Source organism: Eublepharis macularius, chromosome 8 (assembly GCF_028583425.1).
Source record: "Eublepharis macularius isolate TG4126 chromosome 8, MPM_Emac_v1.0, whole genome shotgun sequence".
Lineage (NCBI taxonomy): Eukaryota > Metazoa > Chordata > Lepidosauria > Squamata > Eublepharidae > Eublepharis > Eublepharis macularius.
The window spans coordinates 98,857,799-98,918,746 of record NC_072797.1 but is presented as its reverse complement, the minus strand read 5'-3'; the positions used below and the strand labels follow the sequence as shown (position 1 = coordinate 98,918,746).

Below are 60,948 nucleotides of genomic sequence, written 5' to 3'. Positions count from 1 at the left end.
ACCTAAGGAGGCACTGAATTAAAGTTCTAAAGGTGAATTTTTTAAAAATTACAGGCCACTTTAAAAACCATAACACATGCTGTGCATGTCCTTGAGAGTTTCTCAAACTAGGTGAGATTTCCTCATCTTGCAAGAATTCAGCCACAGGGCTTCCAGCCCAAATGACATATGAATTCTTGTGAGAGGAAGAAATCTTTAAATATTCAGGAAATTCTGAATATAGAGAGGCTTACCATTCTGTTTTTAAAGAGACCTGGGAGCAAGGCCAATAGCAACTTTTGCTTCCAGGTAGGCAGCTAGTCAGTAGATTGACGGGTGGGATGGGAAGCTGTTGACGGGCAGGTGAAACATTGCCACCCCAAAGAAACTGCAGCCTGATGTAACTGCCTTGTTTGGCCTCGTTGTAGGAGTAGCCATGGCCACTAGGAAAAGTCATAGTCAGCATGCCAGAAAAAATCTCATCTGTTGATTTTCAGCCTGCCGTGTGCTGGAGCCCTGCCAACTAATACAGATACCCAAGGTTGGTTCAAGGAGAGATGGAACCTGTAATATAAATCCCATTAATTCACAGTGTTTTCCTATTTTTGCTTAATTTTTCCATTTTGTTGGACCTCTCCTTCTCTAGCATCTTGTCAATAACTAGCCATCCTGTGATGAAGAATTTCTGTCTATTGTTTTGGAAGATGTGGATCGGACTTCTGCAGTTTGACCAAGACTCAGACAATGACTTGGAACAAGAGCATTGTTTCTTCCCTCGTGTTTGCATCCGTGCCATGAAAATCTTCACCTGCTCATTCCCCTTAAGCCTCTATTAAAGGGACAGGACATTTTTCTACAGGCATGTTGGTCACTCAGTTCAGGCAAGAGATACCACGTGTCAGTTGCTGGGTGTGCCCCTTCATGCATGGAGCATATGAGTGGGTAATGCAAGTCTACACTAGGGCACATTGAATTAGGCATGGTAGGGTTGTTTGATATATTTCCCTTGATTGGTTTCTCAGCTCCCGAGCATCCTTTGCATAACCCCCTTACATGACCATCTTCTAACTTATTTTTTTATAAGTATCTTGATAGACTCTTTTCACCCAGTAACTTTTACAACAGCCTTCTTCACCCTTTCTAATAAAATCAAATTCTCTCTATTTTACTGGTGCCTACCTGAAAACAATTCCTTTAGTGTAGAAGTGAGCATTTTGATTGCCAACTGCCAAAGGGAAGTTCCTCTATTGCATTAATTCAGCTCAGGATGGTGATAAACTACATCACATTATAGAATCTGAGCCCCCACCTATGGAGCTACAGTGGATGACAGACAGGCACATGACCTTTTCAGAAGTGGCATCTCACCTTTGGAATGCCTTGAGGTTCACCTCTTGCCTACCTAATTCTATCCACGCGTTTAACAAATCTTTTCAGTTGTTTTATGATCTGCTTCTAACCTGAGGACATCATTTAGAACTGCTGAATGTTATTTTATGGTGCTTTTATGTCCCTGGCTTGTTTTGATATTGATAATTCTTCTGATGTTATGTTTATGTTTTTATTTTATTTTTACTTTGTGAGGTGCCTTGAGAGGTGGAATATACATATTTAGATAAGCAAATTCCTTTGGGGAGGGGCATTCCAGGCACTGCCAATTAATACTGTTTTTGTTAAGCCCTTGAGAATAGCCCTGGCCCTACTCTTATGGGAATCACTTGCAGGACAAAATTTACTCCCCCCCCTCCCCTATTCTTCATCTTCTTGTATCCAGCTTTTCCAATGGGAGCCTTCTATAATGAATGAATATAGCCAGGTGTTACCATATACTTGTACAGCATTTACTAGCAGCTCCAAAGGAATTTAGGAGACAAAGTTCCTAAAGTGACAAGGCAACTTTACGCTGCATGTATGTAAATCAGGTTGTGATAAGACAATAGAGCTGTGTAGTTTGTGCTGGGTGTGGGTTTAGAGAAGGTTTAGAGAAATAGAGATTGTTTTTCTGGGCTGTTACCAGAGGGTGTTTTTATTTCCAAATGGGACACAGCATGCCCTGCTTTATTTGGGAGCTTCCACATGATGCTGAGCTTTTTCCAAGCATGAATTCAACTTAAAAAGATAAAATGGTGGTATAGCTGTGGGCAGAACCTCTGTATGAAACTGCCTGTAGCCACTGGTGGGGGGGTTTACCTCCACCCTCAAAATGACGGCACTAAGCTTTAGTTTCAGCTCTAACAGTGACACAAGAACTGTGGCTCTCCCTGCCTGCCTCTAATTCATTTTCTGGTGCTTCCACTGCAGGGGCAAAATGTCAAACTCCCATGTGAGACCAGTCCTGGATTGAAACAGGAGGCATGCTTCAAGCTTGTATATATATTTTCTTGATGAACATCCAGAGAAGGAGCAAACATCTTCTTTTCAATTTATCTTATGACTTAGCATTTCATCCTCTTTCTTTGGCCTACTCAGTTACAGCTTGAGATTGGGACTGCGTTTTTAGGCAACAATGATATTTCAGTTTTCATGCAGTTCTACAAGCATACAGTGAAGTTAGGAATTCTGGTGCATCTAGAGAAACTAGGTCTTCTGTTCAGCAGGTCCCCCTGTGAGTTGCCCACTGCCCCACTGAGGGCCAGCAGGACAATTTTTTTTAAAAACAGTGCCTCGTTGCTGGTGTGATGTCAATGCAATGCTCTAGGATTTGGGGAAATTCTATGGTTTTACCATAGAATTTTGACCAAATCCTAGAGCATTGCATAGATTCCATGTTGGTGATGTAATGTCACCTGATATTTGCTAGGTGTAATGTTGCACTACTGGTATGGTGCCATTTCCCGCCATTCCGCGGGCCTCCCCCCACCACTGGTTGCCAATCAGTAGCTGACAACCATATGTGCTTCCTCATTTCTTCCCTCAGATGCCACTGTATGGGATTCCAACCTCCATTAAACATGGAGTGGAGGATGCATCAAAGAAGGTTTGAGCCCCTCCTGGAAATGCAGGGGGTGGGCTCATGGCCTCCCTGAAACTGCATTTTTATGAATTTGTGGAATCTTGAAAAACAGTCCATATTGCTGCTATAATTTTCTCAAAGTAGTGGCTCAAGGGGCTGCTGAATCTCATGTGTGCCTAGTCTTGAAGCAGAGGTAGCAGTTCCTACATTAGCACTGTTGCATAATCCAAAATGGCCTGGAAGTACTCATGGGCTGCTGGGCCTAATTAAATTAAAGCTTTCCACCTACAGTGATCTATATCCAATTAATATGGCTTTGACCCAATGGAGTGTTTTTGTGGAGGTAAGGATTCCTATCCACAGACAGCAACTTTTCTATTTCCCCCTTCCCACTGCAGTTCAGAGTGCCTCCTGAATGCAGCATTTTATCCTTCTCTCCATGAAAATGTTCCATTGCATCCAAGACTGTATTTGTAGATAGAATTTTAAAAGTATTAGTTATCACTGATGATCTTATGTTATTTTTTGAGACTGAGTATGCCCCTTCATAAAAGCCATTAATGGTTTAACAGTAACTTGAGTCCACAACAGACAGCATACAAATGGACAAACTAGCAGTTTTTAAGATTAACTTTAATGACGTTTATATCCAGAATACCTCTGTGCAGTAACTAATATGGCCAGATTCAAGCCTTTAAAGACATATAACAAAAGAGTTTCTAATTTCTCCCCAAACAGTAAAGTATCTATCTTATTGTTACATGTAAGTGCTTTTGCCAAGCGCATAAAAACAGACAGACCCAGTTAGCAGTTCTATAAGCACACTAAACTAATTTGTATAAACAATATTTGTTAAAACAGTTCATCCATAGTACTACACAAATATTCAAATGGGGAAAGAAAAATCACCTTTTCCAATTAGATTCAAAATTTGTTAATCATGTTCCAGGCATTAAACATTCTCTTATTTAAACAGATATAAGACTTTCTAAATTACTTTTAAAAGTAGCACTTGCTTTTACAGGTAGAAAGAGAAATCAAATTAAATGAAAACGTATGCTACAAAACATTTTGCAATACAGTCAGCTGTTGCAGTTTTTCTTAGCACATGAAATTGTCAAGTGTTGTCTCTTGAAATGACATTACGAATTTTTCTGTGGGATTTTGATTGTGACAGTCTTGACTTCCGTATATTCATGAACACCATGTTCACCCCTTAAAAATAAAGTGAAGAAACTGTGAAAATAGCCTTCACAACCAGATTTATTTCTGAACAAACACATCCCAGTTCACAGAGGGTGTTGTCAGATGGTATTTTATTTTACTCAGATGCCACAAATGTAAGAGGTAGAATCCTACAGTTATATGCAGCCTTGTCTGTGTGTACTCACAAAAACAATTTCTTCTGGAAATACATAAAACTGTTGTCAGTTTGTCACTATCGGGTTTTAAAGAAGAAGCCACTTCAGTGCACATAATCTTTTTCTGGTCAAAATGCTGGTTGTTTGCCTCAATAACAGGAAAATACAACTATCATATAAAATAGTGCAACTTTTGGACAAAAAAAATCCTAATCATTTATGGTAAAAATGATCCAAGAATACCATATTTTAGAGTGAATTTACATGATCGCTTTTTAATGAAGTGACATTTCCAAGTGATTTTTTTCTGTATTTCTTTCTGCAATACAGCTGAAATTCAGAGTAAAGATGGCCTCCTCCAAATAAGAAAACTGTAGAGATATTTTGCTGTAAAAATTGATCATGTGAGCCTGCCCTTAAAATTCTACAAGTTTCCTACAACTGAAAACCTCTGGATTTAACCTCCCCCCGACCCCGCATACACACTCAGACTTTACTTACAGCTCTCGCCCATTTCCTGACATTTTGAACCCTCCAAAAGGACATTGAGCAGACATTGCACTATAACAGTTAACCCTGCAAGAGGAAAGAGAAAGATGTCACTTTACATATAGACAACACTTCTGGGTAATAACACTGCACACTGAGTTTTCTTGATGGATTTTGCACTAGATACAGAATTTTAAAACTTAAGAAGAAACTTTAGCTGGAATTTATGTATTGTTTTCAAGATCTCTTAATTATGTTGCTACAAACGCTTCTGTATGTCAGTCAGCAATAAAATAGGAGCAACTGTTGAATATATGGGACTTAATTCCTTTCCACATCTTTTTGTACTATTTGCAACTACTGGAAAAACAAGTTCTCATTACCTAGAAAGGGAATAGGATACCACTCAGTTTGTTGTATGGCCCAGAGGCTGATAACCCAGAAGAGATCTCAATTCTAGGTTTTCCCGGAATGATCATGGATACATACACCTCATTTTCAACTGCAGCTTTTAATTTGCAAAAATGGTTCTATATGAGAGAGAGAGTGAAGGCAGGGAGTCCCGTGAAGCAGTTGGACTTTTAGACCTGTGCATGTTTACATCGATTGTTTAACAGGTAAAAGGAAATGGCCGGTCAAAAAAAGAGGAGGATCTATCCAGTGAGATAGTAGAAAGCATAAAAGGTCATAGTCAGATGGAAGGAAAAGGAGAGTTGATAGCAGATGAGCTTGTATATAATGAGCTTGTATAAAAAGGAACAAGAAGGCAAGAAACAGAGAGAACTGAAACCAGTGTCTTTTATATATTGTTGAAAAAATCTACAACTAATCAATGTCTTTTCTTAATTTATGCAGATATCGCCATAATGATTGTGCCCATTTTTATGCCCCCAAATTGAATGTGCATTTAATATCTTTGTTTCTATCCTGCAGCCCTAGGAGAACTAGTGCATTAGGATGTACTAGAGATAATCTGTCAAGGCAATCTGCCTACAAATCAAGGAGGAAGAAGGCTGTTTCCACACAGTTGGGTCATTCCCTCCCTTTGTTTGTTTTGCTGAGTTTTGCTGAGTCACTCCAAAAACTCAGCCTCCATACACACTCCCCAAAAGCACTTACCTTGTGCTTTGAGGTTGCAGGAAAGCCTCAGCAGTACTTGGAAAAAGTGGTTTGGGTGGGGAGGTTAAAAGAGCAGCCAAAAGGATACATACCATACCATTCCAGCCTGAAGAGCAGCAGCAAATGTCAGAGCTTTATCAAGGTCTTTGGTAAACACTGCAGCTGCTAAACCATACTGAGTATTATTTGCTCTTTTAATAACTTCATCTATACTTTTGAACTTCATGATTTGCTGGACTGGTCCAAATATCTGTTTCCAACCAAAAAACAAGTAATAAAAAAGTCAAGTGAATTAAGATCAATAAAAAAGAAGCCTGGAATATTATTTATGATGATGGTTTCTCCCATTTTCCAACCAGAAAAATCTCAAGATGTTTTCGCATGTACCCAAATCAGTGGTCTTTGACCAATCCAGCACAATGGATTGTATTTATAGCAGGCAGCAATGGGCCTTCTCAGGTGTTCGTTTTCTCTCTCTGTTCACCCACTATAAACAGTGAAACTGGAATCAGGATTCAGAGTCACCTACTCTTGCCTTACCTCACTGCATGTAGGAGGTCTAGACTGCACATTATTTAATGTGGAATCTCCCTGACTTTGCTATCTAGAACTCAAGGGTTCCATGTCATGTTGCCATGAGGAGGAAAGTTGTCTGTAAATTTTCGATTTACAATACAAACAACCAAAAAACACAGAAGTATGGATGAATAAATGTTGCCCAATCTTCCCAGCTCTTTCTCCGCCTTTACATGACACCAATAAAACTATCAGGGAAGGACCAACACTGGACCAATATTTGTTAATTAGTGATGCTTCCAAATCCCCACTTCTACCCGACCGACAAACTGAAACCAGACGGAGTGATTCAGATTTGTCTTGCCTTACAGAGAAGCACAAGTACACTGGCTTGCTGCCATTCTATCTGTGAAGAACTTGTGAAGGACACAAGCTATTTTTTCCATTGCTCACATTCTTACCCCTTCATCTAAGCCATATACATGAGTGATTATGCACATTTTTAAAAAAATCATACTTTTTGAGCATGTGATTAGGAATAGATCACATCAATGTGCTCATTCACCACTAGGGTTCATCTAGGTTGCCACCCCAGCATAGGTTCCAATCACCATTACCATGCAATAACAAGCTTAAAACGAAGAGTTGATCACAATTTAGCAACTGCTTTGGAACAGTTGCCACTTTCTTTTACAAAGGGCAGGATGTGTTTATATGCTCAGGGAACAGGCAAAACAGAATCTGCTAGCAAATGTGATTTGATTTTGAACATGAAATTACGTGCACAAATATCTGATAAGTTGTGCAATGTTTTACTGTGCTGGGAAAATACAAGGAGTACCAGCAATTGAGAATGGAGACCTTGAGAAGGACTAGCAAGTCTGCCAGTTGAAAGATACATTAAAATGGAATGTGCCAAGGAATGCTAATGTGATTATGCACTCTGTTGTACATTCAAAAGAAACTCTGTGTACAGCTGCTCATGCATGTCTGAAAGAAGACAAAAACCCCTATGATAAATGGAAGAAACCAAAAACTGTGGCAAGAGCAAAAATTGTACATACAAATTCTAAAACTGTACATAAAAGATTTCTGTAATCAATCAGAGGACAGTTGAAGTGGAACACCAAGTACAGCCAATGTGTGGAAGACCTACAAAATGGAAAGGGCAAAATCTATCCACTTTTATGAGGCTGGTACACATAAACTTTTCTGATGACATTAAATAGCAACACACATCTCAATTCTAGACACTGCCGCATTGAACTCTGAAAACATGGATTACATTCCAGTATAGAAAATATCTGAGATGATTTATTCTATCTGACACATTCCATGTAGATGACCCAAACTATGATAAATATCTTAAACACACACACACAAAATTGGATAAAGGTGCCTAAAGGAGGGTGGTGAAATAACAGTGTGCACTTTAATCTCTTTGTTTGATTAAATATATGTTCTGTGCAATTTTTGAAACAATGTCAACTGAAAATACAGAACGTCCTGAACTAGTGTACCTCCTCTTTGGCAATGCGCATGTCGTCTGAAACATCAGAGAAAACGGTCGGCTGGATGTAGAAGCCTTTGTCTCCCCATGGACCTCCTCCACATTCTAGTTTGGCTCCTTCTTTCTTCCCACTCTCAATCAATGAGAGGATTCGATCATACTGCTCCTTATCAATCTAAACAGAAAATATTGTACTGGTGTCAGTCTCTCCCACAGCACTTGCTTTGTCTCAAATGTTAACAAAACAGAAACAAAATTTTCACTAGCTGAACATGAAACAACTGGAGAGAAACAAATTACCTTGAAGTGTAGAACTGGAGCCCCTTCCCCCCTAAAGTTCAGCAGTTAGAAATGTTAAGCATAGAAAGAAAAAACCCAAATAACTCTGCCATGTAAAGTTTCATTGTTGTAGCCCTAGATTTTTCTGGAAGTTAGTTCAGTTGCAAAACTATGGATGTCTGCGCATGTTTGCAGAATCTGGATTCTTCATTGTACTTTTTAGCAAGGCCTATCACATTCAGAAGGGAGACAGGAGGACAATTTGGTTTGGGCCTCAGCCTCTGTGCCCAGTTGTTGGTCCTCCATAACAACTGGTTGGTCATTGTGTGAGACAGGTTGCTGGTCTAGATGGACCACTGGTCTGATCCAGCAAGGCTCTTCTTACATTCTTATTCTTACAGTCAAATGTGATCCCGTCTGCAGATACTTAAATCTGTGGATCGGAGTCACACTGATAGAAGTTATTTTTTTTAACAAACTTCAGGGGACTCAAGTTGTCTGCACAGGGAAAGCTCCTATTGGGTGGGCAGGCTAAGTCACATCACCATGGTAGTGAAGCAGGGTAGTGAAGTCACATCACCATGGTAGTGAAGCAGGGGATAGATGTGCATGTGTGTGTGTGTGGGGGGGGGGGAAGCTGCCACTGAGGCAGCAAAGCCTCGGTCTATGGGTGTCCAGACTGGGGGTGGGAAGCCACCACAGTGAAGCTGAGGGCAACCAGGCTGGGCGGAGGGAGCTGTTGCCACCACCATGGTGAAGCTGGTTCAGGTAGGCTGGAGGGAGCTGCCATGCTGAAGCTGGGGAAGGCTGGGGAGGAAAAGCAGGGCAGAGAGGTTGAAATCCCCCTCCTGCAATTCTCATGGTCCCTGCTTGTATATTCTAATAATCAAATGTGGTCCCCTCTATGGATACTTAAATCTGCGGTTTAGGGACATATTGACAGAAAACAGACAGTTTGGCAAACTTGGGAGACTTCCCAGGTTTACAGAAAAATCTAAAAACATTTTAAAAATATACTGGGGTGTTACCAGAACTGCTCTTTATTATAATGGGGAATTAGCTGCAGCAGTCTGTAACTATTAATATTAAGCGAGGATCATAACCTATGTTTACGGAGGTCCCGATCCCAGACACTCTAGTGAAAAAGAGGCAGACAAGGAGTAAGGTCCAAACACGTGTATTGAGTGTAGCGTAAGCCTAGCTTGCACAATCATACAAAGAACATACAAGGTCTAAGAAATATAGCGTAGGAAATACAGAGACGTTCGCATTAGCTGGTTCCCAACGATGGTAAGGGAAATACTCACAATCCTGGAGCGAAGCAGAGACACGGCAGCGAGGGTGGCCCAATGCCAGCACTGGAACCACAGACGGACAGCAAGGAGGTCTGGATAGGGAATGGCCGAGGCACCGAGTGGTCTGGGAGACCAGCTTAAATACCCCAAAACGTACCCTGGGGCTGGTGCTGTACTTGGTGGTTCTCACAGATTAAAACAAAGGGTCTAATGGGCTACTGAATGGCTTGGATGGGCCACTTTGGTAATCAGATTGTGATAAGTGACACCTCAGGAAGAGGGGACAAAAGAGGGAGGGGGAAATCCAAGTGGGCTGAAAGGATGTTCCAGCGGACAGGGCTTGTCCTGATGTCATCAGCTTTGGAATGCGGAGGTTTCTTTGAGATGCATTCTTTAAGTGCTTGGGATGGTCGGCACTTAGTTCCTTCTCCGGGGCGGCTCCTAAGATATGCAGAGCGGGGCGAGGGGCTCTCGCTGCGGACGTGGTGTGCCCGCTTCGCCGAAATGGCTTCTCAAAGCAGTCTTCTTCCCAGGGTCTTCTGGCTGCCTAAGAACATGGATGCCGGCTGGGCATAGCTGGGGCTGGATAGCAGGCTGCCCGGTAGCGAGGGCAAGCTCGGCGACCGGCCCGCGGGAGGCTCCAGGCGGGAACTGACCAGGGAGCGCCTAGCCAGGCTCGCTGGAGGTTTCCCCGGCAGGCGCCCGGCTGCTAGCAGCGGCTTGGGCCCATACGAGGCAGGCTTCCATGGAGGCAGCGGGAACAACACTTTAAAACACAGTCCAAAGCAGGGAACAGGCACGGTCCGTGGCAGATGGCAAAGCAGGCACGGGGCACACTTGTAGCAAAGTCCAAACACACACTGGGAATTCCAGATACAGGTCAGGGCAGGGCTGCCCAGAAAAAGAGTTCTTTGTGCAGTTAACCACACATGGAGTCAATGAACTACACAGTCTATAGCAGCAGCAAGGCAATTGACACGCAGGCAGGAAACTGACACGTGTATCAGAGCACACACGTGCAAAGCAATCTTTGGTGTAGCAGTGAAACAGTAATGCAGGAAACTTTAACACAGTTCATGGCAGGCCTTAAAGCAGGGGAGGGGGCCTACTTGGCAACAGGGGGGAGGGTGTTAAATTCCTTCTCAAAACAAAAGCATTGTCTGTGCTTGTGCAGGGAATGCACCTACCCCTTCCTCCATCAGTGGGGGCTGTGAGGCTGCGAGTTGTGCTGGGCTGTGTCAGCAGCAGTGGAGGATGGGAGCTGTGCCAGGCCTGGAGGTGGTGGCATGGGGCCCACCTAAGAATGGGAATAGCCCAGTAGCCCAGGCCTCTCTTGACCTCTGATCTCTCTCTCTCTCTCACGCACACACACACAGATACAATTCACCTCTTTTGATGAAGAGTTTTACATTCCTTTGTATATCAGAATGCATAATGCCCCTGTACAAGGATTATAAAAAGCATTTCCAAAGCCAAGTGTTGGATCTTTTTGATTTTTTAGAAAATGATTTCAACCTCTGCTAAGGACAGCTGCTGACAATGTTGGAGCATAGGAGTAGCTCCATTGGATGGGAGTAGGGTTGCCAGCTCCAAGTTGGGAAATTCCTGGAGATCTGGGGTTGAAACCTGGAGAAAGTTGTGTTTGGGGAGGGAAAGAACCTTGGCATGGCCTAATTCCATAGAGTCCACCCACCAAAGTAGCCATTTTCTCCAGGTGAACTGATCTCTGTGGCCTGGAGACCAGTTGCAATTCCAGGAGATCTCCAGCCACTACCTGGAGGTTGGCAACCCTAGGTGGGAGCAGGATGTTAGAAAGCTGCCTATTATATTGCTGGCATGGCATTTTTATGGCAGAACAACATATCCATGTCATCCACTAGGGATGGTGACTTTTTAGCATACAAATGGGTCTCCATGGAGTCACCACCATACAGATATTTTTCTACAGTCTCTTCCATATGATGCCTGTAACTTTTACAGATGTTTTGAAGTGCCTGTATGTATGCTATTACCTGTGTTTAGACAGGAGAGGCTTGAGCCTGCTGCTCCATTAATTCCCGGACACCAGAAAATCCTACTCCAGAAAGTGTACTTTCACTGCTGTATACCAGATAATTGATCCAGCTTAAGTCTTTGTATACTGACTGGTTGCAAATGGTTTGAACTTTAACTCTGAATCTTTCCAAAGCATTGTAATTTTTTTTAAAAAAAACAAACCTTTCAGCCTTTGGCTGTACAAATAGAGAAGTAGGCTAGTATACTATTTCTGTCATATAGTAAGAGAACTGAAGAAAAGCATCTATTTATCCATGAGCAAAACCTTTTTACAAGTCCCCTCAGCTAAGAACTAGGCAAGCCCAATTCCTAATGAAAATTATGACTTCACATGTATCACACATTACAGGGGTTCTGTGTCCTTCTGCAGGGCCAGGTTAAGGTGTCAGATTAAATGGGAAGATACAACCACTGGACATAAAGGCACCTGGAGATCGGTTTTCTAAAGACAACCTAGACAGGGAACAGGAAGCAGGAGTCTACCTGAGACAGCCAAACCAGGAAAGCCTTGCAGAGATTATGAAAAAATTGCAGGAGCAGGTTTAGAACACAGAGAATGAGAGCTTCACATGTTGGTGCACCAGTTCTGTTGACCCATAGGAGGAATTTTGTAAGGATAGGAAAAGGCAGGGACTAATCATAGTGTGGAGAGGTAGAGCAAGGCAAACAGCTCATAATACTACTTTGGCTCAAGGACAAATGTGTTTTCTCCAAGAGCTGCAGTCTGTCTTTGGAACATATCTGTGGTTAATAATCTTGAACCAAAGCATCATTGTTGAAAGTTACCTGTGGACCCTGTTGTACACCAGGAGTCAGAGGATTTCCCAGGATATTTTTCTTGGCTCTGGCAACACTCCTGCGCACAAATTCTTCATATATTGGCTCTTCCACAAAAATCCTCGATCCAGCTACGCAGCACTGACCTTGATGGTAAAACAGGCCAATGTGTGCGAACTCTACAGCACTGTCCACTGCAAAAGATACATTCACAAAATGATGCCTGCCTGCTATACTGTTGGCTTTAACATGGTCGGGTATACAATGACACTGTAAAATGGTGTTGTGATCTCAATTTTTGCTTTAGATAAACAACTCCCAAAGCAAACTGAAAATAAAAGGCAGATCAACACAACAGATATATACAATTGCTTTTCACAAGAAATCAAAGGGGAATTTGCCACTTACAATCAGCATCTGCAAATATGATATTGGGGCTCTTCCCTCCAAGTTCTAGGGTGACCCTCTTCAGATTACTTTTTCCAGCAGCTTCTTTGATCTTTTTGCCAACCTGAAAGAGGGCACAGATTAAACAAATGGAAATTGTAACCTTGTATTCTAGACCTGATCTGGATAGCCCAGGCTAGCTTGATCTCACCACATCTCAGGATATAAGCAAAGCCAGTCTTGGTTAGTACTTGGATGGAAGACCACCAAGAAAGTCTAGGGTTACTATGCAGAGATAGGCAATGGCAAAACCACCTCTAAATGCCTTTTGTTTTGAAAACTCTACAGGGTCACCATAAGTCAGCTGCAATTTGATGGCACTTTTCACCTCCACTCAAGACCCAGCTGTTGCTTTACAAGAGATTAAAACTGAGCATCATGGGGCAATTGCTGCTTTAAAAGGAAACATATTTTAGAGGTAGAGTTCACTGTACAGGCCTCTTAAGATTCCTCCTAGGATCTTGCAATGATCCTTATGATAAAATGGGGGATCCTGGGAAGCCAAACAGAGTTGTAGTCATTCCTCCCCTACTGGTGTCATTGAAGCTGTCCCAAGCCCTTCTTCTCTCACAAAACAGTATAGAGCGAACACTAACTTTAAATGTAATTTTACTTACAAAAGTTTTGGAAAGTGCTGCTATAAGTTAGGATCAATTTTATCTCCTAGGATTTTTTCTTTTTTGTTTGAAAGAATATTCCTTTGATTCAAATGCTGTATAAATGTGTTTAAGGTTATTATAACAATGAACAAATCATTACCGTGACATTGTTTAAAAAGCTCACTGCCAGAAAAAGTCAACAGAGTTACACAAAGCAAGTCAGGCATTCAGTCATTGGCCAAAATCAGAACTGTACAGATTCCTGTCTACAGTTAATTGACAATGTTAGGAAAATACCTCAGTAGAGCCCGTGAATGCCACTTTGTCTATATCCATGTGATTGGCAATGGCTGCTCCAGCAGTGGGTCCATATCCTGGCACAATGTTCACAACACCAGGTGGGAATCCTGCCTGGATTATAGAGGGGGAAAGCCACTGTTGAAACTTTTCATCATAAAATCATACTCACTGAATTTATTCTGCTTCACATTCTCCTCTAACTAGGCTGTAGAGCTCCCCCAGAGCATGTTTCCTGCCCCTCTGCAGTTAGTACAGCAGTTTGTGCAGGGCCCAAGGAAAAAGGATAAAATTTACTGATCCCCTGTGCCATGATTATCTGGCACAGCTGTAAGCCCATTGCCATGATAATTTCATGGTCATGAAATAATTTCAAAATGAAACTAGGCTCCCCCCCCTTTCATAACTCATGGCATTTTATGTATGGGATGGGACCCTCCATGGGTGTGGGGCCTGGATTACAAGTTTGTAATGGGCCCAGAGAAATGATGCTTGGGCCCTGACTGTGTAGTTTCAAAGTGAAATGCCTGCTGCGTAAGGGAAAGTGAGGCTGCTGCAGGATCATTTCCATCCTGGGAACCTCACCCCCACTCCATTTCTCTTATGCCCCACCCAAGGGAAGCTACATCACAGTTTCAAAACCACCGGGACACAAAGATAGCCGTAATTATGCATTGTTTATGTATGTGGTCAGCCCTCATCCATCCTAAGGGCTCAGACTCTAAAGTTCATAATGATATCATTTCACCCACACTGGTTTTTAGGATTAATTTATAGACTATCTATCTTTTGTACAGAGTTGTCACTGCTCTAGGAAGGCCACCAAAAATGGATAAAAGATACGATAGCCAACGGTAAAAATAATGTTAAGAAATTTTAACAAAGTCTGAAAGTATCTTAAAGATGAACAAATTTACTGTAGCATAAGCTTTCATAATCTGTATCTGCAGATGCAAGATCAAATAGCTCCACTATATTCAAGTTTATATCACAATAAATCTGTTACTCTTTAAGCTGTCACAAGACTCCTCAGTTTCCTCTCTGGAAACAATTTTAAGAACATGACTCCCCAGAAATTATTCCCAATATAAGTCACTAATAGGTAAACTGCTATATTAATAGCCAAGTGGCCCTGATCTGAGGATACTGAAATTTGGAAACAGGAGCCAGGCTAGGCAACCATTAGCCCGTATTCCAGGCTTGGTTTCTGTCAGGAAAAGGCAGAGAGGGGACAAAGTCCTTTCCAGGGCTGTTTTGGCCTTTAAGGGAGGACTTATTGGGATCAGGCCCAGAAGCAACCACTGGTGACTTGATACCTGACTCATCCAGGCCTGGCTGCTTGCTACTGCTCAACAGCAACTCCCACCCCACCTGGCCCATGTAGTGTAGCAGTTTCAGAGTAGGATCTGGGAGACCCATGTTCATATCACCACTCTGCTATAGAAGCTCACTGGGTGACTTTGATCCAGTCACGCATTCGCTATGTAACCTACCCTTCGGGGTGTTTTGAGGCTAACATGGAGACAAGGAGAATGATGGAAGCTGCTATGGGCAGTATATAAATGAGTTAAATCAATATAGATGAAGATGAGGAGCAGATAAAGGGTAAGTTGTTTAGTGGGTTTGAAGGAAAGAAGGATGTAGGGAAAGGTGAGCATATGGAGGCTGCCAGGAGGAGGAAAAGAGGAAATAGTGTGGGCAAGGGGATACAGGGGGAAGTGAAGTACCCCCCCTTAAAAAAAACCCTTGCAAGTTCTCCGCCGTGCAACTGGGCCTGGCCCAGCTGGCACCACACCACTGGACAATAGGAGAGAGGCTGCTGGGGGGGGAGGTGAAGACGGGGCAGACAAAGGTGGTGGGAAGGTGACAAGGAAGCAGGAAAAGGGGGAGAGGCTATGGGGACAGGGAAGGGAAAGAGAACATAGTGGGGGGAGGGAAAATGAGAAGCCCCCTGCAAGTCCTTCTGTCCTCCATTTGTAAAAGTATATTGTCCCACTTCAGAGCGCAGGTGGGGTATCACATTTTGGAATGAATAAAATGAATCAAGAGTCTTGTGGCCCTCACAGACCAACAGATGTATTAAGGCATACATTTCCTTAACCAAGAAACCACCTAGTCAGAATGCTTCCTCACATTTGAATTCTCTGCAGATAGAAACTGCTATATCAGGGAATGTTCTGTCCCTTCTTCTTGCTGTGCTAGTTTTCCATGTAGAGAAAGATGTTTTTACACATAAGCATTCAAAAATTGCCAGGAAGGCTGCAAGTCTAAGCCTGCTTCTAAGAAGTAAGTTCCATTCAAGCGAGACGTAGGCTGGATCTACGCATGCATTTCATTCTGCTGCATGTATAGATTAAGCCCAAGTCTTATTTGCTTGAACAAGACTTAATTCAGAAAGATGCTTAGGCTGGCAGCCTTCTAGCAGTAGTTTTATTCAAGGCTCACTGAACCTGACAGTTTCGTGCCATTTCTCTCCAGTTAATGCTTAGTGCAAATATTTCAGGTAGAAAGTTAAATGAAAATATCAGCAGCATCCCACATTTCCCTGCTCTGATACTCATGTGAACACCCAAACCACCAGCCAGTACCAAACACTTGGGGTTTTTTTGTTTGCTTTTGACTGCAGAAAGCAGGGATGCTTGCCAACATATTCCATTTCCTAAGCTGCTAATGATTTGTTTTCTGAGCAATTTAGGCTGAAAAATATGTGAGCTTCTTGCCCTTGATTTGCTTCAGTGGTTTGCAGCACATTACAATTCCCCAAGACAAGGCGAGACATGCTGTGAGGTGGGCTGGCTTAAAATAGATGACTGCCTGTAAGCAACACTGAAGTAAGCCTTCATTCCTTCCCATTTGGAATATACATACAGTAGCTTTGCTGTGGCCGCTCACCTCCTTAATGAGAGAACCCATATGAAGAGCAGTCAGAGGAGTTTGTTCTGCTGGTTTGATGACCACTGTGTTTCCACAGGAAAGAGCGGGGGCGATCTTCCAAATAAACATAACGAGAGGGAAGTTCCACTGAAAAGGCAGTATGAAGAGAGGCAACGTCAGTATACCATATTATTAATTCTCTGCACATTGTTTATATTTTCCAGTGCTTTGCTGAACTTGTGAATGTTCATGGTCAACTGGCAGCAATGAAACAGGCAATTGTGTGCAGGGCTGTCCAATACCCACTGGGACTGATTGCAGGGATTCACTTATCATGACATAGGTGAACCAAAGCTGACATTTCTCCCTTTGAGCATGTGAGCAGAGGGTTTTTTTCTAGGATGGGCTGAGATGACAAAACCTCTCAGAGCTGTGCAACATGCACAAAAGGTTTCCTGCCCTGTCTGTCTGTGGCAATGCCCAGAAGAAGGTACCTCCATTTTCCTAGGGGCATTCTCCTGTGCTTTAGCTGGCAGCCACAGTCCCAAATCCAGGAACGTGAACTCATTTTCTCCAAATCTTGAAATCAGATCCTCATGTTAACCGCATATATGTTAATTGGACTGATATATACATCCATTTCTATCTCCCTTTGCTAAGTAAAACTAGTTTACTGCATGCTTCCCTCTAGCTTATTTTGTTGGTCATAACCCTAGCTCCTCTTTGGGTACCCTACATCTTTGGAGAGGACTCAGCCATTGGCCCTGTCTTCTCCCCTTAATAGCATTCTGGAGAATGCAGTCTGCTGAAAGACAAGTCATGTAAAAGGTCTTCATGACTGTGAGCAGCACGGCTGCCCATTTGCTGCAGGCAGCATCAAGAGTGTAAAATTCCATTCATCACTGCTCGAGAGGCTGTTTTTTATGCATCTGCAGAATACTGTCCAAGCACCAGCTATTTGCTGCCCTGTATTAGATTTTAATGCTGAAGTAACAGCGGGATCACCTAGTTCCTAGGTCCAGCCTTCAGCAATGACAATGGAATCTCAGGAGTTGAAAAGGAAAACAGAGAGCTGAAAAATAGGTTGCTGCCAATCCAAGGCACTGCCTAATGGCCAGAGAAGGCTGACATTGCAACACAGGAAAGAGGGAGGCTGTCAGGACTTTAATCCAAAGCTCCAAACTGTATTTCTAATCTATTTTCTGACAATACTGAATTTCAAAAGCCCTCAATCTCCAATTATTCTTCATGTTTCTCTCTTAATAATATAAAACAGAAAGGTATTTAAATCAGAGAATCCTTTGTTTGTTATATGAATGGCTTTAACTTACAGGAATGATTTGGCCACAAACTCCAATAGGCTCACGTCTTGTAAATGTGAAATAGTTTCCATCTACACAAGGTAACAAAAACACATTCAATGAAATGCATGTAGTATAAAAGAACACACACCTTTTTAGTGAGTAGAATCCACATGCTATTATTAAAAGATATGGTAGGAAGGAAAAGATAAATAGATGTAGATTCAATAATGACCAAGCAAACACGTTGGAAAGGTGAAGATGGCTTCACTTTTGACATTACAACTCTAGTAACAGAGAATGACATTTCAGCAGGTGCAGCTCATTGTATTACAATGCTGCAAGGGTTTGAACAGTTGAAACTGCTGAAATACCTGCCTCTTCCTGGGGCTTTTTAAAAGGAAAGTTTGAAACCGCCCAATAGTATGTGTTTATAATTTGCACACATAGTATGTTCCTCTACAGGCATCCCCATTTGTCTTGTGTATTCACACCTGCTTTGTTGTTTATAGTCACATTCCATGACATTTACAGTGAACTCTAAGCAGAATTACACACTTCTAAGTCCACTGAAGTCAATGGGCTTAGAAGGGAGTGACTCCGCTGAAGATTGCACTGCAAGACTGCCTACACTGAGTAGGAAAAATCCTTAGAACCCATCCACCCGGCCCACATTTCCATGTAAGTTCCTGATTTTTATAAGGCATGTTTTCCCCTGAGGATACTAATTTCTTTAACTGGAGGTAAAAAAAAAAACCGCACTTGATCAGTACTGTGCTCATAAACCTCTGAATGACTCACCCATGGGGATGGTTCGTCCTTGGATTTTATCAGCCCAGCCTGCACAATAGCGTAAAGAGTTGAGGCAGCCTCCTAAGTCCATTATATAGGAGTTGGCAAAAAGCTTTCCCCCATCAATGCTCTCCATTGTCTAGGACAAAAGAAATCAATCAATAAAAAGTTCAGTGATCTACAACCACAAGCAAGTTAACTGTTATATTAAGTGAGCCATCATGGTTCTACACTGGAGTTAAGATGAAGCAAGCAAAGGCGAGTAGCAATTGACTTTGACAGAATCTAGTACAGAATACCTGGGAATTCAGCTATGGCACGCTCTGCCTACCTTCACCAACACGATGTACCTTGTGGTCTTACCCCACTGCTCTTGCTGCATCAAAAGCAGCAGTCACAGGGCCGAGGGAATGGAAACACACAAATAATAAATGATTTTACTAACTACTAAGGAAGCCGTATGAATTGATTACAAAGCAGCTAGCTGCTATCAAAAGAGAGATCATCATTAAAAGAAGTTCATGAAGTAAAATAAACCTATTAATTTCTACTTCAGAGTGACTGATTGCTTTGGGATTATGGGTTTTTTTTTTTTGGTGCATGTTACCAAGACGATTGAGGATGAAATTTGCCTTTCCATGAAACAAACAAGTAAATGAGGACTTGGCATTTTAAACTAAGCCCGAGCTGAGCCTTTTATTACTTTATTTATTTAGGCGTCTCAAATCTCATAGACTCCAGTGAGATACAATAGCTCAACTCTGCACAGGATTGCAGTCACAGACTTTTAATCTGCTCTGTTCCAAAAATTAAGGGCAACTGACAATTCTTTTAAACAAGCTAAATAATCATCATACTATAAAAGAGGTCCCTCTAGTCCTTAAAGACTGTATTGGGTGGTAGGCAAGAGATTCCATTCATAAGGCCAAGGGGCTTAATAGTAACTAGAGGTGGGCACAGACCAGGAAAACTCCATGGACTGCCAGCCTGTGGACCACAAACTTTTCATGGACCAGCCTCATTCATGGACCAGTTAGTCAGTCTGTGGTCCATCACTTCTGGCAGCCCTGGCTCCACCCCTTTCACACCCAGAGAGCCCAAACTCACAGAGAGTCTTCAATATCCTCTAGTCCAGCAACCCTCCAAGTTTGGTCAAGATTGCATTTCAGACGTCCGAGTTACAGATGCTCAAAGCTGCCACCCTCAGGAAACTTGCAGTAGGTACTGGTGTCACAAATGCCAATTGACTTGCATTGGCTAGCAGCACCAAAAAGTTGCAATGAGGCAAAATCAAACAGAAAAGGGTGAGGGAAGAGCCCCCTCACTCACCACACAGACACCTTCCCAGCCGAATTAATTCTTGCTGTTTGCTCGCATAGAAGAATGGGAGCTCTCTGATTGGCAGGCAGAGCTGCCTATCAAGTTTTTGAGGGCTAAGCTTGGCTGCAGAACGTCCACCCTTCCATTGCAGAATGGGAATTCTCTGGTTGGTAGGCAGAGCTGCCTATCAAGGTTTTGAGGGCTAAGATTGGCTGCAGAACGTCTACCCCTCCGTTGCCTAGGGAAATTCTTGTTCCTTGCTCCATAGAGCAGAATGGGAGCTCTCTGGTTGGCAGGCAGAGCTGCCTATCAAGGTTTTGAGGGCTAATATTGGCTGCAGACCATCCACCCCTCCATTACAGAATGGGGATTCTCTGGTTGGCAGGCAGAGCTGCCTATCAAGGTTTGGCTGCAGAAATCCACCCCTCCGTTGCCTAGGGAATTCATTCTTGTTCCATGCTCCATAGAGAAGAATAGGAGCTCTCTGGTTGACAGGTAGAACTGCCTATCAAGTTTTTAAGGGCTGCGAAAGGTCTGTGGACATCCCCTCCATTGCATAGGGAATTGATAGATTGGCACCAGGATGTCAGGACTCACAGACCACGGACCAACCCAAATGGACCAAAATTCATGAAAAAGGTGAGTCCTATGAACTGCGTGTTTGCAAACCATGAACCAGGCCACAAACTGGGCCAGAACCACAAACTGGTCCATTATCTGGACTGTGCTCACCTCTAATAGTAACTATGGGTCTGTTCCTAGCTTTTTCTGGACCGTGCTCACCTCTAATAGTAACTATGGGTCTGTTCCTAGCTTTCAGAACACTGTGAGAACTGCACAACCAAAAAACAAGACTTAACTATTTTTTAATGTATAATCAGAAAGAGAAAGAAAAAGAGAGAAAAGAAACAACGTACTTATTCATTACCAGTTTCTCCTTTTGAGGCCTAGCTAGGATTCCAAGTCTCCTGCTATGGCAATCCTTTCCTGCTGCCACACAGAGCAGTGGAAGGAAAAAAATAAACATGTAGAAAAAGTCACCATTCAGTTAATGGTGTGATATAGGGTTCCCAACTCTGAGTTGTGAAATTTCTGTAGATTTTCAAGGTGGATCATGAAGAGGGTGGGGTTTGGGAGGGGAAGGACCTCAGTTCACCCTCCAAAGTAGCCATTTTCTCAAGGAGAACTGATCTCCATAGTTGAAATCAGATTAAATTCTGGGAGATCTCCAGGTCTGACCTGGAGCTTGGCAAACCCTAGTGTGGCATCATTTCTGCATAGTTTCAGGTGGGTAGCTATATTGGTCTGAATTCAAAAGGTAAGTTCCAGGTCCAATAGCACCTGGATCTTGCTATTGGACCTGGATCCAATAGCTGGATTCAGTTGTTATTTAAAGTTGGTCTTTAAATAGCATCTTTAAAGACCAACCCAATTTCCACAGTATAAGCTTTCAAGAGTCAAAGCTCCCTTTGTCAGATGCACTTTTGAGGTTTCCCTGGAAGTGATTTCATGCCATCACCAACCCTCCCCATTCCCTCACCTCACAGACTCCCACCTATGTCTAGCTCATCCTCTGTCCTTTTAGATGAAACAACTGGCTAATTAACTGAAAATCTATGAGTCTTTTTCCGATTCATAATACTGCAAATTAATTGTAAAGCTGCACTGTTAATGTACACAAGGTTCGTGAACATACCATGAATTCAAACATCAACAGCACCAGTTTCATTAGAGAGCCGGAGCAAAAAAATAAACATTAGAGAACCACTTACCAATCTCAAATTGGGGCCTGAATTTGTCCTGGAATTACAAGAGATCTCCAGACTACAGAGATCAGTTTCCTTGGAGGAAATGGCCACCTGGGATGTCAAACTTTATGATATATCATAGAGTAGGAGAAAGAAAAGTTCATCCTCCACAGGCACTGCCCTCAAATCACCAGGGATTGCCCAACACTGGAAAACACTGGCAACATTGGGAAAACGAGTTTCAACTTCTGGAAAGGGGGAAGGAGTGCTGTAGATTATATCTTTTCCTGCTTCATCTGCCATGCCCTTCTCTCTTTCATGGCAACCTTTCTTCACCCCAGTGCCTAATGAGAGTCATTATTGTAACAGGCCACTCAGGCCCTGAGGACGTGGGCAGCTGGAGAGGATGCTTCAAGCTTGGCATTCCTTGCTCAGTGATGTAGACTTTAAAGGGCACAAGAAAGAGGGCCAGTTCTCTTGCAGCACAGACACTTCTTTGCAGCCCACTCAAGGAAGCCTAAAGCTGATAATAGTAGTGGATAATTTGCCAAGAAGCACTAAAAATTACTTTTTAATGTGCAATGCTTGAAGTAGAGAACTCCTTCCAGCATAAGGAGAGAGCTGGCTTTAGAGGAATCTGGATTAGTTGGGCATGTCTTTTATGGAAAAATAAATACATTCAAACCTAACAGTAGATTTGTTTTTGTTGGCTAAGGAGACAGTGGAAAAGAAAGGAGTCAATCTTCTTGGTTATTCTTCACCATTTGTTTTTATTATTCCATCCTGGGTAAATACACCCGTGTTATCTGGAAAAAGCCAATGTGTTCTTTCCAGTCCTGTAATGTTTCCCATGTTTTAGAGATGTTAATCTCTTATCAGGAAAGGCAATGGCAAACCACTTCTGTTTCTCACTTGCGTTGAAAGCCACTTGCTCATTGTGACTTGACGGCACATATGCACATATATAAACTCTGTCAGATTGCAGGGCCAAGTATTTTACAGATAAAGAAGTCACTCAAATATTTAGACAACACAAAGACAACATAAATATTTTAAAATGTAGTTTAACATTACTCTTCTGATTACCAGGTGCTGGCAACAAACCGCAGGCCCTGCTTTTACAAACCTGTCTGGCTGCTATTCAAGGCACTGCACTGAAGGTCAGGTGTGGTAGCAACGCTTACATTCTTCATATTAGTATCAAACCCAGAATTAACACTTTTCATGTCTTATTTTCTAAGAAAACATTTTGAATTGCTCTAGAGGCATAAAAATGTTATACTTATGAGTTGTTAGGGAAAGGTATTATCTTATGGGGCTGGCCTATTGATTTTCTTGCTGGACTTGGTTAAAATGCAGGGAGAAGGGGAGAGTCCGCTGGCTCCAGACGCTGGTGCTTGATGTTTCCTGCCTATACCTTTTGAGTGTGTGCATAATTGCTCCAGTATACAATATTGAGCCATGGGCTTGCTGGATCTTAAAAGTTAGGAAATGGTTCTGTCCAAGTACTTATCAGGGCTTGGAAGAGGTGGCCCTCCAGCTGAAAGAAGGCTACAGACATATGTTTGTGTGTAAAGAAAAGCAGTTTAGATTTGGGAAGCTGTGAGCTGGCTGAAGCACCTTGGGGGTACAGGAATACAAGATCGCTCTCTGGAGCCCTGATTTGTGGTGGCAGATCTGCTGCCTCTAATTCACCACCTGTGCTCTACTTGACAATAGCAAATGCTACAGACATGTCGTAAGTCTCCAGTGCTGTCCTCCAAAGGACACCATGTAAGCACTGCTTCAGGATCTTCATTCCACATGGGGAGGACATAGCAATAAGCAGAAGTCAGGTGCAGTTGGCATTTGCAGCCCTCGGATTGGTTCAAGAGCCAAATTTGCTCACCCACCTTTCTGCCCAAAGTGACTGTAAGGTTCATGTTAGCAGTCTCCTTTCATTGGCTTTCTCTCACAGCAGCGGAGTGGTAAGAAGCGTTCCTAAAACATCACTGGCTGGTTTTGTCAGTATTGCAAAGTACAGAAAGAAAGGCCGATATCTAAACTCAAGTTCAAATTGAACAGAATGGAATATCCTTTCAGAGGACGGAACCTTTTATGTGCTGTTACAACTACAATTTTCTGTTAGCTGTGATCTCTTAAACAAGTATGATTTCCATTTATTCTTCTCAAGAAGAAAATACTCGGTCGTATCAGCTAAGATGCTAGTCTTTGAAGAAGAGGTAAGTGGCTTAAAACGTGGCCAACATTTTCTACTTACGGCTAAGAGGAGTCGATCCCTTTCAATCAAATCAGCTAGTTTGTTCAACAGTCTTCCCCTTTCAGAAGCATCCATAGTTCGCCAGGGTGACCCAAGCTCAAACGCTTTTCTTGCTGCTTTAACTGCTTTATCAACATCCTCCTACATGTAAAATCCATGTCAAGTCAATATTTTAAGAGGAGTTTATTTGAATCACATCACTCATTTCAAAATGTTTTAGGGTCAAGCCAAATGAGATGCCGGGCAGAGATTCAAACCTGTTGCAGTGATGCAATTTTACCTGGAAAGTGTAGTTTTCAAAGTTATGCTTGCTGGGGCACAGGGAAAGGGAGAGATTCCCTTGCAGGCTTCTGCCTGGCTGCTGCTACCTTTGCCTGGTGCTTGGCAAGTTCCCTCCCCACTGCTCTGGCTGTTCACCCTGCTCCCTCTCTCACCCTGGTTGGTGGCACAAGCTATTGCACACTGCAACTACCTTCCTCCTGCCTTCACTCCCTCCGGGAGTGCGGGCATGTGGTCACCCAGAGCACAGGGGAAGAGAGTGAAAAGAGGAGGAAAGTGGCAGTGGTATGCAACACCTGCAGCATCCCCCAGAACACAGGAGGGAGGGGAGCAGGAGAGCAGCTGAAGTGTGGGGGAGGAGAAAAGGAGTTGGCCAAGCAGCAGGCAGAGGCTGCGGCCAGGCAGAAGGCTGTGAGGGAATCCATCCCCTCCTCTGTCCCTCAGTGTGCAGTTCTGTCTTTGAAAACTATGGTTCCCAGGTAAAATTGTGTCACGGGTCACAGGTTTGAACCAGTGCCTGGCATCTTATTGAACTTGACTCTTACGTCAGTGACTCACACGTCACTGAAACATGATAAGTATATTCCCCAACCTCCCATCTCTAGATCACCAGCATAATACCCAGCTGCAATGCTTTGTAGCTACTATTGGTAGTACATCCTTCCTTCTTCCTTCCAAAGAGGTATCTGTTTAGATCCAGTGCTCTCAAACTATTCTTACTTAGATGTAAAGGTAAAGGTAGCCCCTTGTGCAAGCACCAAGTCATTACTGACCCATGGAGGGATGTCGCATCACGATGTTTTCTTGGCAGACTTTTGTTATGGGGTGGTTTGCCATTGCCTTCCCCAGTCATCTACACTTTACCCCCAGGAAACTGGGTACTCAATTTACTGACCTCGGAAGGATGGAAGGCTGAGTCAACCTTGAGCCAGCTACCTGAACCCGGCTTCTGCCAGGATTGAACTCAGGTTGTGAACAGAGCTTGGGCTGCAGTACTCTGCTTACCACTCTGTGCCACGGGGCTCTTCTATCTAGATGTATTGGAAACTTATATAGCTGCTGAAAACAGAATGAAACATACTTGTTGATGTTAGAGTAGACTAGTGTTAATAATTCTCTTCAGTTTTCATGTACGAATTCCGTACCACTTAAGAGACTTGCCTGCCCCATAGTTAAAATTGTAGTAGCACACAGCTAAAACTAAATCAAGTAAGCAAAAGAAGGGTCAGCTGTTCAAGTTCCATGATGCTAAATTAAATGTGGAAGTATTAGGAGTAGAGATGGGCATGATCTGGATTACGATTAAAAAAACCCCCATGATAATGGCAATCTCCCAATCGTGACCTGGTGGATCGTTGTCTTCCACAGTAAACGATCCAGCAGTCGGGACTCCGAGGCGACCGTGATAGGACCGGGAAACTAGACATTCAGGCGCCAACAATCTGTTCCCCTGGCAACGGAGGCAGGGCAATGCCTGAGCTCTGTTTGAAACTTGATAATATTTCCCCTAGCGAGGAAAAGCTCTTCTCAGTGTTAACTCTTTCAAAAAACCCTTGCTTTGAGAGCAGCTATCAAGCTGTTTTGCGCTCCTCTCCTGAGTTCGTTCAGTGCTGAAAGAGTTAACTGAAAAGAGATATCTCTCTCCTCCTGGCTTCTCAGCCCAGTGCCTGCTTTTTGCAAAAAGTTGGTATGTGATTTGATGTTTCGTTTGTGTTTTTCTATTTAAAAAACCATAGGATCCGCGAGGATCCTGGTTTTACTTTCTTCCTGTTTAAAATATGCTTTTGGAAGACTGGCTGCTTGCTTTTAAAATCGGGTGGGATGGAGGATTCTATCCCTGCTTTTTTTAAAAAGCTGGCTGAAACTTGTTGATGGGGTGTCTCTCTCTCTCTCTATTTGGAGGCAGAGACAGGTTAAAAACTCCCCCCCCCCTCTGCTCTAAGTGCATGCGTGCGTTTGTGTGTGTGTGAGAAAACGCCGGGTTAAAAACTTTCCCCCCCTCTGCTCTAAGTGTGTGCGTGTGTGTGAGAGAAAACATCCCCTCCCTGAGGGGAGGTGGCTCGTCGCAGGGTTAAAAACTTTCCCCCCCATCTGCTCTAAGTGTGTGTGTGTGGGGGGGTGCCCCTCCGATCCCAGATCGGAAATGGAACTTGATCGGAGTGAATCGGTGATCTGGACTCATCACCAGCGTGGATCCACAAACAGCTTGATCGGTATTTTTTTTGGGATCATGCCCATGTCTAATTAGGAGACACTACTCTCAAGGTCAGGTTTAGTATGAGTTTAAAACACTTGCCGTAAATGCACTTTACTTTATATCCTCCTGGTTAAATAAACATAATCATGCTGTATTATTTATTTATTTATTTATTTATTATTTCGATTTATACACTAGCCATCCTCAGGGGCCCTTTGGGCTTAGCGAATGGAGCCTGTATGAACACTCTAATTGAAAGGATACTATTTCCTGCTCTTGATTTTCTAAGCACACCCATAGAAAATGCAACTGAAAGGCAATGTAAAATCCTTTGTCATCTCTGTTGTGTATGTACAGATAAAATCCAAAATCTTGCAGCTCATTTTTCTAAATAGAAGGCTCTGCACTATTAAGTTCTACAATTTTCAGTATAATTTGCTGGATTTGTGTATTTTAGTAGACTATTTGGTTAACATCTCTCATCAGCTGATAATGGTCTGAAAAACCGACAAAGAGAAAACCAGTTCTTGGCAAGGGAAAAAAACCCACCTTATCTCCTTCTTCTACTTCACAAATTTTCTCTCCTGTTGCAGGGTTAAAAACTGGGAATTTTTTGCCACTCACTGAATCATGCCATTCATTGTTTATAAATATCTGTAAGAGAAAATAAGACAAGAGGAGATACCAGTGTTAATTCACTGTCCCATTTCTCTTATTCTTTCCTCAGAGAAAATGTCTTTTCTGAAATAAAAATGACACTGAACAAATATGCTGTGGTTTATTGAAATGTTTTAATGATCAGTACACTTCTGCCTCCCACAGGAAAATACAAAATTAATGTCAGATTTCTTTCTCAGATACACCATGCTCATGTAGAACTTTATTGACAATAATGACCTTACAACCTATTATAGGAATCCAATATGCAAGGGAAACACAATTGTGTGCTTATGTATGTGACTTCTGTGCCAGTCCCAAATTTAATGGCAGTGTTGATCCTGACTGGAGCAAGTGAAAGATTCAGAGACACATGAGTTCTTATTTCACTATCTTGATGTGAGATTTAAAGAAGATGTTTATCATTTTTGTCACTTCACTGACCACCAAAGACCCCTTTGGTAGCTAGTATCTCTCTTCCACCCTGCTTGCTTTGTGAATGTCTCTTCTGCTCTCTTGTATTCTCATAAAATACTTCTTAAACCAAACAAAATTCTCTTTCTCTTTCTCTAGCTGATTCCGCACACGTTGGATAATGCACTTCCAATCCTCTTTAGAGATCATTTGGAACTGAATTTTTCGAGTGTGAAACAAAAAATCCACTTCCAAACGATAGCTAAAGTGTATTAAAAGTGCATTATCCAACGTGTGCGGAATCATCCTCTTTCTCTCTGATATATCCGGTACTGCCTTAAGCAGAAGTTAAAATGGGGGAAAACCTTACCTACTGTTATTTCTCTGATATTTAATTATTGGCCCTATGTATTTTGCCACGGAAAGAGTAACATAATCATTTATATCTGATAATAGCCATGTCACCTGAACTCTTGTATTTAGTAGTTCTATATTTTTAAGTAGAGGAAGGTAAGTGCTGGGTCTCCCACCTCTCACCAGGAAGGTAAGGGGACCTGGAAATCCTAGTTGCATCACAGGGTCACCCAGAGATCTCCTATCTGGCCACTGGCTTCCTTGTCCAGGCTACAATGTTGAATGTAGCACTACAGTAATCACTAATCTCTTGGAGTTGCCACACAAGGAAATCCCATTGTCAGTGACTGTAATAGTGCCAAATTCATGCAATATGCAATACTGTATAGATGCAGCGCCAAACCCGCTTAATTTCAGCAAGATTAATGCATCATGAACTCTGGGCACAAACATTATTTAAGCTCAACCTAAATAAGTACACTAGGCACAGATATAACTGAAAATATATGAAGTAAAACAAAGGGACAGAGGGGTCGATCCAGCCACATTTTTAATTCCATCTTGATGAATTCTCCTTCTTACTAAAGCCCCAGTCCCACATGGCTTTGGTTCATTTAGGTGTCATAACCAACCCTCAGCATAACGGGGGGCAGGGGGCGGGGGTGGGTGCCAAAAGAGATCCCTCCATTTGTTTGCACCAGGGGAAAAGCAGGTTGGATCCAATTCACGAGTTCAAGTCTATCTACTGTCAGAGGATTTGCATGGCAGAAGTAAATAGAGTATTTATCATGTTGGAAATTACAAAAACAATTTTGTAAAGGGTTTAACAGTTCATTTTCCAATTCACTTCCATGGAGCTTATTCTGAAATTGTGGATTAGTGCCTGTGCCCTCCCATTCCTGTTTTACTTCAGTGGCCCATGTTCTTTGCCCATGTTCTTTTATTCCACTTGCTCATTTCTTATTGTTTTTGCTTTTTCTGTTGCAAATGCATTATGGAGTAAAGAAATATTTCCCCATCCTCGAAGTGTATCAGCCTTTAAAAATAATCATTATCACAATATAATCTTAAATATATTGTGATTTGAACAGCCCAAATATAATGGTTTATTCAGTGGCAAGAGTAAGACAGTAAAAATCCATTTTAAAATTGCTGGGAAGCCTCTTAAATATGCAATTTTAACCTTTAAACAAGCATAAGGTGCCCACAAATACCCTTTATATACAAAATAAATACTCTAGTGCATGACTAGGTTTTTTTCCAGGTATGGCACCCAAAAAGAAGGGGAGGTGTCAGCTTACATTTGCATACAATTTATAGTCATGTCCAGAAAAAAAAATTGGTGTATAACTACTTTTAAGGGGGTCATCTTACATCGAGGGCTGCCTTCCTTTCATGTAAATAAGGTATCTCTCACACGGATTGAAAGTAACGTTGTAGGGACACTGATAGCCAGGCCCAGATGTACATTAAAAAACATAAAGACTGAACCATGATCTTGTGGGCATGCTACTGTGAAAACGAAATTAGACACAATGAATACTTAGCAATTGAAGTGTTAAATGAAGGAAATCCCTACTTGGCAACAAGACTGGGTCTTCAAAAAAAAGAGAGAGAGAAAAGTAAATATTAATGTAACAGAGCTGTGTGATGCAACAGTATGTCAATTTGTATTTGTCTATGATACAGAAAATTGTGAAACATAATTTTTTGGAAATTCTCCTAGCATTTATTTATTGCTATGTTAACAGTTGACTTGAAGGCTTTGTAGCTATTATCTACTATTATTTCCTTATGTCGTTACTGTAATTAAAGCCTGTACTAAGTTGCAACAGCCATTTTAGGAGTGATGGTGCCCTGACATTCCACTGCAAAGCACCCAAGGTGGCAAACATGATCCCTTAAACTCTTTTGTCATTATGTTGTACCAGGTGTATGAGGAGAACACTGGTACAGGACTGAAAATTTGTGTGTTGTACATTTCAGACAAAAATGGTGATTGTGTCTGTCTGGAGAATTGCATGTAGCATATTCTCTCCATACATCTGGGCTGTTTTCACACTGCTTACCGGCTGCGGAACATCGCACTGAGCTCCCGGAATGACAGCGTCTTCCTGGTGCGATTTTGTGTGAGAAATTGCGCCAGGAAGACGCTATCATTCCGGGAGCTTGGCACGATGTTCTGCGGCCGGTAAGCAGTGGGAAAATGGCCCTGGTAAAAGACGGCAACTGAAAAGGGCTTTGGAAACAATGAAATCAGGCACAAAGATACAAACCAGTAAACAATCACATACCAATTACAAACCAAATACAAAGAGCAACATGGCTTACCAAAGTCCTCAGTCAAAAGTATTTTGAAGCAAAACTGTTTTCACCTGCTGGCGTCTTCCAGACAGCAGTGTTGATTGTGCTTCTTCTCCCCTCCAAGGCCCCTCCAATCAGTGCGTTGGGGATGGTTGTTCCAAACTACTGGTTTTTATGTTGACCTGTCCTGTGTGTGTGTGTGTCTCCTACCTTCCTTTACAGACTGTTCAGTTTGTGGCATTTCGGGGTTTTTTGCACTTGTACTGTTGCACTGAGATGGGTTGATCTATTGAACACAATCCATTTGTGCATGCACTGTATCACTGTGTCGTTTAATCAGTATTTTGCATACGATCCTGGGCTTTAATTGGTTAGCTGCTTTCTTGCATTTGACTGGTAGTTTTCATTGGCTGCACTGTCCTGCCTTCCCTTTTTGAATTATGGAAAGTTAAAGCTAAAGAATTCTGCATGCTATGATCACGGCTAATCACATGACTAAAGGGACGTTCCTTTGGAAGGTCCCTGTTGCGGTTCTGCAAAGCTCCCTTACACTGTTTTGTTGTCTCGTTCTGTTCATCAGTTAAGAATTTTGCTGTGCTTATACTCCTTATGTCAAGATCAAATTCATTATCACTATGCACAGTTTCGTTTATAGACAGAGTGTGCGGATGTGTGGGATAATGTTTAATACCGAGGCAGCTTCTACTTCAGAATCATCCAGTGCTTTCTTTGTTTTTTTAAGACGGTACCAGTACTCACAGACATGTTTGTGGTGATTTCCACCAATTCTCCCCTCAGGATTTGAGAAAGCCCGCCAATGGTACTAGTACTCAGTCCCAGTGAGTATCACCACAAAAAAAAGCCCCGAATAGACCAGTTATGGTGCTGGGCCATTGCTGGTGGGTGTCCCTTTTGTTGGTTTCTGCAGTTTCTATGGAAGGCATGCTGGACATTCTTCTGGAGGCAGGCTGAGGGGCATGGGTGATGAGAAGCACCCTGAACCTTCTCCTACCCCAGACTGATATCAAGTCAATGGCTTCTCTTTCTCTTTAAGAGACCCCACATACTCCCACAGGCTTGCTTTTTGCTTTAGATTGCAAGGTGAAAAGGAACCTAGCATACAGTGCTCACAGAGCTTGAAAATAATGCCCAGGCCAAGTGCTCAGGTTTACTCTTAGAAAGAGTGTTCCAAGTGGCAGCAAGTAGAGAATTTGTTGTTTGTTTTCAACATTCTGATTAGCCATTGCCTATTTGTTTAATGCATGTGTGCTACATTGCTGTGTCAATATATAGCTAGCATGCAATTTTTTTTTAAATTGCCCACCATGCACCAAAACAAAATGGTGAGGTGGGTGGAACAATAAAAAATGAGACAGGTAGGCATTACAGACTGGTGGAAAAAAAACAAATCAAGGCATTTCAGGAAAAAAGATTGGGGAAAACAGATTTCAGAAACAGCAGAATAAAAATGGAGAAAAACAGGGACAGCGAGAGATGTGCAATGAAGCTGTGATGAAATTATTTTTAAAAAGAACAAAAAAAGAACAGAGAACCAGTCTAGTTTAATGGATAAGAGCAGCTGGACTCTAATATGGAGAACTGGGTTTGATTCCCCACTTCTCCACTTGAAGCCCGCTGGGTGACCTTGGGTCAGTCACAGCTCTTCTACAGCTCTCTCAGCCCCACCACCCTCACAGGATGATAATAATAACATACTTCGTAAACTGCTCTGAGTGGGTGTTAAGTTGTCCTGAAGGGCAGTATATAAATCATCATCATCATCATCATCATCATCATCATCATCATCATCATCAATGAAGTTTTCAAGAGTCAAAGCTCCCTTTGTCAGATGAAGGGAGATTTGAATCTGAAAAGCTTATGTAACCTCTATGAGGTAATTGGTTTAGCCCAGTAGGGCACAGTCAGTAGCTGGAGCCAGGCAGGTGAGGAAGAAGCTGGCTGCTGGGTGCTTAATAATAATTAATATGCTCTTATCACCTTGAATAAGGTAATCAAATGTTGTATGTGAACAATATGACTAAAAGTGGTGTTTGTGTATTGTGTTTGGTTGGTGTTACTGGGATTGTATTATTTTTGCAGGGCTGTAATTCCAAAGAAGGGGACAGAAGCCTGGGCTACAGTTGCTTCGAATGGGAAGGATAGTGAAAAAGGACTCTATCGCTTAGTGGAATCAGACAAGATGAACTGTTTACCTTTTCAAAGACATTGTTGGTTTAAAGTTTCTGGATAGTTGCAGTTATGAGTTTAGTTAATTATATTAATTGTTAAAAGTTTTTAAAAAGATTTTTTCTTAACTTAAATTTGTGTGAAAGTTTGCTTCCTAAGCCCCGTAGAAAGCATAAAAGGAGAAGTCACACTTATATCCTGAAAAATTTGTTGGCCTTTGAAGTGCTACTGGCCTTGAATCTACTGCTCACCAACATGGCTACCCATATGAAGCAATCTTCAATAACTCTTCCACCAAATGAACAAGGTCTGATAAATGGTACTGAGCCAAAGGGATTTTGTGGGGCTATCAGGACGGTGTCTTATCCCCTCACAAATTTCCAGTTGAATGACTGGTGGCAGTGGGCAATTAGGGACACTGGTCACTCATCTGACTGTATTCACTTTTAATAAAATGCATTCCATAGAGGAAGAAATGTTGACAGTCCAAACAAGAAGTGAATAAATAAGCCAACAAGAACATGTGTTGCCATCAGCAGCTGTTCTGGGCCTGCCTGAACTGGCCTTTTTGCTCTGGATGAGCAAGAACAAGTATTGAAAAGCAAAAAAAGTGTCCTCAATGATGTTTATTTTGTTAATTGTGGCTTTGGCTTCCCTCGGCAACATATGTCAACATGAGTATGAGTCATAGAATTTGAATTTTGAAACCCAGGGGTGGGGGTAGGGAATCAATAAGACCTTTTGAGCCTAAAAATATCCTGGTGTGCAAAATCTGGTCATTCCAAGATTTTTAATGGTTGCAGGAGTGCCTGATGCACTTTCTTAATGGGCTTTGGTTCTGAGGTCATGGAATGGAACATTGCAGGCATGGGTGTCACAGATCCACTGGCTGAGCTCGTGCAATGTCACAGAGGAAAGTCTTCATCAGGCAATGTACAATTGATGTGGACTTGGAAAAAGATAAGAGCAAGAGTCCAGTAGCACCCATAAGACTAACCAAAGTTGTGGTAGGCTCTGAGCTTTTGTGAGTCACAGTTCAAAGAAGTGAGCTTTGACTCACGAAAGCTCATATCCTACCACAAATTTTGTTAGCCTTATAGGTCCCCATTGGACTCTTGCTCTTTTCTCCTGCTACAGACAGACTAACACATCTACCCATCTTGGGAAAGATAAGAATTCAGATTCCAAAGTTCATGAGCAACTTTGCTAAATTTTATCACGTAAGTGTGACCTTCCTTGACCAAGGAAAGGTATCTGGTGGTTCATGGTCTTTTGAGACAGCAATTCTACTAAATTTTAATCATAGTATTACAAAAAAAGCTTGCCTTCACTGAAAAGGGAAATAAATTTGTTTTCAAAAGTACTATATATAAGAGACACAGCATATATTAGTATGACAGCTCTCTTCCTATACAGTGCCCTGGCAGTTCCAAGATCTGTAACTGCAAAGCCCTAGTTGCCAAGGGTTTCTTATAGCTGAGCCATGAAACAATATCATATTTTGCAGAAAAATCCACTTAAGACCCTCCAGGACATCAGATCAGGAGGGCACGACTAGAGAAGTTGACCATCTATGGTTGAGGAACGGTGGGCTATCAAATTACTCTTGTTGGATGCCTGTGCTTAGACTTTCCATGGAAAAGGAGAGACAGACAGACAGATCACACTTGATCACTTTTTTGTTTTCTTCTTTTTCCCCAGAAGTGACAAGGGAAAGCTTTTTTGCCCCCTTGGGATTCAGTTGACCTTGGCTGACCCAGTTAAGAGCCTAGGGATCCAGAGCTACTGCTAGAAAAGCAAGTAAATGTTGCTGCAAAAGAGGCCTTCTCCCAAGACATCATCATCACCATCATCACCACCACTATCACAGCAATAATACAACGGACAGCCAAGCTACAAGTGACGAATTACACTTGCCAGGCAAGTGTAATTCATCACTTGTAGCTTGGTGCTGATTTTTAATGCCAGCATGTAATAGAGGGAGGGGCTGTGCCTCAAAGGCAGAACATGTGCTTGACATGCAGAAAGTCCAGGTTTAATCCTTGGCATCTCTAGGTAAAAAGGATCAGGTAGTAGTTGATAAGAATGATCTCAACCTGAAACCTTGGAGAGTTGCAGCCAGTCTGAGTAGAAAATACTGACAGTGAAGGACCAGTGACCCATAAGGCAGCTTCATGTGTGAGAAACATTCACAGGTTAACCTGATTAGTTAAATAATAATTATTTCAGACCTGAGCACACCCAAGTAAAATATTTACCACGACATGTATATCAAAGGCCCATTCCCGCATTCCTTATCCACCAGTTTTTATTAACGCTTTTGACTGACTCTTAGTTTGAGCCTGGAGCATGGAAGGAATGCAGGGTTAAGCCACAATTTAGGATACCCTTGGGCTAATGTACAATCCCTTGAAGTGGGGGCATTTGGAGTTAAAGTAGATTAGGCCAGTTCTCACAACCAAATTGATGTGGCTACATGATGGCTGGACTGATTCATGTCAACTTTATTACCACGTGAAATGGTCATGCAATTATTCCACTGTGCTTGTGGTCCACGATGCCAAACAAATGGCCACACACAATGGTACAAAATTGCTCTGGAAGGCAAAGTCAGGGATTATCAGTAATTGGCATGTCATCAGCAATGGTTTGGTATGATGTATCAGAAGTCATGCAAGCCTGATCTAAAGCTTTGCTGGCCCAAGCAGCACAGCCTACAGTGATTTATTCCACAACAGGCAGAGGTAGGAAGGCCTGCAGCTCTAACTGTGGCGTAGATTCCAACCTGTCTTCCTATATGCCTTCTCTGTGCTCAAATTCTGCTGGCTCCATGGCTCACTACATTAGAGGCAAAACCACTCTAGCGAATGAGGGGAAAGAGCTACTATGGGCGGCGTGTGTACAATGTGAATTCTACCATGGTATTGTCTAAGATGTTTGACTTGAGTGGTGGTACAGTTGCCCAAAAGGTAGCTGGCACTGATGTCTAGGAACTGGATTTTTCATCCCATATTCACATTTCAGCAGAGACTTCTGTTAGTAAATCAATGTAATATCTCAAATTCTGTTCTTATCTCAAAGCAAGAAGTCTGTGCTTATAGCCTATCACACAAATGCTTTGAGATGTGTGCCAAGGGGCTTTCAGTGGAGTGGATCATCCCTGAAAAGTACAATCAGAGACTCTTTCCAGTGGTGCTACCAGGGTGTGCCAATAAGCAGTGTTTCCCGTTGTCTTTTGCTCTACTTGGCTGCTGCTTGTTATGGGTGACTTGCTATTTTCATAACTGCAACACAGTGCAGAGGAGGGGAACGGCAAAGAACAGTATTCCAGGCCAATTTTATTATTCAGAGAGCCATAAAGTGATTAAGTGAAATTTATATTCTAGTTCTGCTATTTCTTCATACTAGTGACACAAATGTTTGCAAATATACATTTTTACTACACAGAAAGATATGCAAAGACACCAACAGACTGATGAATTGGTAGGAACAGAGCACTGAGATCAATGGTAATGCTGTATAGCCTGGAACCCTTTAATGTTACACAATGTGAATTCCTTTCAGGCAAAGTGCACATTTGAAAAACAATAGAGAAGTGAAGAGAGAGCTTTCCCTCATAGTAACTTTCCGAATGACAATGGAGGATCCACATGGTGGGTTTTACCGCACTTTCCCTGCTACAGCTCTGCCCCCCTTGCAGCTGCAACTTCTTCCTGCACACCAAAGGAGCTTCATTTTTTTTAAAAAAATTGGTAATTGACACATCAAGAGATAAGTCAATTTCAGTTAAGAAAAACAGACTGAAAAATCACTCTGGCAGTTACGTGGGTGGGGGTAGGTTGCAATAATGGACAGGAGGGCTGGACCAGGGAAAATGGTACCAATACAGACAGGACCAGGAAAAACACTGCTTTGTCTACAGTCTTTCAAAAAAAGTTGTAGCAAAGGTTAAGGAAAGAGGGCAGCGAAGTGGAGAGAAGCTGGAATGTGAATGAATGCACCATGAGGCCATGTAGAAGCTGCAAAAACACCAAAATTCCCCCACTACAGTTCACTTCTCCATGTGGAAGTTACTCTAGTTAGTAACTCAACTGACGTTTCCCTTCTTATTGTCAATTTCTCAAGGTAAACTCTTTGTATCAGTAGGAAAAGGTTTGCTGAAACTGGGATGACCTTGGGGGCATCACCAGAATACAGGAAGTCTTTAGAAAATCATGTCAATGCAAGTGTTATTAATTATTATTGTTTATTTATAGTCCACCTTTCTCACTGGGTTCCAAGGCAGATTACATACTGCAAGTGAATATAATATAACCAATAGCTAGCAAAATATATTATGATCAGCAGTTGGAACATTGAATGAAAACAGATATAATAGAGTATGGTAGCCGCAAATTTGAAAAATAGCATAAAGCTGAACACATATATGAAATTGTTCTGAATTAAAGAGTAAGTAATTAACATGACATCTTTAGCAATGTCCAACTACCCAGTAGGAGCATATCTACATCAGCAGACAGTACCCAATAGCCTGGTCTACAGTCCCTGTCCCTTACCAAGATATCTCTTTGAGCAATTTCTTATGGCACAGCTCTATAATCTGGGTAGAAAGCCCTCCTGTCTTGCATAGTTTGTGGAAAGCCAGGAAAGTGGGAGCTTTCCTGACCTCCTCAGGCTGTCCATTCCACAAGATGCGGGCTACCAGAGAGAAAGCACGCTATGGGCAGCTGTCGATTTAGGCAAACTGAAGGGTGGTATCTGCAGAAGGTCCTGTCCAAGGTCAGAAGCACAATGTCCTTCAAGATCCCTGCCTTTCTAACCAGCATCACTTCCATCTTGTCTGGCTTCAATTTCAATTTATTTTCTTTCAGCCATTTGACAACGGCTGTCAAGCAAACTCATTGAATCAATGTCAAGGGAAAATTAGGCTTGATGTACCAGAGCATTTCTGTGGATTGAAGGATTTCCATCTGCCAAGCATGACTTTCTTGCTTCCACTTTATGCTGCAGCCCAAAGTGCCGCCTGAAATACTGCCCCTTGGGGATGGACTCCCAGGAACAACATTTCTGGGGTCATTTTGGGCAGCAGTGGGGGAGGGGGAGGAGAGACAGTCATGCTCTACGGATGGAAATCTTCCTGTTCACAGGAAAAAAAAACCCAGTAGATCCATGCCGATGATTGTTAACTAGCAACAAAAAAACCACTGGTCTATTCTGCAGGTGCATACAGCATGTTCTGTTGGTTAAGTATTTTGGACAGAGATCAGTGAGGACGTTCTTTTTGTTTATTTTCTACATTTTTTTCTTTTTTAAAAATTTTCTCTTTGTGAACTAAATCTACAGTAAGAGGCTCGTTCCCATGATTGTAGCACATGCCCTCCGTATCATCTGATATATTTCAGGATCAAGAGAGTTCAAGCTGTCAGCAGCATGCTGGAGTTTCTGGGGCTTGTTAAATATTGCCAGGCTTACCTCCCAGTTCAGCCCTTATCAAGGAAATACAAACACGGAGATGACTGTGGGAGGAAAGGCCGAGGAACTGGATCCTGTTACGGGATGATTCCACCTGTGCTCAGAGTGGGAAACTTAAATAGGCTTTGAGATGTCAGGAGACTCCTAGCTATCATACTTAAAATGAAGATAAAATGTAGATGTGTACTAATGAGAATATATACACACACACAAGACTTTTCCTATTGTTTTAATAATGTCCCAGAAGAGAATCCCCCCGTTTTGCCTCCTTTGCTTGTGAAAGAGCATGCATTTTGGACACAGTCCAGTTGGAGTTAAGCAATTTTAAATCCAGTTGATTTACCATGTGAAATTGATGAGATTTAAAAGTGCTCAGTTTGGGTTTAGGATTGCCAAATGACCTTTAAAAGAAAAACTGGCCTGGCTTGCCTTTGTGTTTTTAACAATTTGATGTACGGTAATCAGCCGTTTCAGGCAGAAATCAGCAGGTGAAACTTTTCAGAGTATAAACATTTTTACTTACCAATTTTTGCATGTTAAGACATTTCCATAGGCATACATAGCTACAGTGATTAGTCAGAAAGTTGGCAAGCCTAAATTGGCTCAGTCATGGCCTTCGCTTCTTGCCACAGTACGTAGATACCTGTGTCCCTTAAAACAATAAGCAAAGGGTCCTTGCAATGTACCTCTTAATTGCACTGATTTCTCTCTCTTCTCCAAAGTACCTGAAAGCCTCAGAGGGCAAAAAGTTCAAATGAGTTTGCCAGCTGTCCATTCAAAGTTCAGAGATTGTTGCAGAAATCAGCAATATGGAAATCAGGAGAAAAAGACTGCTTTAAGGGTTGGCTAAGATAGTATGCTTCACCTTTGTCTTTCTGAATGTTCATGGGAAGAATTTGCAATGATATCTTTTCTTGTAACACAGGCTCATTCGCAAAGCAAGTTTGCTTTGCCAGTGCTTAGCAGGATAAAAAGGTCTATTAGGTGATATAGGAAAGAAAATGAGAACGGGGCTATTTTTATTTTAAGAGCCCCTTCCAGTACATGAAATGCACCAGTCCTGAACACACGCTGGCCTCCATCAACTACATAGTTGTTCTAAGTATCTAATGAGAGAGTAGATGATATTCCCACCTTCATTCAAGACAAGAAAGCATATTGTCATCTCACTCCTGGAGTGTAAATTTGGATCACTTCAGGTACTTTGCATCCAGATGGATGTTTGCATTTGAGCCAAGCCTTTGCCAGTCTTATGTTTCTGGTGTTCCTACCTCATGTACTAGAACATGTTACACATGATCCTCTTGATATGACTGATTACCATTTTGTATGATACGAGCAATGTGTAGATTTTGCCATTTTGGTCCATCCAAATGTGTACCTCAAAAATCTGGATTTCTGGCAGCATGTAGCTGGAAAATGTGTGTTGGCCATTTCCCACAATGTGGCAATCATGCATAGTAGTAGGATCACACAGCTTGTTCTCCTGGTACACAAAATAGGAGTGCCAGAAACATAACACTTAGAAACAGAGTGCTACCATCTTTGCTGCTTGATCTTGCCCAATTCTCCTCCTCATTGCTGCCCCCATCCCATATATCTTTTCACCACTGAAAAAAACAGTAAGGTCCAACCTAGTGTATGCCCCTGCACAGTGATCTCTGCTGGACTGGGCAAAAGTGTGACAAACTTTTCTTAAGTAGTGCTATTAAACGTCTGACAGTCTAGAACACATAAATATAAGCCATGTTAGTCTCCCTGAAGTAAATGATTATGATACCCCGCTGGCTTAAATCCAGCTACAACTGCTTAAAAGATTTTGTGGTCCACGTTGGAAAGTGTCCTATGTAAGGTCCTCTAGTCTTTGAATCCCCAGCAGAGTGAAGTCAAAAAGCCTAGATTTAAGTGAAAGTCTATAAAAATCAGCCTCAGGAATCTAAACATGTTTAATTGGGATGAAATTCATGCAAATCAATCTCCAAGTCTCTCAGCTTAACTAGACCGAGGATAGGTGCACCATCTAAAGAAGCCTTCTCTTTCCCAGTTCCTTGCCTAGGATGTCAGGTCTTTCTCTTAAAAAAACAACAACCCTTAAATAAGAACAGATTGGATATGTATGAGCAGGGACAGCTCATTTTCTACTGCTGCAAAATGTGCTTAGTTTGTCTAAATGCCCTTAACCATGAATATGTACACTGAACTAGAAACCAGCTTCCACTGATTTCAGCGGAATCTAATTCCAAGTAAAATTGCTAGGAGCAAGGAGAGCATACACGTGAAATCCACGTTCACTGTTAACATACTGCATATATTTCTTGCTGGCCAGCATTAGTGCTCTCTCATACCCCAGGTCTTAAAGATGCTGATATAAGTCTGGAGCTTGTCTGGATTTTCATGTAACAGGTGGATCTTATCTAAGACTGACCCCAGGTAAGTTCTACATTCAGCACAGTTCAGTGCATGGTTGCTTTAAGGATTAAGCACCACTGAACTCAATGGGACTTACTTCTGAGTAAACATATGTGAGTTTGTAAGTGCACTTAGGAATTATACCTGACCTGTGCTTAGGACCAACAGGTCTAAGATTCTTTCGGTTACAGCTTGCTCTGATTGGTACTTTACACAAGAGCAACTACAATGTCTCTGGAATTGTGGTAAGGGTCCAAACACACAATCAACAGCCATGGCATGCAAACTGAAGCAGAGGAGAACATTTGTGAACAGTCTCAAGCAGGATATTGTGTTTGCACAGAACTACAGCAATAACTAGTAAGAACATCACAAGCTTTACTACTTCAGGGAACTTAACCAACAAACATGCCACTAACCTTGGTATATTTAATCTTCAGGTCAGTCAGGGGTGCAGGCAAAGATGGTGGAGCTGGAGTAGGAGCAGAATCCAATTTCTTTTTTTCGGTTGACATATTTTGTGCCTGGAACGTAGGTGAAAGGAGGTTTTAGAAAAGTTCAGTGGTATTTGCCCTGACTAAGCACTTAGATTTAATTGTGCCTTTTTATCAGTACAGGCTATAGTACATTTGCATGCACGATTGTGATTGGATGAACAAAGACATAGCAAAAAAAAAGTACAATTGACATGTAACACCTAAAAAAGCAGGCTATGTACTCAGAAGAAAAAGCTTGTAGGAGGTTGAAGTTTGAAAATAACGACATGTTTTGGCATTTCTTTAAAAAACTTTATGGGTGGGCAGACCTAAAAGAAGATTACACATGAACGCAGCCCTGATTGCATGTGAACTCAGTGGAGATAAACACAATCGTTCTCCACCTGGATGTCACCTAACATCCCTCTTCTTGTATCAACTGCCTGACAGTAAAAAATTTAAGTTTTGCTTTTCTTGGCAGGGTGATATGGTGATAAAAAACAGTGGTTTCAAAACACATTGTGGTGGTGGTGGGGGGGGGGTTGCTAAGAGCTGCACTCCCATGGAAAAATGACCAATGAATTGACATGTTAGTCTGCTAAAACAATAAAGAATCTTGTGGCACATTAAAAACTATCAGCTTAGTGAATCTCCCTTTTAATGCTTAATCAGTTTGTGAAATGTTATTCTCAGAGGGACAGATTTTTCATACGCAGCAAATATCCTGCTTTACTATGCTAAGGCTGCAATCCTGCACACATTTACTGAGGAATTCCACAGAATTCAGAGGGATTTGCTTCCATCGAGACATTCCAGTTTATAGCACAAGCTGTAAATTCTGCAAACCTCAAGAGAAAGGATGATAGTGTTGCCTTCTGTTTTGATCTCTCATCTCCATGCAAAAATTCAACAGGTGCTGCCTTTCCTGAGGATGAAAAGTCTGTTAAATTCCTGTTGTTTAAAAAGCTCAAGATTTCCGCCTGAAAGCATCAGTACTTATGAGATGAAGGAAGGAAGCTGGGCCACGGCTGCTGAGTTGCTTGCTATCCTTAAGGGGGGGAAATTTCCTCCAAGACTGATGTAGCATGCATGCAGGGTGTGGCAAAACTCTGAAATATCAGCAAGGCTTTAAGTCCTTAGCCTTGCCCTTTAGTCTTGCTTATTGCAACACAGGCTTGGCACAGAATGGTTTGCCTTATGAAATATCTGGCTCATAGCCCCACATTTTCTTAAACATTTGTTCTCTATTATATCTTGTTGCATAAAAATGATATGCAGTAATGTAAACAGAAGCACCCATTATGCTGCATGTGTGCACTAGAATAACTTCTTGCTCAAGTTAAATGTGGAGTGCATTCCTGACCCCCTCCCCCCACGAGTGGAATGGTCTTTGCAGCATATGCACCCTTGAAAAGCACTCCTTTCTATGAACTCATTAAAATGATCAGAGTTCCATTTGCAAGGAAAGATTGCACTTCACCCTAACACTGCCAGTTTCTTTACTGGCTGTGCAGCTATGCCTTTAATAGCCACCTGCTCTTCATGAGTGATGTTGCTCCTGGGGTACAGAAAAAAGAGGAGAACAGTTTCAAATGTAATTGTTTTAAAAGGCCAGGATTAGGGCCACTAAAAAGGGCATCCCATTTTTGACATGAGGAAGAGCCACAGCTCTGTAGAAGATAAAAGTTGTCAGGCCAAGCCTGGGATGGGGGGCTTTGGCGGGGTGTCAGTGATGGTGTGACATAAGTTATGGGGAAAACCCAAATGTGACATCACATATCTTTAGGAATCGTAGAGAAGACTGACATCACTTCCAGATTTCTCCCAGAAGTGACATCATGCTGTTGGCTTGACAGCCATTTGTATTTGTGATAGATGAAGTGGGGAATTAGTGATTCCTAGAGAGGCATAATGTATGCCCCCAATCCACCTGGTCTCCCACTGGCTGCCTATACTGCTATGTTGCTGAAAACGTATTTTAAATGTATGTATGTGATGTCATAGAGCACATAACATTGACAGTGTGCTTCCAAGATGAATTTCTTTGCCTTTGTGGTCATGAAATCAAAGTCTTAGAAAAAAGGAAAAGGGAGAAATGTACATATCAGTGTATTATTAGCTACTGCCTCCCAAATTTGCACCTTATTTGCAGGCTTCAAAGAGTACTGCCTCTCTCTCTCTCTCTCTCTCTCTCTCTTTCTCTCTCTCTCTCTCTCTCTCTCTTTAAGGAACCCTGCAAACAGACGTGAAGTCGTTGCTCTACTTACTGGGGGTTGTAATTTCATCCCCCAGTTTATCCCACAGAAAGCCAGAGTGATGATGATTGTAAGAATTGCTCCAAGGATTGCCCTTGCTCTGATTTGGTTACATAATAATGTCTGAAGCCAAATCAGTGTGGGAGCTATTCTTCCTGCCGTCACTGTGGCATCTTTTCAGTTAAACCAAGGATAAAAAATCATGTCTAGCAGATCCTTATTTTTTCAAGCTGAATACCTTCACCTGGGAGATTGTGGCTCAGCCCTATTATTTATGCCAGGGTTCTCCAACCTTTTAAAGCCTGTGGGCACCTTTAGAATTCCAACACAGGTTGGTGGGCACAACCACAAAATGGTTGCTGCGGGAGGTGGAGCCAATGACAAATTGACTGCTCCCCCCCTCCTTCCTCCCAGGCTCTTTCCCACTCCTGATGCTGTCCAGCTGTGTATGCCCTCAGGTGTTTCTTCCCTCGTCCTAGTTTCTCCTTGCATTCCCTTCCTTTCTTACAGGGCAGTGCTGGATGTATCCCAGCTGAGGCTTTCCTCAGGTGTGCCTCCTTTCTCTCTTCCCTTCTCCCTTATTCTTTCCTGCAAGACAGGCCTCCTCTGTCTCTGCTCACGAGGTGTCACACTGGTCTCCTGGGGTCCAGCTGGCTGCTGCTGCTGGTTCCTCCTAGGGCTTGTGCAGGGGCTTCCAGTACATCCATCCCAGTGTTGGTGTCTCTGGCAGGCTTGTGTGCCTCTTGCCCTTTGGGGTGGGGTTGGGCAGTGTGCACCTAGCTGGTTTCTCTCCCTGTCTCCTTTTTCCCTTCTCTTGCTGCTGTCTGGAGCTGAACCTCCTCCCTGGGGCTTCCTGTGCCTGCAGTTGGGGTTCCGTTGGCCTTCAGGTAAGGGGTCTATGGCAAGTCCAGGGTGCTTGGGGTGCTCAACCCTGGACAGAGAGTGACAGTCCAGTGGAAAATGTCTAGGTGAAGGTAATGGAGGGAAGGACAAGTGGTATTGTGGTTGGGGGTCTGCTACAGACCACCTGACCAAGGAGATGGATTCTGCCCTCTGTGATCAGCTTAATAGGGTATTCAAAAAACATGACCTTGTACTTATGGGAGAATTCAACTTCCCTGATGTGTGCTGAGAGACCAACTCTCCTACATGTCCAGGGTCATACAACTTCCTGACCTGCCTGGCTGACAACTTCCTTTCTCAAATGGTGGAGGAAGTGATGAGGAGCTTGGCCATGCTGAGCTTGATATTAACCCACAAGAAAGAGTTGATTAATGGAGTAAAGGTGATGGGGATCTTAGAGAGAAGTGACCATGTTCTCCTAGAACTCCTTTTGCTGTGGGGTATCAATGGAGTTTGTAGCTAAACATGCACATTAGATTTTAGTAGGGCAAACTTTAACAGAGATATGGTGAAAATTATTCCATGGACAGGATATCTGGAAGGGAAAGGAGCGAATGAAGAGTAGACATGGCCACGAACAGAAAAAAAAGAACATGGTGTTTGTTGTTCGTTGCCATCCACAAACAACGAACACTGACGAACATGATCCTGTCACGAACATGTTTGTTGTTCATGGGGGCCAGCAGGCTCTCCTCCAGCCATCAAGATCCCTACTGCACCACTCCCAGAAACCCTACCTGAGCAGGCAGCAGGAAAGGTACCAAAAATAAATAATAGCTTGGCCCCAGAGCCTGGCAGCAGCCCTGGAACCTGAAGGGGTAGATCCCTATCCCACCACACACAAAGAAAATTCAAGCTCTAATGCACTCACCCTCTCTCTAACAGCAGCTGTCTCTCCCTCAAAGCAAGAGCTGGGAGCCCCCTCCCCCCTGGTCTTTTCCTCTTGTAACAAATTTGGAGCTCCAGTCCACACTTGGAAGGAAGACCTGCTTATCAAGCTAAATTGGGCTTAGATTGGGGTTTCCAGGGCAACAGCAGGAGTTCAGACAGAGTTCATACAATCCCTGCCTGAGTTGCCATGGGAATTGATTGTAGGTGCCAGACTGTCTGGCTTGATGAACAGCAACGAACAGCAACAAACGAGGCTTGCAACGACCACCTGTTCATTTAGAATGGGGTCTCACGAACAGCTTGTTTGCGAACAGCAGATTGGGCGGTTTGTGGGGTTTTTTAGTTCATCTTGCTGTTCGTGCCCATCTCTAATGAAGAACGGGCTATCCCTAAAAGAAGAAGATGGCTTGCAGGCTCAAGCCATCACCATTTCAGTAAGATGGAAATGCAGTAAAGGATCTGAGAAGTGAATGTGGATGAACAGAAGAAGAAAAAGATGTTCAAGAAATGAAAGGAAGGAAAAGCATCTAAAGAAGAGTATACAGGGATAGCTAGGCACTGTAGGACCACTGTCAAAGAGTCCAAAGTTCAGAATGAGCAGAGATTGGCCACAGGGGCTTCACCACAACAAAAAGACATTCTTCAGATATGTGAGGAGCAAATGGAAGGTAAAGATCACAATACATCCATTGCTGGATGAAAATGAGAAACTCTGATAGAGGGAAGAGAGAAGGCAGAAAAGCTCAATGCCTGTTTTGCCTCAGTTTTCTCACTGAAGGAGAGAATAGGCCCTCCTAGAGATAGTAATAGGAAGGCATGGCATGGGAGCTGCTGGTTGACATGGGCAGAGAAGTTGTTGAGAAGTACCTAGCTGCCTGGATGTGTACAAATCCCCTGGCCCAGATGGAGTATACCTGAGAGTGCTTAAAGAATTTTCAAGACCTTGCAGACCCTTTGTCAATCATCTTCCATGCCTCTTGGAGGACAGGTGAAGTGCTGGAAGACTGGAGGAGGGTAAATATACCAATCTTCAAGAAATGGAAAAAGGACGACCCAGGGAAGTACAGGCCAATCAGCCTGACCTCTGTCTCAGGGAACATACTGGAGCAATTATTAAAGGCATCAGTCTAAGCATCTGACAGACAACACGGTGATAGGGGGAAGTTAGCAGAGATTTGTTCCCAAAAGGTCCTGCCAGACCAACCTCATCTCCTATGGCCAAGTGACAGGTTTACTGGATCGCGGGAATGCTATCAATGTAGTTTATCTGGATTTCAGTAAAGTTTTCAAGAAGGTTCCTAATGACGTTCTGATGGGTAAACTAGAAGACTATAGATTGGACTCTAAGATGGTTAGATGGATAGGGAACTGGCTGAATAACCACACCCAAACAGTAGTTGTCAACAGCATCATGTCTGATTGGAGGGAGGTCTCCAGTAGAGTGCCACAGGGCTCAGTTCTGGGTCCACTCCTTTACAATATTTTTATAAATGATCTGGATGAGGATGTGAAGGGATTACTCATTAAATCTGCAGATAACATCAAACTGGGAGGAGTAGCAAACACCCTTGAAGAGAGGGAGAGAAATCAGCAAGATCTGAACACACGGGCCTCAGAAGCCTGTTAGCAGTGGGAGTAGGCCTGCCTACAATTCCCAGGAGCCCCTGGGCCATTTTGGTGCCCTTTTTGGTCAATCAGAACAGGGGGCTGGTGCTATATAAGTCTTGTAGGGAAAAAGACTGTGTTCTTTCTCCCAGGGAGCAGGCCAGAGGAGGTTTCTGCTAGGGGGAGAGGCCCTCATCCAGGTAAGGTGAGAAGACAGGCCTGGCAGACAGAGGGACAGTGAGTTCAGTTGTGCTAGGGCCTTTTGTTTATTTTGCTTTCACTCATCTATTGTTGCTAATGTACCTTGCTTCTTTGTTTGTTTGTTTGATATTAACTGACTTCCTTGTAAATAAATCCTTTTGTTTGTTGTTACTCTGCTGGGTCCTCACGCTTGTTTATTGGCCAAGCTACGGAGGTCAGAAGGGTTGGGAGGGTACTCTGGGCCTTCCCAAAGGATCCTAAATCCCACAGTGGTGGCAGCATAAGGTTGCTCACCCCACCTGAGGCATGACAGAGCATGAATTTTGTGTGTGTGTGGTGGGATAGGGACCTATCTCCTCTGGTTCCAGAGCTGCTTCCAGGCTCTGGGGCCAAGCTCAGTGGGCACCTTGGCTGAGGGCTCACATTGATTATTATCAGTGCCTGATCTGGTCAGATTTCTGGGAGTGCTGGGCTAGGGCTCTAGCTCCTCCTTCTGGTTCCAGGGCTGCTGCCAGGCTCTGGGGCCAAGCTCAATGGGCACCTTGGCTGAGGGCTCAGAGTGTTCTCATTCTTCCTTAATTCTTGTTTGCTGGCACAATGAGGCTTTGGGCAGGGGCCAAGGGTGGTCGTGGGGGGAAGTGCAAAGGTTGTCCCAGTTGCCACATGGAATCAGTACTGGGCGGGGCTTGGGGGCAGCAGAACCTCCTGCTCCCCAAGATTCAGCTGTGGGGGCTGTGAAGGAGGCCAAAGAGGTCTTGCTGCTGGGGGAAGAGGATCTCTTTAAACTTTTTGAAGAGGAGGAGGAGGGCCAGGGGTCCATGGAGGAATGGTTGGGATTCAATGAAACATCCATCCTGTCCCCATCCCAAACTCTCGGTCCAGTCCCTACCTGCAATCCACCCCTCACTCCGTCTTCTGGTGCCAGCTCTGTAGCATGGCCTGTAACCCTTTGTCCTCCTTCCCCTGGAACAGTTAGTGGGCCACATTTCAAGCTCTCCATATGGAGGCACTTTCGGGCCCTTCCAAATGACCCCTATGTGGTGCGGTGTCATGTCTGCAATGGCTGGGTGCACAGGGACAATGACCTGAAGCACCTGTCATAGACAATCCTGAGTAGGCACCTGAAGATGCACCACTCAAGCCTGTGGTCTCTGTCCTCGCCCAGCAAAACATCTGGCGGGGGGAGAAAGAGGGCTACCAGCTCTTCTGACCAGGGATCAGTGGGAGGGTCACCGGAATCCACCCCAAGCAAGAAGCCTTGCCCTGAGGCTGCTGATGGTGGGGGTGGAACAGTGAGGCAGGTCACCCTTGCAGAGGTTGTTCCCTTGGGGTCGGGGACAGTGCCGCTGAAAAGGGTGAGGTCAACGACTGAGGAGGCGGGCATTCACATCATGGCAGAGATGATTTCCCTACAAGGGTTCCCCCTATCCACCGTGGAGGGCATGGGCTTCCTCAGGCTGCTTCAGCATTTCACCCCATGGTTCTCCATGCTGTCACAGCATGCTGTTGGTTGTCGAGTCCTGCCTGCCCTCTACCAGTCTGTGCGAGACATGGTGTTCAGGGAGCTGTCGGCTGCCAAAGGCAGTACCCTACACTTCACGGCAGACCTCTGGAGTGGCTGCCATCACGGCTACCTTGCTATCACCGCCCGCTGGTGGCAACCAGAGAACCTCCACCACCCCAGGCCAAGAACTAGCACCCCAAAACAGGTACCATGCTTGACACTGGGTTACAAGATAGTTCTTCGACAGGCCCGGGGGATGGACAATGTTCATACTGGGAAGAACATCACCACTACCATAAAGGCGGCTCTCAGGGAGTAGATGGCCGTGGAGGGGAAGGGTTTGTCCATGGCTTCATGGTGACGGACACGGGAAGCAACATGTTGGCAGCCCTGAAAGAGGCATCCCTCCCAGGCCTGGTGTGCATGGCGCACAAGCTGCAGCTGGTCATGAGGGATGTTCTCGGGCTAGGGAGCAAGCCAAGGGACAGTTCGGACGAGGGAACTTTGTGGACGTGCAACTTGCTGGACAGCTGCCAGTGCATCACTTTCCACTTCTCCCGCAGCATCAACTCTTCCCGTGAGCTGCTCCAGAGGCAGGGAGAGGGGGCACCCTGAACACCACCTCTTTCAGGACCTGCCCACCTGCTGGAACTCCACCTACGACATGATTAGTCATCTGGTGGAGCAGAAGGGCCTGTTGCAGGACATCCTGTCATCACTGGACGTTCTGAGGAAGGGAGAGGAGCTCAGCCGCAGCTCCATGGAATGGAGAGTCCTTGAAAAGATGTCCCAGTTGTTGAAACCCTTTATGGAGGCCACCAAGCTCTTGTGCTCATATGAGGCCAGCCTGGGTCAGATCATCCCCCTGATCCACGGGCTCGACAAGTTCCTGGTCAAGGAGCAAGAGTATGAGGAAGAGCTGCTCTCCAGGGTCAGGAACTTTGTGAGGAGGATGCAGGCATGCGTGGCTGAGTGCTTGCATCCTCTTTGCCAGAAGGTGCTGTACAAAATGGCCTCTGTCTATGACCCTGTATCAAGGTCAACATCGCCATTCGGGAGGGGGGGTGAGATGCAGAGCTGGAAAAAAGAGTGTCAGGGGTGGGCCCCTCCTGTCCCGGACTGGGCCCACCCAGCCCCACCACCCCACCCCCCGGAACCCCGCCGCCATTCCCCAGACCCCCGCCAGCAGCCCCCACTCACCTCAGGGCTCGGGGTAGCAAGCCCGAGGCCGGCCGCAGCCTGGGAAGTCCCAGGCGCACCTCCACCGGCGCGGCGGGGCCCGCGGAAGCCGCCGCGGCCGCCGGGGCGATGGGGCCCACCATCGCCGACGCGGCTGCTGGAGCGGCAAGGCCTGCCGCCGTCGCCGCCGCCGCCAAGGTGGCCCGGCCCGACGTTGGCGCCGCGGCCGTCGGAGCCGCGGGGCTCGCCGACACCGCCGGAACAGCACGGCTCGCCGCCGGGGCCGGCGGAGCAACGCGGCCCGCTGCCGCCGCCGCCACCGGAGCAGCGGCGCCCGCTGCCGCAGCCGCCGCTGCTCGTGGCGACGGAGCGACCGGGGCCGGCCAGGGCGCCCAGCGCGTCGGCGGCGGGGCTGCGGGACAGGACTGGCGCGGTGGGGAGGGCAGCGTTGCTCCCGTCGCGGCTGTCCCGGGCGGCGTCCCAGGGACGGGCGCGGCCGAGCGCCGAAAGGGGGAGGGCCGAGGGAACGAGGCCGGGGGGAGGGAATCCCAACGAGCCATCCCTGCCCTGGGTTGGCTGGATGGCTCCTGGGAGGGCTCCCCGGTGTGAGACGCCACCGGGGAGTGGAGGGGGACGGGGGAGGGAGGCTGATGGCTCAGGGGAAGAGGCGAGGGCAGTGAGGGAGACAGGAGGAGGCTGGGTCCAATTGGGAGGGAACGGCCGGGTGACGGGACAGGAGACAGCTGCACCGGGGGAGGGGATTGGTGTAGGGTCAGGGGTGGGACCACCAGGGGAACTATAAAAGAGGAGCTCCCGATGACGCTGGGGGAGGAGAGGGCTGACTGGAAGGTGTGGCTGAGAGAGAGAGGGAGAGACTTCCAGGACAGCGGCTAGGAGGCAGACCTTGGTGCCAGAACCACTGCCCCTAACCAGTCTGAGGCGGAGGGAGCTCCTGCACCCCCCCTGGTGGCGACACGGAGGACGGCAGGATGAGGGGAGGGCGCGGTCGGCGGGGCGGGGCCTCACAAGGAGCTCCGCAGATCACTGCTCCATTTCCAGGCAGAGAAGGCAGGATGGAGGGAACCAGGCAGAGGCAAGGGACAGGTGGCGGAGAAGGAGGAGGGGGAGGAAGTGGGAATAGAGCCATGCCAGGAGAGACCCACCGAAATGGGACCACTTGATCTCTGGTCCTTGTCTGTGGGCTGTGTGGTTGGCCACAGCACAGTGGGTACGTCTCTCACAGTGGAGGACTTGGCAGGGGCCATGGTGTGTGAGAACCTTGCGGAGCCCACCGAGCTCCCCCCCCCAGTCCAACCCATTGGAGCATTGGGTGAGTAAATCTGGACCTGTCCATCGTGGCACTCAACATTCTGTCCTGCCCTCCCACCAGTGTGCAGAGCGAGTGGGTGTTCTCCCACCTGGGAGACCTCCTCCGTCCCTGCCGTGCATGTCTGCACCCAGACCTGGTGCACATGTTGACCTTCGTTAAGGTCAACCTCAACCTGCTTGGATATCCCTCCGTGGACCTCGACCTGCCTGGGCTCTGAGCCACCCCACTCTACTGTGGTTCTAGGCAAAGCTCCTCTACAGCAGCCTCAAGATCTCTGGCTTGCTGACTGGCTCCAGGGCAAAGCAACTTAATGCTATTACCTGTCCTGCGGCTGCTCTGGTCAGGTATCTGGGAGTGGTAATGTCGTGCTCTAGCCCCCCTCAGTTCCTAGGGCTGCTTCCAAGGTCGGGGGCCAAGCTCAGTGGCCACCTCTGCTGAAGGCCCACATTGAGTATTGTCTGTGCCTTATCTGGTCAGGTATCTGGGAGTGGTGGTGTCATGCTTTAGCCCCCTCAGTTTCCAGGGCTGCTCCAAGGTCTGGAGCCAAGCTTAGTAGGTTTCTCGGCTGACGGCTTGCAAATGTTTGGGTCTTCTCGGTCCCACTCCGCAATGCGGCTAGTAACCCTTTGTCTTCCTCTCCCTGACAAGTTCCCGGTCCTGCTTTCAACCTCTCCCTCTGTGGAACAACTATGACCCTTCCCAATGACTTGTCTTTCCCATACCGTCCTCTTCCCGACAAGTTCCCGGTCCCTCTTTCAACCTCGCCCTTTCTGGATGGAACCACCACGACCCTTCCCAATGACTTGTCCTGTCCATCCCGTCCTTTCCGCCAAGGCAGGAAGGTGGGCCATGTCAGCTGCCGCCACTTTTGGACACAAGGGACAGCTCAGGCGCTGTTGCACATGTGGTTGCACAGCATGGTGCCCCCTATCCTTGGCACCTGCTGTCCCCTCTGAGTAGTGGGGAATGGGTCCCGCGACTTCCACCCTTTCTGCAAAGACAGGAAGGTGGGTGATGCTGGTGGCAGCCTACACTACTTATTAGTAGTGCCTGTACTGCCTGCTCAGGTAAGTTATCTCTGAGTGGTGTGGAACTGCTCTAGCCTCCCTCAGCTGTAGCCTCCCTCAGTTCTCAGGGCTGCTTGTCCCTCTTTCAACCTTTCCCTGTCTGGAACCACTCCAACCCTTCCCAACGACCTCTCCTGTCCTGACCATCCCATCCTTGCTGCGAAGGCAGGAAGGTGGGTCATGTCTTCAGCCGCCGCTTTTGGGCACAAGAGACTACCACGGCATTGCCGTTGCCTTTGGGTTTTCCCGGTCCTGCTCCGCAATGCGGCTGGTAACCCTTTGTCCTCAACTCCCTGACAAGTTCCCGGATGGTCCCTCTTTCAACTTCTCCCTCTCTGAATGGAACCACTCCAACCCTTCCCAACAACTTGTCCTGCCCATCCCATCCTTTCTGCAAAGGCAGGAAGGTGGGTGATGCTGGCGGCAGCCTACGCTACTTATTAGTAGTGCTTCCCATCCTTTCCATGAAGGCAGGAAGATGGTTCATGTTTGCAGCTGCCACTTTTGGGCACAAGGGACAGCTCAAAAGCTGTTGCAGATACGGTTGTGCTGCATGGTGCCCCTTATCCAGGGCACCTGCTGTCCCCTCTGAGCAGGGGGGAATGAGTCCCTGCTGTGACTCCCATCCTTTATGCGAAGGCAGGAGGGGCTCACACTGGTTATTATTAGTGCCTGTTCTCCCTGCACAGGCAAGGTGTCTTTGTGTGGTGGGGTACCACTCTAGCCCCCCTCAGTTCTCAGGGCTGCTTCTATGGTCTGGAGCCAAGCTCAGTGGGTTTCTCGGATGATGGCTCCTTCCCAACAACCTCTCCTGTCCTGCCCATCCCATCCTTTCCACAAAGGCAGGAAGGTGGGTCATGTCTGCAGCCGCTGCATTGGGGTCTTCCCGGTGCCGCTCCACAACTTGGCCGGTAACCCTTTGTCCCCCTCTCCCTGACAATTTCACGGTCCCTGTTTCTTCCTTAGGTTATATCTTCCTAAGAATGTTTCTATATTTTTAAAAGACAGCCACATTGCTGAACTCCTGTCCTAACAAAAAAGAACTGATAAGCACTCATGAATTAAACAAAAAAGATATGAAGAATTTATTAAAAACGGTTTTCTGGTATAAAAACTCAACCAGAAAAAATTACAAAGCAATTCCTATCTTGTTAATGACCATTGCCATGAAACTATAAAATAAATACAATATCAAGAAAAATAAATCCAATTATACCAGAATAAAGTATAATAAACAATTTAAAATAGTTTAACAACTTACTGTTTCAAACAGGGAGCCAGAAAAAGGCCATTTACCAGGGCTAAGCAGAACTCAAAGTTAGGGCAGCTGTGACCCAAACATTAACTTTGCTCTATAAATAGTTACTACTTGCTCTAATCTTAAAGAGACAGGGTGCCTAGATAAATGAACAAGTATGTAAGTGCATATGAAGCAAAATAAAACACAAAAACACCTGAGTAGGACTGTGGTACTTCTCTAAGAAAGACACCTCTAAAACTCTATTCTTGATCTTACATCGATGCTCAGAAATTCTAGTTTTAAGAGGTCTAATTCTTTTACCCGTGTAAGAGATCACACTGGCAAACCAGAATACAAATTGCTTGCGCAAAGCTAAAGTTAGAAAAAAGATCTTCAAAGATCTTCTGTTCACAGGGTATGGAGAAGTTCTAATCGGAATTGCCTGGGGGACAGTTAGTAAAGCCACTACATTTAAAATGTCCAGCTGAACCTGAAGGCTGTCTTTGAGTTTTTAAATCCGCATATACCAAAACATCCTTAATTAGAGCTAGTTCTTCAGAACCTACCACAGTACATGTCCACACTTGAAATCTCACTGACCAATGCCAATGTTTAAAAATATTTTTAATGTGTGAGATTAGAGATTAAAATTCCATAGAAATGAAAAAAATCCTTTCTTGCAAATTTAAGCCATTGCAACCAGCCCTGTTCTTTGCTGCTAGAATTAGCCATTCTAGATAACCTACGGCCAAAAACTTAAGGCACTAAAAAGTTAGACCAAGTTCATATTCTGCAGGACACAAAGACTGACATTTGATGCACAAAAATAAACTATTGGGAAGGCTATTGCTAGGGGTGTACAATTTGAATTTTGCCATTTTAGAATCATATCTGGGGCTTCAGAATGAAGCTACTGCCATTACTGTTTCAGGTGGCTTCAGGCCAGCTTGGATCTAACCCATTTGAGATTTCTTGCTGTTATCATTTTTGGCCGAGTGTTGGCCATGCATGTGCTTGGCCACTTAACTTTGGGGCAGGGAGGAGAGGGAGAGAAATAACACTCCGGGGCAGCCGGCTTTGCTCAGAATGGCACTAAAATTGCACAGAACACATTCCTCTTCCCTCCTCCTTCGACCTTCCAAGGTTTGCAAACAAGTAGAATATGCACACACAGAGCCCCAAAGGAAAGCAAGTGTCTGCAGGCAGGTGCACAAGGTGGTACGAAAGTGGCTGCTCCGCCTACTGTTCTTCCAAGGGGGTAGTGAAAGGAGACTTTCTGGGGCAACTGGTTTTGCTCATAATGACACCAAAACTGCACAGAACATAGTCCTCCTCCCTCCAAAGCAGAGACTCCTCAAATTCCTAGCAGCGTCAAGCCCCTGCCCACCTCTTCCACAACAGATGAGGTCCCCTCTCATTGAAGCCACTGGAAGGTGGGCACCATCTCTTAGGCACCAGGCTCTCTCATGCAACCCAGAGAAGAAGGGGCTGGCTCTCCTTGCTGGGTTCCAACCACCTCTGGGCAGCAGCTGAGTCTTTTCCTCAGCCAGTTGGTTTGTAGCTGCTCACTGCCTATCTTCCAGCATGCCAGGCTCTACCTATCTAGCAGTGTTCCTTCTGACTCTGGGCAAGGGAAAAAGGAGTGACTTGCATGAGTCTTGAGGATGTATGAATGGAAGGGAAGAGGAGGAAGACAAAGCGAGTATCCATTTCCCTGTGTTTTCCATTAGCTGAGGGACAATGTCTTTGCCCAGGAAGTGGCAACAAAACCCCAAAACTTTGCTTTCTCCTCTCCCCTCGAACAGATGACGGGCACTCCTTTCGTTTTGATTGGTTCATTCCCCTTTCAGCCACAATAGCACGGCCCACTGGCCTGTGTGGTTGCTGCACTGGTAAGAACCGAGCTGAAACACACGAAACGTGCTAAGTGATCAGCGGAGGGAACTCATTACACTTTTGGTTCCTGATTTTGTTCCAACATTCTTGAAGCTGCTATAATGACCCAAACCAGCAAATTTTTTTTGGTAATGTTGGCTCATTTTTTCTGTTATGCACACCTCTAGTTATTGCACAACTGCACAGGATAATGACTCACATACCTTAAGGATTGCCTTCTAACATATGAAGCTATCTAACTATTATGATCATCTTCAGAGGCCCTGCTTTGGCTGCCCTGTCATTTAAGACTAGATGAGTGGCAACCCAAAAAAGGCCCTCTCAGTTGCAGCACTAAAATTAGAGAATTCTCTCCCCTGGGAGATTCACTTATTATCCTCAATCATTGTCTTCCACTAGCAGGTGACAACTTTTCTGCTTTGTCTGGTATCCCCTTAGTGACTCTCCTTCTTGTTTGTTTTTAATTACTAGTTTTATATATGTGTCTGTTTTTTTAAAAAGTTGACTTTAATCCCCTTTATATTGTCTGCTGCCTTGAGATCCCTAATCGGGTGGAAAGGCAGCATACTAAGTTTTATTTAAAAAAATAAATAATATAAAAAAGAATTCTTGTCAGTGTGTTTTTAAATAAGACCTGACAATTATTTGTCCATCATGAACATAATCCACTCTTTTAATAGATACTATTCCATCATCACTAGGACAATAAGAAAATTTTATAAGGCAGAGTTTACACATCCGCACAATGAATTTAAGAAATTCAGTTTTTCTGTTAAAAATGATGAATGTCATCAATAAATTCAAGGTAGACAACCAAACATCCCAAAAAGGGGCTCAAAGAATGAAAAATATATATCTCTTTAAGACTGGACATGAATAAATTGGCTATGGTAGGTGCAACTGCACAACCTAGAGCAACACCCAGAATCTGATAGAAAAACTAGTTCTGGAACCAAAAATAATTTCCCTCCACAACTATTTCTAGCAGTTACAACAAAAATTATGTAGTAGAGGGACAATTTTCTTCAAAAATCATTTAGCTGTCACAAGAGTCTCTTCATGAGGTATTCAAAGTGACAAAGACACTAAGCTGCTAATCAATGAAATTAGCCAAAAGTTCCAAAACAGAATGAAACACAATAGGTCTGCTTGGAGCAGGCCTGTGTTCCTTATAAAATTTAGTTAACATATATAAACTGGGAACCCTGGAAAAATCATGGATCAAAAAGCAGGAAACAAAATTATTAATGTATCCCATTGAGATGCCTTCAAAAACAAATGTTTTTATAATTGTGAAAAATGGTAAAATGTGATACCCCTTAACTGCCTTTCTACTTCCTGTATGTAATCCTTCATATCCTATTCCTCTTTTGTCCACTGGCTTGTTAACGGTAGAACTGTCCCTACTTAAAAATAATCCAATATCCTACATTCCTTGCAGGAAGAATTACACAATTGGGGTTTACCCTGTGTCTCTCAACTGCAATGTCTCTGAACACCACATACTAAGGAGACCTTCCGCCAGCTCTGCCCACTGTTGCTCAGCAGGCTGGAAAGGGAAAAATAACAAGGGAAATGGAGGGGGGGGGGGATTGGCATTGTGCAGATGTACTGATATCACTTCTTTTGTGACCCAGAAGTGATGTCATTGTAACAGGTGATGTTCTAGCATTTGTCCCAAACTCAACCAGTTAAACCATAGAGTTTTGGGCAAATGTTATAGTGTCACCCAGACTGGCACTTCCAGTACTGGTATGATATTGCAAAGGTAAGTCCCTGTCCTTGTGAATTCATGCTGGTTGCATACCACACATCCCACTATTACACACTCAAATGCAAGAATATTACAATTATTGTTAGAAGGACTATAATTAGGCAGCAGATGAAACAAAGGCCGTCATCACACGGGCCCTTATTTCGTCAGTTTTGCACTAGAAATAGTTTCTTCTGTTATCGTTATTAGAACAGATTCTCCCATCTTTTGATGACTGCTTGCACTTCCAGTCAGTCACATTAAAAGGGAAAAGCACAATTTGATGGTCAGTCAAAGTGCCTCTGGAAACGGGGGCCTAAAAATCCCGGCCTTTTTTAAAAAAAAAAATTCGCATATTTGCGCTATATCACTCTTCTATTATACCAATGTTGTGCTGGGCCAACCCAAAAGCCAATTGTGATAGAAAGCAGAGGTTTCCCACCCATGGCAGAATAGTGCTATAGCGCTATAACACTATAAGGCCGATGTTTAAAAAAAAATTACTTTGAGGCTTAATTGCGGGTCGTGCTGGGGCTTGTGGGAGTGTAGGGCATGAGAATCAGTGTTAGGTGAGACAGAAGATCGGGGAGAGTGAGAGTTTTGGTGTTGCAAAGCGTTCATAGTCAATCCAGGGCATTCACATGGAAGTGGATAAAGACGACATAAAGAGTCACAAAGTGTGAAATGGGGAGAATGGTGAAATCGCAAGAGAGCCTGAATAAGGTAAGCATTCAGTGGGAGATGGCGCTAGTTTGGTGCTAAATTTATGGCTGTGTGATGACGGCCAAAGTTGCTGTGTGCAGCAATTCTGCTGAGCTGTGCACATTTGGTCTGGACAGTGCCTGGGTGGGAGACCTCTTGGGAACTCTAAGTATGTGGCCTTGAGTTCAATGGTGGAAGAAAGGTTGGACATTAATGCAATTACTGCTTTGTGAGTAACAATTGCTGCTAAGGAATGTTCTACAGTCCCTGTTGAGAGTTTACTTCAAAGGTAAAATGTATGTATGTACTATAAAAAATTGATCTCAAGAGATCCATCAGTAAAGGGATAAGGAGAGACCACAAACTTTCCTACTGTTGCTGTAAATATTGAAGGACCATAAACCTCACTACTATTGCTATAAGTATGATCCCACTGGGCAATTCTATGTTGTTTAATATGTCAGTTGTAGAATTGTTTATGCTCTGTTTCAACATTTCTTCAGCTCTGTATTGGACTTCTGCTGGTTTTTAAATCTTTGCACATTTTCCTGTATATACCTGTTACATATTTTTTGAAATGTCTTTGATATTAACTGTACTGACACACACTGTATAATCCACTTTGAGTCTCAGTGACAAAGATGGACTAGAAATAATGTAAATAAAAATAAATACATGTATTTACCATATCCAACACACTGCTGACATTTTTCACTGACTATAAAACCCATGGAACATTGTAGCGACAGTATCAAACCGAACAGCCATTTCTAAGGTAAATTCGTAACAATGCAGGACAAACAAAGTGATACATACAATAAACATCACAATATATTACAGTCCTACTCCCCTCTCAAAGTGACTTCCTGATTTTTTGTAACCCACTTTCTGCTTTATGGTATGCTGTGCCTTAGACACATTTTTTTTTAAAAAAATCTAATTCCGTAATCTTAGTCGTATTGCATTGTTTATTATATAGTTTATTCTTCCTGACAGATTTTTTTTAAAAAATGTTTTATAATCTGCTTTGAATCTCAGTGAGAAAGAAGATCTATAAATTAAACACACACAAACCTTTTCCTAAACAACTGGGAACAATTCAGAAAAAGATGGGTGTTATTAAGTGCCTGTGAAACCTATAGGACATGAATATTTTTTGGTATCCTTGACTCCTATTGACTAAAACAGGACTTTTAAAAGACTGTGTTCTCTGGATACAATCCAAAGCATACATAGTGAACAGGTGTGCCAAAAGGCTGGGAGAAAAAAGTCCTCTCCCTCTAATAGAGGCTTAATGTGGAAATGGGCAGTTGAAATTTCACGACATGGAGGAAAATAACAGCACCTAGTACAGAACATCACATTAAGCCTCTGTCAAAGGGACAGGATATTTTTCTGCAGGAGTGATGGACTGGCAACTCTAATGGCGAGGGTTTCTGTAGTCTGCAGTGGGGGAGATGCTATGCATACATGGATTCCTGTACTGCGAGCACAAAATGTTTTGTCCTTGAAGAAGAGAACATGGCAGCCTCTGTATTTATCATAGGCTTCTGCAAGCGCAAGGAATTATTAAAGAGCCATTGTTATGTGGAAGTATGCTCTATTAATTTCAAGGAAATTTGTCAAAGTAGTGTGTTTAGAAACCTGTCATTAAATGAAATATATTCCACTGAAACCAGCAGAATTCAATGCTGACACACAGTCCTTCTTTAGTACACAAGGACTGTCTCAGTAACCATTGAGCATGCACTTGCACGGACAAATGAAGCAGATAATAATAGGAATGGCTGCCATCAGTTTCCATGCTCATGGAAGCAATTTCCCCGCATGCTACCACGAAGGGAATTGCTGCTTGCCATACATATGATTATTTGTTCATGCAAATGTGCTCTTAGGGATCGGCAGTATTCTTATGTGCACAAAAAACAAAATATTGTATTTACTTTCAAGTAAATGTATTGAGAACTGAAATATACGTTATGGTATGTTTTTGGCACACAGATAAAGAAAAGACAGCTGAGCTATTTTGCATGGTTCTTGATGCTCTACTTATTTTACTAAGCATATCATTCTACAATCACCTTAATTTACTATATTTTGGGTGAATTCCCCTTGGAGAAACTTCCATATATCATTTGCTTCTAATGCTTAATAATAAACCCCTGTGATATTTTTGAAAGAACAGGTACAAATGTCTTTGGGATGTATTTGCTATTCCAAGCCAAATGTCCATGTATCTTAGGACCTAACCACATGTTATATTCCCCCCCCCCCAAGTCTTCCCTGGGTCCATGTGAACAAATATGTGTTGCAAGCACCATTCTGGGAATTTAATTCCAGACATTCATTGGCCCAATTTACATCGGAACCACAACACAGAGGGAGAGGGAGCTTTCTGTGTAGCAGGGGTCCACTGTGTACCGGGGTCTACTATTTGGGGGTTTCACATGCACTGCTGTGGAACATCTAGATTTCTCCAGTAAGGCAAATAGCAGCCCTTGGGCATTTCAAATTGGGAAAATAGTATGGCGAGGGTGCTGAAGTCCGCTGTCCTGCTGTGGTCCCAATCCAAACTGAGCCTGTGCATTAAGTTCCCAGTGTGGAATCCACAATACATTTGATTGCACAAACTTCATGGAAACATATTGTGAAGTTAGGCCTTTAGAGTAATCAAATGTTCCAAAATTGGTTTTTATGGTAGAAATCATTGTGTTTCACAGCTCCTAGACTCTCTTTCAAATACTCAAAGCCTAGATACATATGAGATGGAAATGTTCCTTCTGTTTAGATTCATTTCCTTTTGTATAGCGAATAACACCCTAGTAATGTGGAATGTTATCAAATCATCATTCTGCAAAATGAAGCAGGGGATATACGGAGCCCTCCACCTTTCCCCCCCACATCAATACATTTACATTGCCTGGGGCAAAAAATCCCAGTCACAAAATGTCTTGATTTTTCTGAGTTTATTTCATGCCTGAGGTGCTTCTTTTCTTTACAGAAAGAAAACTATAAATGGTAAATGGTTGCACTCTGGTGACACATTGTTGCTAATGTGCAGATAACAATTCCCTAAAAAGAGAAAGTTGTAGATCCACTCCACTGATCATTCACCCCATGGTTTTAATGGTTGCTTTATACTCCCTATTTTTCACGGTCCCATCTGCATCTTCTGACTTTGTCCTCATCCTTTACGATCCATCTTAACACATTATTATATTCCTAATTCTCCAGAGGTCCCCCATTTGGGTCAAAATGAGAGCCAGTGTAGTGCAGTGATTAGAGTGTAGGACTAAGATCTGGGAATCCCAAGATGAAATGCCCATCCTGCCATGGAAATTTGCTCAATGACCAGTCACACACTGTAAATAAATAACTAAAGCAAGTAAATAACTAAGTAAATAACTAAAAATGTCTTCACTGCTTTTCCCACCTGGGCTGCAAGCGACAGGAAGGGGTGGGGTGCTTGTTCTTTAAAGGGGGCTTCATGGTTGTGCTGCAATACTGGAGAAGGGACCCGCTCAGCATTCGAAGTAGAGAATCTACGAGAGCCAAAACTGATGAGGTGATGATATGAGGTTTCCCCAAGTATTACCTTGAGGATTTGCTAGCTTCACCTTGGCACTTCCCAAGTCTTGGGAGGCTGCTTTGCAGCTGGATAGACTGCTATAGAGATGGAAATGACAAGGGCTTCTCTATACC

The 60,948-nt window shown here is 43.8% G+C and overlaps 1 protein-coding gene across 1 annotated transcript; it reads right to left on the bottom strand.

Moving 5' to 3' along the window:
* Nucleotides 1-3,547: 3,547 nt before the first annotated feature.
* On the bottom strand, nt 3,548-40,834 carry ALDH1A1 (aldehyde dehydrogenase 1 family member A1). Its single transcript, XM_054986133.1, has 13 exons — nt 40,664-40,834; nt 26,997-27,101; nt 23,972-24,112; nt 18,653-18,782; nt 17,882-17,943; nt 16,569-16,697; nt 13,677-13,790; nt 12,742-12,844; nt 12,343-12,527; nt 7,938-8,102; nt 5,994-6,151; nt 4,795-4,869; nt 3,548-4,147 (listed from the first exon to the last, which is right to left on the bottom strand). Exons 1-13 carry the CDS (start codon nt 40,757-40,759, stop codon nt 4,075-4,077), a joined length of 1,536 nt encoding a protein of 511 aa, XP_054842108.1. The 5' UTR covers nt 40,760-40,834; the 3' UTR covers nt 3,548-4,074.
* Between the last annotated feature and the right edge of the window lie 20,114 nt (nt 40,835-60,948).

What these genes read in the sequence shown, in the direction of transcription:
- ALDH1A1 (XM_054986133.1), bottom strand. Translation starts at nt 40,759, where the DNA reads ATGTCAACCGAAAAAAAGAAATTGGATTCTGCTCCTACTCCAGCTCCA. An exon ending in TTTGTGGCCAAATCATTCCT is followed by an intron (nt 16,698 to 17,881) that starts GTAAGTTAAAGC and finishes CTGCCTTTTCAG; the next exon opens with TGGAACTTCCCTCTCGTTAT. An exon ending in TGGGTTCTCTCATTAAGGAG is followed by an intron (nt 13,791 to 16,568) that starts GTGAGCGGCCAC and finishes TCTATAATCCAG; the next exon opens with GCAGGATTCCCACCTGGTGT.